Source organism: Durio zibethinus, chromosome 16 (genome assembly GCF_047325235.1).
Source record: "Durio zibethinus cultivar Kanyao isolate XHJ-2024 chromosome 16, ASM4732523v1, whole genome shotgun sequence".
Classification (NCBI taxonomy): domain Eukaryota; kingdom Viridiplantae; phylum Streptophyta; class Magnoliopsida; order Malvales; family Malvaceae; genus Durio; species Durio zibethinus.
This window is the reverse complement of record NC_143177.1, coordinates 2,060,623-2,132,711: the sequence shown is the minus strand read 5'-3', so window position 1 is coordinate 2,132,711 and position 72,089 is coordinate 2,060,623. Positions and strand designations below refer to the sequence as shown.

Below are 72,089 nucleotides of genomic sequence, written 5' to 3'. Positions count from 1 at the left end.
GAAATGAAAAAAATGATTTATGTTTTAAAAAACGATTTTATGATAGTTACGTTTTTACATTCATGAGAAGTGAGATCATCAATACCAAAACTACTTTAACGACCTTAGTTAATAGTTAATAATAGTTAGCATAGACATGATCATACGACCCTACTAACGGGTTATAGTAGTTAGCGTAAGGCCTTAGCTAGCGGGTTATAATAGTTAATAATGATCATAAGAATGAAATTATCGATACTGCCAATATCACGAGTAATAGCAGTAATCATAGCTAACGATAAATTAACGATGAACTAATGATTTATGATAATGATGGTTTATGATGATTTTAATGATTGATTCATGATTTGATTTAATTATGATATTTGAATGGTAGCATGTTTTGTAATGATTTATTAATTAACATGTTTTGATATTTATTTATGATTTATGAAATGTTTGACATAATGATTTTAAAAATATTTTAATATTATGATTTAACGAATGTTTTGAATGATTTATATAATTTGTATGAAAAAGATACTTGATCTGATAAGGGGTGTGACTCTATATTTGTTGAGTTGTAATTTGCTCATTCTCTTTTTATTTTTTTTTACAGATGAGTAAGTGATAAATATGATTAGTCTTGTGAAAAGCTAAAAAATGAAATGAAAAAGATTACTTAGCCATCAAAGACAATGCTTGCCAATGAGATCTTATTAAATAGTTTTGTATTTTTATACATTTTGTATTTTGGTATATAAAGATGTATCATTAGTTAAATTAAATATATGAATTTTACTTGACAGATTATATTAGTTTATTGAAAAAAAAAAGATTTCATATTATTTTGAGGTTTTACTTCAAGATAATATGACTATATTATATCTTAATCTCGGGACGTGACAATATCATAATAATTTTGCTTAATTATGGTAAAAAGAGAATTTTAATAATTATGTCAAAAGAGGTATTATAATAAATTTTGTTAATTATAGAAAGAAATATATCACAATCAATTTAAATGTAAGTAATATAACAGTCAAATAATTAAAAAGATATAATGATCATTTCAAAGGAAATTGAGTTCGTACCTAACATGAACAACGTTAAGTTTTTATAAAACATTTATATTATGAATTAAAAAATATAAAAAATCAAATTCGTTTCGAAGCCAACCCATCCATTAATATAATTTTCTTAAAATATGATTAAAATAAATAAATATTCTTTTAATAATAATATCAATGATCCATATTAAAAAGTTAAAATATTAAAAAAATAATTAAAAATAAAAAAAATAAAATGACTACACATGTTTTATATTATTGATATAAGGTGAGCTCACAAAAAAATTTAAAATAAAAAATTATTTATCAATTAAGTAGAAAATAAAAAATTAAAAAATAAAAAAAAAACATGTTGTGTATTTCTAATAACAAATGAGTTTTAAAATAAAATTAAAATGAAAAAATAAATTTTGTTTGAAAAAAATTAAAAAAGGAAAAGTTTTTAAAAAATAATACAAGTCACTCACATAAAAATGTTTTTTAAAAAATATATTTTTAAAATATCGTAAATAATAAAAAATAAAAAAATTTTAAAAAAATGGGTGAAAAAATCAAAAGATAAATTTAAAAAATATCGATCCTATACCTTTTTAAAAATAAAATTAAAAAGAGGGCCACCAATTGAAAAACAAAAAAACAATGGTTAAAAAATCGAGTCCCACACCTGCAAAAACCAAAAAAAAGATGTCGGCTCCACACCCATTTAAAAAAGTTCAAAAAAAAAAAAAAAAAAGGTGAGGATTACGATAAGAAAGAAGAAAAAATGAAATGACACGTGAAATGCACAGTACAAATAAAATTGCAGCATTTTTACGTTAGCAGCAGGATGGAATAAATGGAAAATAAATTCTGATACCCTACAGGATGAGAATGAGATGATCCCTCTTATGAGTTCTTACAAGATAAAAAGAAATAATTTATTTCTCTTGAATTTGTATATAAATTTTTTCCATGATATACACATCAGAATGTTTTCAATCTTGGGAAATTACTTAAACACTTCTCAAATCTTCTTTCCATTTTTTTTTTAATCCAAAGAAGCAGAGCAACCAAGGTAGGCAATATTGCCTCAAGCGCTTGCAAACAAAAACTAATCTTGGCTTTAGATCCCTGTACAACTAAGATTTTTTTTTGGCTTAAATTTTTGTTTTCAAGAAATTAGAATTTAGTTTTATTAATTTATGTAATTATTTTTAAAAAATAATGCTCAATAATTTAAAATTTAAATCTTAATTCTTATAAAATTTTATTTTATCATAAATTCATGTTTTGAAAAGCATCATGTGGATACTATTGTGACTGCTATGTGATTATGTGACATACGCAACATGTGAAATTTTACTGAAAAGCAACATGTTTAAGTCATTGTAATTAATACGTCATTTGTATTTTTTTAAATCCATTTTGAAGTCAAACTTATCTTCAAGGAAAGTGGTATTTCAATACTCAAGAGAAAGTCTTTGCAGAACTCCATCCGGCACCGGAGAAAATGGCATCTGAAACCTCAGTGGATTATGACAGAACTACAGAGTTGAAGGAATTTGATGACACAAAAGCTGGTGTTAAAGGACTTGTAGATGCTGGCATAGTTAGCATCCCCAGGATGTTCATACGACCAGCTGAGGAGCTTGCTGTTGAGGAACTGAATTCCTGCCAGACAAACATTAAAGTTCCGATCATAGATCTAAGCAAAATCCAAGACGATAGCCGGCGTAAGGAGATTGTAGATGAAGTTAGGATTGCATCAGCAGAGTGGGGGTTTTTCCAAGTAATTAATCATGGTATCCCTTTAAGTGTGTTGGATGAGATGATTGATGGGGTACGTATGTTCAATGAGCAGGATTTGGAGTTGAAGAAAGAATTCTATACCCGTGAGGTCACAAAGAAAGTGAGATTCAACTCCAACTATGACCTATATACATCACTAACTGCTGATTGGAGAGACACTCTGAACCTTTCTTTCCTTGACTCTGACCCTGACCCTGAAGAAATGCCAGCAGTTTGCAGGTAACCATGCACTAATCTAGTTTCTTAGTTTTTTATCTGCCTGTCAGTCAAATCTTTTTGTTATCATGGTAATATATATAGGAGCATCTATCAGTACAGAAATTTCCCAGTATCTCTCAAATCAAGGCTACAGTTATGCTGTTCAAGTGTTATTGGAATTGGTATATCCAATCCATCTCATTTGTTCTGGAGCATTTACATATATGTTTCTGTTTCTGGTTGTTTAAATTTGCAGAAAATCAACATTAGAGTATACTAAGTATATCAGAAGGTTAGGTGAAACTTTGTTTCAGTTGCTATCAGAGGCTCTTGGTCTTCAAGAAGACTACCTCGGCTCAATCGGATGTGCTAAAGGGTGTAGCATTGTGTGCCACTACTATCCAGTTTGCCCCCAACCGGAACTGACTTTGGGAGTAAGGAAGCATGCAGATGCAGGTATATTGACTCTGCTTCTGCAGAACGAAATCAGCGGCCTCCAGGTCCTTCATGAGGGACAATGGTTTGATGTTCAGCCCACTCGAGGAGGCTTGGTCGTGAATATCGGAGATCTTCTTCAGGTTTGATTCAGATACATCTACTTTCATGAACTTTCCTTTCCAAATAGCTAGTAACTTTTATGCTGTATGGTAGATTATATCAAATGACAAGCTGAAGAGTGTCAAGCATAGAGTAACTGCCAATCATGTTGGACCTAGAATTTCTGTGCCAAGCTTTTTCTCAGGACATGCTAGTTTACTTGACAAGCCGTTCGGCCCAATCAAAGAGTTGATATCAGAGGCAAATCCTCCTCGATACAATGAAGTCCGGCTAAGGGAATATATTGCCAGATTTTTTTCTAGCTCACTTGATCACAAGCCTCCTATAGATTACTACAGGCTATAAATATAGATTCCCAAGAGCTATGAAGCTAACTATCAATGCCATGAAATGATATGTCCAATGGCATTCCGATCCAGAAGATGGTTAAGCATTTTAGCTTTTGTACTTTGCCAGCTTCCATTAGTTTGTGTTGGTCATGTCTACATTACTTTGTTCAGTGACACCCCTTTTATTTGCCCAATAAAATGCCAAGAACTGAAGAAAACTTCCATCCATCCACCCACCTGGACTTTGGAAAGCTTCAGTTCTAATTTACTCTTCAACAATACAACTCAAGAAAAGCCTCTTTGTAAGAAAATTACAAAAGGAACTAATTACTTTACTATCCAATTATAGTTCAAAAGCTGACAGAAAAGTGTCAAATGTGGATGGTTCTTCCATGTACAAGGCTCATAAAATATGCTTGCATGAATTTATAATGGAGTCTATGACTAATGATTAGTAGTAACAATTTGATGTGGGGTTTATCACAATACCATGAATTGCTCCTCTTTGACCTAAAGAGTTCCTGTTGGTATCTGTCAGAAAAGCCATTGGTTGAGAACTAGGAGGTAGTGGAATCTCAGAAAAGTGGCCTGAAATGCAGAGTGTGCCAGAATCATATTGCTTCCAATAGATTTCAACCATGACACCTCTATGATTCTTGGCTGACTCTGTCTCGGTATTCCCGCAAACCTTTCACCTACTGGTATCTGCAATTATAATTTTTGAAATCAAAACATCTAAAGTCAAATTATTGCACTAACTTGAAGGGAATCTCCAGTTATTAATGTCAGAGTGACAAGTCTTCTTTCAGCTCTAGCTTTTTCTAGCTCTGCATGCCTAGCAATATCCAAGAAAACTTCTTCAAGGTTAGTAAGGCCAAGTTGAATATCTGCTATACCAAACAAATTCGAGGAGAAAGTTTATTCCATAACGGGTTAATTCTGCATGTCAAGAGCTTTTCTCTATCATGAGAATGACAAAAGACAGGAAAGCTTTATTCTCCTCCTGTGGTTCTACATCTAGAGACAAGCCACATGAGAAACCAACTCCTTGAAATTTGAGAAATCTTGAACCAGGTGAAACTATCCAACAGACATTTTTAAAGAACTGGTTCAAACCCTCATGGTGGTAACTGGTAGCAACAACATCTCCATTTGGAGGACCCATTCCATTTTTGCTTCCAAGGAAGCTAATGTTGGCAAAATCGTGACTTCAACCTGATTTGAGGTTCCAATGCAGCGGAGCCTACCCTTTGCCACGTTTGCTATGTGGTCACTTATAAACATCAGATTCTTCCATAGAGTGTGTTGTTCAGAAAATGACACGGCCTTTCTTTGCCTCCTCTATTATGTCCCGTGCATGCTTTCTTGTTATTGGACCCATACCAGAAGTCTGCAGTTAGCACAAAAAGATTAATATACAGTACTATAAGAAACGGAGGCACTTAGATAAACAGATTTAGCACATTAACATATTGAAAGAGATTCTTATTGGCATATCAGTTCATCCAGAATGACTAACTTTGGATCATCAATAATGGATACTGCAACACTGAGCCGGGGCCTCATTCCTCCACTGTAACTCTCAGCTCTTACTTGCGAAGAGTCAATTACTCTGAGATCATTCAGTTATGACTTCTGAACTACCTGGTATTTGAGCTAAATAATACTTACAGGTAAGAAAGTTCATAGTGTCTTTTTGACTAATTATTTTACGAAGAATGCAAGTAACGATCTATTTGCTATAGCATGACAACCATTGAATATTAGGTCAATAACAACGCTCGTTCACAGATAAACATTAAAAGTAACCAAATGCATTTGGAATTACATCATCCAAGTAGATAGCTAAAATAATCCCCAGGAAAAAGGTAGCCACCAGCCATTTGTAGATGTGATTCTGCCAAGACCAAGAGAAATAAAAAATTACAGAAATAATGATATAATTGAACAATTCGGTGAAAATAAGAATGAAACGAGATGATTCAGCATTGTAAAGGAAGCCCTGGATTCTAACCTCAAATATAAACATTCAAGTTTCTAGGGTCGGCCTTATAGAATGATTAGTTTATCTTTACTGGCGTTGGGTTGGGTTTAAAGCTTGGAGATAACAGGAACTTTTGTCTAATCCAGGAACATTGATCTTTTGTCTAATCCTTGGAACAAAAGTGAATTCTGGACTTTTTGTTTTTATTTCTTTCATTGGATGATTACATTTATCCTGAGTTATAATTTTTATAACTTTAGAAATGGATTATAAAATTAGAACTAAATTTTAGACTTTTAATTATTAAAAATTTTGGACCTTCAACCAATTTTTGTGATTGTAATTACGAAAGTGGATTCCGTTTTAAGTGGTCCACAATTTCTGATATTAATTATAGTTAGGCACAAACTTTAAACAGCAAATCTCTTTACACCCAAATTCGAAAATCTCTACGACTGCTAAATGAAAATCCTAGAAACTTCTAGCTCTCCTAAAAAAGCTGAAGCCGCGCTATTAAGCCCTCATTTTCTTCCAAACCAAACAAAAAAAAAAAAAAAAATTGAAACACCAAATACTCTAAGCTTCAACTGCAGAATGGCCGATGAATACGAATGAATGACGCAACTTTCCACAAACCTGATAAAATCTTAGAATTCTTTAAAGTTATCGCTCCATTTTCTTTCTCTCAAAATTTTAAACTCTTTTAAAAAAAAAAAATGAATGCATGTTTAAATTCAAATGTCTAACGTGATATTTGGATGATATTATTGGCAAGTTTTATATTTTTGTCCAATCATTTCCTTGGGTTTTTTCTTAACATATTCTTTGAAAAAGGAATATAAATCGACACCTCTGATTTAACGTTAAAACTCTTATTAGTTTTAATCTTTTAAATATCACCCTACAAAGAAGCTACTCAAGTTGCATTTCATTTGAAACAAAAGTGGCAAACAGTACTAATTCATCGAACTTAGCATCTGTTGAACACCTATTTTCTTTGTTGCTATTGCATTTGCTAAATTAAAGGTATTCCACATTTGCAAGGATTTGATATGATTTTCAAGTATTTGTAAATGAACGAAGACGCGTTCAAGAAACTTTCAGAAAAAAAAATGCATATCGAACTTTAAATATGTAACATAAGACACTTGAAATTATTTTTTACAGTCACGTAATAAAATGGAACTAAACTTTCAACGTCTATCAAGAACGTTTGTTAGCAGTTACATGACAGATATTGAAACTCCAAGGACTACCTACCTTAAGGGTTTGGTTGTTTTTATGACACAACTACCACTTTACTAACAACTGTTAACGTATGGAGGAAAAGAGGTAATACCTTATTTTTCAATATTAAAATCTATCATGACCTCAAACAAACAATTAAAGTTGCATTCTCTTTTTCCACAGAAAATCAAGCAATCAACTAGTAGTAATAACCTCTCGAAGTTGTTGAAATCAAATATTCAGGTTCAGATTTAGATAATAAACTTTCTCTCGTTCAATGCACAATGAGTGCAACCAATGTCGGAATATTTTACATTTTGATAAAAGAATACATTCTTTCTTACACCTTAACATTTAGAATGAGTTTAATAATAAAAATCACTGAATCACGTACCTTGCTCTTTCATGCTTGCTTCTATTAGAACTCAAAATAAAATAACGCTGCATCAGTCTATGTTGATTGCTTTATTACTTAATTAATAGTCTTTATTGTATTTCTTATTAATAAGCATTCTTATCCTTTATACAGCATGTTTCTACAGCATTTGCTAAACGCTTCCTTCCAACCAGTTCAATGGATCTTACTCTTTCAATCCAAAAACAATAAACAAAATTCTTTATTTGAAACACTCATATCAGTGTTTGTTCACTACATTCACTCTAGTAAAACCAAATCCTTCTTAGCTGATTAGCATCGTTTCGTTATTGATAATAACCTCAATCCTGTAAGGATATTATAGTCATTTTGGCAAATTATTGTAGGATGATATTTTCGTAATTATGATTATAGGGGTATCAAAGTAATTTTGATCTATTATGGTAAGAATGATATTTTAATAATTATGTTAGAAAAGGTATTATAATAATTTTAATTAATCATAAAAAAAAAGCATCACAATCAGTTTAAATGCTTGCAATTCAATTGTCAAATAATTGAAAATGTGTTATGATCATTTTTTAAAAAATTAAGTTTACACATGACATCAACAATGATTAATTTTTATTGAAAATTTTATAATATAAATTAAAAAAATAAAACTAGAAAAAAAATCAAATTCGGATACGAAGCCATTACATCCATTAATATAATTTTCTTAAAAAATATCAAATTAAAAAAATAATAAAACATATATTTTTAATATTAATATCAAACTGTTCACATTAAAAAAAGTCAAAATATAAAAAACTATTAAATATTAGAAAAAGTTAATAGGAAAAAAATTAAAAAAAACATAAAATGACTTGACATGTTATATATCATTAATATAAAATGGGTGTCGCAAAAAAAATTAATAAAAAATTTTTATCAATTATATAAAAAACAAAAAAAATTGAAAAAAGAAAAAAATATTATATACCCTTGATAGCAAATGAGTTTCAAAGTAAAATTAAAACAAAAAAATAAATTTTATTTAAAAAATTTAAAATAAGGAACTAAAAATTTTTTTTGGTATAAGTGAGTCCCATAATTTTTTTTAAATATATATTTTTAAAATATTAAATATAATAAAACCTTTTAAAAAACGGGTGAAGTAAAAAAACCAAAAAATAAATTTAAAAAATATGGGCCAACATCTTTTTTAATTTTTTTTTAAAATGTAGGCCCCAATAATTTTAAAAACAGCTGAAAAAAATGGGTTCCACACCTTTAAAAACAAAAAAGGGTGCGGGCGCCACACTACTTTTAAAAAATAACTAGCCCACCATTTAATTAAAAAAACAAAGCAAAAGGGGCAACTGACGTAGAGGATACGTAGTAAATGCAAAAGTGTAGCATTTATATATAGAAGTAGAAAAACTAAACCTATACGGCCAAGTTACAAATATTTTATTTTGATGAGATATAAATTAATTAATTTTTTATTTAATAATAAAAAATAAATATTTTTTATTATTTTGTTGTTGTTTTTATATTTATGGTAGGAGGGATATTATATGAGGCATTTAAAAAGGTATTTTTTATAGTCATAGTTAGAAGGTATTCTAATAATTTAAACTAATTATAATATAAAAATATATAAGAGAATATTTTTATAATTTTGGTTAGAAAGTATTCAAGTAATCTTGATAAATCATAATATGATGATTATTTTCATAATTATGATAAGGGAGTATTTTGTAATTATAGTATAGTGGCATTAGAGTATTATTGACTAATTATGGTAAAAAAGATATTTCAATAATTATATTATAGGGTTTAAAGTTCTGAGTTTAGGATTTTTATAATTATTCTTAGAAGGTATTATAGTAATTTTTATCAATTATAATATAACAGTATATTTTCATAATTATGATTGAGGGGCATTATATAAAACAATCAAAAATGGGTTTTTTGTAATTATGATTAGAATGTATTATAATATAATATGAGTGGTACTTTTTATAATTTTGGTGAGAAGGTATTTTGGTAATTATGATTAAAGAGTATTTTAGTAAATTTGATAAATTATAATATAAGAGATATTTTTATAAATATGATAAGAAGGACATTATAGTCATTTTAGCAAGTGATGATATAAGGGTATTTTTATAATTATAGTTATAGGGGCATCATAATAATTTTAATTAATTATGGTAATAAGAGAATTTTAATAATTATGTCAAAAGAGTCATTATAGTAATTTTAATTAATTATAAGTATCATAATTAATTTAAATGCATGTAATTCAATTACCAAATAATTAAAAGGATATAATGATCATTTCAAAGGAAATTGAGTTCTCACGTAACATCAACAATTATGAGATTTTAGCGAAAATTTATTTTATGAATTGACAAATAAAAAAAAGAAAAAAATCAAATTCATTGCGCAACCAACCCATCCATTAATATAATTTTCTTAAAATATGATTAAATTAAGAAAATAAAAGAATAAAACATGTACTTTTAATAATAATACCAAGCAATCCATATTAAAAAGTCAAAATATAAAAAACTATTAAATATTAAAAAATTAATAAAAAATGAAAAAAAAACATAAAATGACTACACATGTTTATTTTATTGATATAAAGTGGGCTCACAAAAAATTTAAATAAAAAATTATTTATCAGTTATTTAGAAAATAAAAAAAATTAAAAAATAAACATGCTGCATACTTTTAATAACAAATGAGTTTTAAAATAAAATTAAAATGAAAAATAAATTTTGTTTGAAAAAAATTAAAAAGGAAAAATATTTAAAAATTAGTATAAATCAATCTCACAAAAAGGTTTTTTAAAATATATATTTTTAAAATATCATATATACTAAAAAAGAAAAAAATTGTAAAAAATGGGTGAAAAAAAATCAAAAGATAAATTTAAAAAAAATGGATATATACCTTTTAAAAAATAAAATAAAATAAAACATCTGAGCCCCACCAATTAAAAAAAATCGATTAAAAAATCGAGTCTTACATCTACAAAAACAAAAAAAGATGTAGGCTCTACACCTATTTAAAAAATTTTAAAAATAGGTGATGCTTACCATAAGCAGGAATATAAATGATACATTAGTACTTATAAATTACTCGAATTTGATTCGATTAAAACTTAAATTTGATTCGATAATTATCAAGTCGAGCTTGAGTTTGAGTAGTTGACTTATCAAATGAGCCAAATTCGAGTATATTAGTATACGGCTTGAATAGCTTGCAAGCCTAATCAAGCTTTTTTATTATATATTTTTTATTATTTTATTTATAAAATTACTATCTTACCCTTAACCTAAAAAACCTTAAATTTTCATTTTCTTTTATCCCTTTTTCTCTTCGTCTTTCTTATCTGACCAAAAAACTCATTTGCGGTGCCTTTTCCTCTCACTCTCGTCCAATCCTTTCGAAGCTAGTTTACTTTTTCTGACTCCCTCAATCCCAACCAACTCTAAATCCACCTTAACCACCCATAATTTAGCCTTTCAAAGATGAAAAAATTTTGACCATATACGACCTCAACACCAAAGCCTATAAACTATCCCGATTATTCATCAGAGCCCAACCAAGAGGAAAGCATCATTCATTGTTGGCAATCACTTGCCAACTACTATTCCTTATCTTCATCACCTCCTTTCCGAACCGCAAAACAAAAATCTATCTTTTTCTTTCCTTTCAGTCCTTCCAATTTCACTTCAAGAGAAGTATTGAAACTAAACTAGTCAATTGATTGGATCATTGCTACCCATTTCTTATAGGCTTTTCATCGAGATCAGATAGCGCGTAAAATGGCATTTTTTGAATGAGAATATTTTTTTTCTCTCATATTACTGTTACTGATAGGTTACTTGTCTCTTCTTTGCCTGCCTATTGTATAAACTGTAAAGTCAATCTGTTAAAGATTTTTTCTATTTCAAGGGGTTATGTTTATGTTTATAAAGATTTAGAAACAATTGTTTAAGTTGAGATCTATCTTCGTTTAATCATTGACTAACTTTTTTTCATCATGAGACTGATCAGATCTGCTACTCCCATTGCTTTAACTGTTATTTTCATTAGTGACTTCATCATCTCAAACTTTGCACTTTGATCAGGAAATACTTTTAAAAAGAAACACAGCTTCTCTACTCATATGAGGTAATGTGCATTCATTTGTTGAAGGTGCATTCTAGTTAACTTTATTTGCCTATCAATGTCAGCATAAATTCTAATTTATATGCTTTTTCAGGCATTTTTATTGATTTCAACTTTTATTATGGAGTTTATAGTTTAGTTGTACTGCCATTTTGAACTTTTATAAGTGTATGTTCACTTCTCTTTTAGTTTCCAAAAATATTTATTGGTCACTATATGCCTAAAATTGATTAGTTTATTAGTAGAAATTAAAAGGTATGATAAAGATCGCAATGTAAGTATGTCTGGTGATATTCATCCCTATAGTTGGTTAGTAGCCAGTCTTATTGCAGTTAGTAACTTGCAATAATAAAGACTTAAAAGTAAGGTACTTGTAAAGTTATTGTTACCGAGGTCAAGAGTGTTAAGGCATTAGAGAGTGGAGAAATTAGGTCAAGAGTGTTCTGGGTTACCTGAGTAAACGAATTAGATTGGATGGTTCCTAAGAAGTATAATATGCCATTTGGTAGTGTTCAAGTATAAAATGCTAGAAATTAGGTAGGTTCCATATGCCACTTCTCATTCAAATATAAAATTAATTTTTGCATCTTCTATGTTTTGTTTTCTTTCTTAAATTTTTAGTTTTAAGTCTTTAGCTTAGTTTAATTTACTATATTCATCATAGTTTTAGTTACTGCATGAATAAGATCAATTTAAATTTTATTTATTTACATAGTTTTGCATTCTAGATATATGAAGAAGCAAACCTTGATCAATTGTTTTAGTTACTGCATGTGTAAGATCAATTTAAATTTTGTTTATTTACATAGTTACTACCACCCCATTGTATTTTATCCTTGATCAATTATCATATCTAGCAAAGACTATGTACATTGCTTGCAATTCTCATAAATGGTTATCATTTACTGCTAAATTCCATACTCTTCCAATAACTTGTTTCTAGCAACTTGTTTGGCATGTTTCTCACATAAGAATTTACCACACATGTTTCTAACAACTTGTTTGGCATTATTGTTTGATCTCAAAATTGAATTATTTTTTTGATTTGTCTTTTTTTTTTTGTTATAGAGAACTAAACATGTCATCAACCACACCAGATATCTCTTCTGCACTATTTCAGTCGACAAGAAATTCTTTTGCTAGCCAAATTCTGTCAGATGATGATAATGATTCAATAAATGAAACTTTAGATGCTACTGATGGCAACACAAATAAAACACCAGTCATCGATACTGATGATAAGGAATATGATGATGCTAACCCTGAAAAGTGTGAGAAAAGTAATAAAAAAAAAAGAGGCAAAAGAAATTTGCTGTTTGGTTAGAGTTTAAAGAAGTCAGTCTCTTTGATGGTTCCAAAAAAAGAGAGTGTGTTCATTGCAAGAAGAAGCTAGCAATAAATGTAAATAAAAGTATAACTCAATTTAAGAGGCACTCGATAACTTATGTTAAGCGAAAAAATTTTTAGAATCAACAATAAATGATCAACTTTCAGCCAGTATACACATGTGATAATGTACAAATACTACCTGCTCTCACAAATGGCAAGTTTGATATGGCAAAATGAAATAGGCAGCTGTACATTGGATACTTATGCACTAGCATCTTTTTTTGATTATGAAAGAGGAAGGTTTTAACATGATGCAAAAATGTGAAATGCCTAAATGGGAAAAGATATCATGTAATATTATTAAGAAAGATTACATGCAAGTTATGAAGTAGAAAGAAAAAATTAAAGGCATTGTTGAAGACTATCAGCAAGATTAGTTTGACGACAGATTTATGGAAGTCAAGTAATCAAAAGATTGAGTATATGGTTCTTATAGCACACTTTATAGATTCTAATTGGAGATTGCAAAAGCATGTTATTAGCTTTGTTCACATCCTCCTCCTCGTCGAAGTGTTGAGATTGTCGATTATATTTTTAAGTGTCTAAATGAATGGGGAATTGAAAACAAGGTGTTTACACTTTTTATGGACAATGCTTCAAGCAATGATATGGTGATTAAAATTTTTAAAAACAAATCTTCAAGAAATAAGAGGTTACTTTATGGGGAAAAATTATTTCATGTTCGGTGTTGTACGTACATCTTAAATCTCATAGTTCAAGATGGTCTTTCTAAGATTAAGAATGTAATTGGTGATGTTCATGAAAATATTAGTTTTATTAATTAAAATGAGGCAAGACTTAACTCATTTTTTGACATAGTACAGCAATTACAATTGTCTGATAGGAAATTCATTCTCGATTATAAAACACATTGGAATTCAACATTCGAAATGTTGTCGACTACAATCAAATTCAAAGAAGTGTTTCCAATACTCAAAGAACAAGAATCTTATTACGAATGTTATCCTAGTCATGAAGATTGGGAAAAGATGGAGAAAGTTTGTGAGATTTTAGAAGTTTTTAATTCAACCACTAAAATCATCTCTGGAAGTGATTATCCAACTTCAAACTTATTTCTGAATGAAGTTTATCATGTGAAAGTATTGTTGGATAAAAAGATGAATGATGAAAATGTATTTGTTCAAGTAGTGATTCGCAAGATGAAGGGTAAATTTGATAAGGATTAAGGATAATGTAATTTGTTAATGACTATAGTAACTATCTTAGATCCAAAGTGCAAAATAAGGTTGGTTGAGTTTTGCTTTCCTTGAATGTACCTTGATAGAGAAGTAAGAAAAAATATGGCTAGAGTTCGAGGTGCTTTTTATGAGATTTATGAGGAATATGTTCGTGAGTATCAATTTGACAATGAGTATAGTGCTAAAACTCAAGTGTATGATAGTGGTATTAGTGGTATGAATATAGAAGCTACTTTTTCTAGTTGGTCTGAATTTGTAAATTATGTAAAATCAGTTGAAATTACTTAACCATAACAATCTGATCTAAATGTCTACCTAGTTGAGGGTTGCTATATCTGTAAAAACCAGTCAGTCATTGCTCATGCCAAGGTCATAAACCTATAGTCACTTAGCCAATATCCACCATACCTGAATCCATTGTAAAAATTCCCACACTTAAAACTAACACAGACCAAATAAATCCCAAAACACAAAACCAATCTCCAGCCAAATTGCATAGTACAAATCAACAGAAGGGATGACACACACCAACAATGAAAAGCACACAGAAAGAAATCAAGAGGCAGAAAAGTGCAATCAAGCAAGATCCAGTCAATCAAAAAATTAGACTTCAAACCTGAACCACCATCATAGTGCACTCATTTCATTGCTGCCACTGTCCATCTTCCACCAAAAGTAAACCTTCGTCGGTGAAGTGCATAAGCAAAAGTCCAATAAAAATAAGGGAATTTAGAAATTAAGAAAGTACTCTTACCAGAGGTTTCTAAGACTCTCAAGTCATCTATAGGGTAGCCAAGGAAAGAAGGAAAAACACATCGAGAAACAATGGCCAAAAGAGTAGCATTAGGGGAGATTCAAGCGTTAGAGTCCATGCTTTCCAAAACCTGATCTACAAAATTAGAGATGTTTTCATGGTAAATTAATTGTACCCTGTGAAAAAGAAGGCCAAAACAATTTTCTAAGCAAAATTTGGGCTCGAACGGTCACTGATACGGTGGTCAACGGTGATCGAAGACAGCAACGACAGTGGCATTCGTCAAAATCTGGAAACTTGTGGAGTTTTCAACCAACCTTCACTCTTTCTTAGAGAGAGAGTGATCGAGGATAAAGAAAGAAACCAAATCGAAAAGTGGAAGAAAAAAATTGAAAAAGGGCTTGTATACTTTTAAAAAATACGACGTCATTTAAAAGAAGAGAATCGAATCCCTAAAAAGATCTGCGCTCTAGCCCATTTGAAGACTTAACCCAGAAGTGACTCGCTTTCACAAACTCGAGTTTGAGCTGTGAAGCCATTTTTAAGCCGAAGCTAAGCCGTTGAGCCTTTAAGCCCATCTTGAGCTTGCAGTCGCATCTCCTAAGCCTTCCAGTCGAGCTGATTAGCTTTCATACTGTTACTAAGAGTAGAGCCAAGCTGTTTTTCTTGAGCTAAGTCGCAAACTTCGGTATTTACTTATTTATCTTTTTTTGCTTGGGTGTTTATTTTCTTTTCCTTGAATAATCTTTAATTCTAAAAATAAAAATAAAAATAAAAATAATTTCAAATTTTCAAAAAGCTAAAAGATTAATTTTTTTTAAAAATAAAATTTTCAAAAAATACTTTAAGGAAGTTGAAAGTATCAATTTTCTTTGAAGATTAAAATTTTTTTAAAAAAAATACTTTAAGAAAAAGTTGAAAGTATTAATTTTTCTTGAAAATAAAAAATTTCAAAAAGCATTTTTGTGGAAAAATTGAGAGATCAATTTTTCTTGGAAATAAAATTAAAAAAAAAAGCATTTTGAGAAAAAGTTGAAAGTATCAATTTTCCTTAAAATTAAAGATTTCAAAAAAGATATTTTTGAGAAAAAGTTGAAAGTATTAATTTTTCTTAAAAATAAAATTTCAATAAAAAAGTCATTTTTAAGGAAAAGTTGAAAGTATCAATTTTTCTTTAAAATAAAAATTTTAAAAATGCTTTGAGAAAAAGTTGAAAGTATCAATTTTCCTTTTATAAAGGCATTGATTTTTTTAGATAAAATAAAAAAAAATAATGAAAGAGAAAATTTTTTTTTCCTCTTTTGCTTTCTTGGAAGTTTTTAATGTTAAATAATTCGATGATGGAGCCGCTGCAAGAAAATCGATAGTTTTCTTGTATACTCTTGATGTGAGAAAATTTTTTTAATTTTCTGCCAAAAGTATTGGAGTCAATTAAGGATAATTTTCAATAATTAAATACTTGGTAAAACTTTTAAGGCTAATGAAAAACACGAAATTAAGTTGGTACCATCTTTCGATTGACATTGTAGGGGTGCTATAACTTTTCTCACACGTAACCGCACTCTTGGACCTAGTTTTGGTTTCGTAGACATTGGATCTACTTTGCAAAGATACTTAAGTCAGACTTAGGTTTTCTCTTTAAAAAGGGACAGATTCAGTAAGGTGGCCAATCGCACCTAAACAAAAAAGATTGGTGGAGACTCCTCAAGTTAATATCTGGTGATAGGTCCACGATCTAGACGTTATGACAAACATTACTAAAGAAAAATAAATGGTAGCTAGTTTAGATTGAGCTTTTTGCATTATAATTTATGAACTATAGGTTAATTAATGACAAAAACTTATGTTAAGGCAATTGACAAGACACTGTTTATATTTTTCTGCTTTGATTGTAAGGCAATTGATAAGATATAGTCTATGTTTATGCCAATATTAAAAATTTAAAGTTATTGATCATTGTAATAATATTGCAATCTTTTTTTTTCACATGGGTGTTTCTACTATTATTCTTATTGTTAATTATAATTTGTTTGTTTTGTAATTATTCTTTTGTGTAGGTTTATTGGAAAACAATATGGACCCAATGTTCATTTGAAGACATTATATTATGAAGGGAGCATATATATTTTTGCTAGTTTGTTGTAACTTATTTGTGGATTTATTTGTTTCAATTAGGATTTTAATTTCTAGGTTTCGTTATGTCTTTTATTTGTATATTTTATTTAAATCTTTTAATGAGACTTTTATTTACTTAGATTTGGTTGTTGTGTAAGTTTTTATTATTATTGTTGTTGTTGTTATTGTTACTATTATCTAAAAAATATAATATTTATTAGGTTTGATAAACAATTGTTGTAAAAGATCTCAAACTTGAGCTCAAGTTCTCAAGTTTTAGCACAAATAATTGAGTTTTTATTGAATATAAGAATCAAGTTTATTTTTACATATTAATTGAGCCTAATTGAGTGAGTTTGAATAGTTTGATTTCGATCACGAATATAACTCAAGCTAAGAAAATAAAATTTGATCTAGTTCGAGCCGAATATCGGTCACAAATTAGAATCAAGCTCGAGCTCGAACTTTTTATTGTATCGTCTTGATTCGGTTCGATTACATTCTTAACCATAAAAAAGAAGAAAAAATTTTAAAAAAAAGAAAATTGACACGTGGAATATATAGTAAAAGTAAAATTGCAGCATTTTTATGTTAGTAGCAGGATGGAATAAATGGAAAATAAATTCTGATACACTACCGGATAAGAATGAGATGATCCCTCTTATGAGTTCTTACAAGATAAAAAGAAATAATTTATTTCTCTTGAAATTGTATATGAATTTTTTCCATCATAAACACATCAGAATTTTTTCAATCTTGGGAAATTACTTAAACACTTCTCAAATCTTCTTTTTTTTTTTTAATCCAAAGAAGCAGAGAAACCAAGGTAGGCAATATTGCCTCGAGCTTGCAAACAAAAAATATTCTTAGCTTTAGATCCCTGTACAACCAAGATTTTTTTTTTTTTTTGGCTTAAATTTTTGTTTTGAAAAAGTTAAAATTTAATTTTATTAATTTATGTAATTATTTTTAAAAAATAATACTCAATAATTTAAAATTTAAATCTTAATACTTATATGATTTTATTTTATCATAAATTCATGTTTTGAAAAACATCATGTGGGTACTGTTATGACTGCAATGCGATTATGTGAAACGCAACATGTGAAATTTTTCTGAAAAGCAACACGTTCAACATGTTTAAGTCACTGTAATTCATAAGTCATTTGTCTTTTTTTAAATCCATTTTGAAGTCAAAATTATCTTCAAGGAAAGTAGTATTCCAATACTCAGAGAAAGTCTTTGAAGAACTCCATCCGGCACCGGAGAGAATGGCATCTGAAACCTCAGTGGATTACGACAGAACTAAAGAGTTGAAGGAATTTGATGACACAAAAGCTGGTGTTAAAGGACTTGTAGATGCTGGCATAGTTAGCATCCCCAAGATGTTCATACGACCAGCTGAGGAGCTTGCTGTTGAGGAACTGAATTCCTGCCAGACAAACATTAAAGTTCCGATCATAGATCTAAGCAACATCCAAGACGATAGCTGGCGTAAGGAGATTGTAGATAAAGTTAGGATTGCATCAGCAGAGTGGGGGTTTTTCCAAGTAATTAATCATGGTATCCCTTTAAGTGTGTTGGATGAGATGATTGATGGGGTACGTATGTTCAATGAGCAGGATTTGGAGTTGAAGAAAGAATTGCATAGCCGTGAGGCCACAAAGAAAGTGAGATTCAACTCTAACTTTGATCTATATAAATCACTAACTGCTGATTGGAGAGACACTCTGACCCTTTCTTTCCTTGACTCTGACTCTGACCCTGAAGAAATGCCAGCAGTTTGCAGGTAACTATGCACTAATCTAGTTTCTTAGTTTTTTATCTGCCTCTCAGTCAAATCTTTTTGTTATCATGATAATATATATAGGAGCATATATCAGTACAGAAATTTCCCAGTATCTCTCAAATCAAGGCTACAGTTATGCTGTTTAAGTATTATTGAAATTGGTATATCCAATCCATCTCATATTTGCTGGGACATTTACATATATATTTCTGGTTCTGGTTGTTTAAATTTGCAGAAAATCAACATTAGAGTATATTAAGTATATCAGACGGTTAGGTGAAACTTTGTTTCAGTTGCTATCAGAGGCTCTTGGTCTCCAAGAAGACCACCTTGGCTCAATCGGATGTGCTAAAGGGTGTAGCATTGTGTGCCACTACTATCCAGCTTGCCCCCAACCGGAACTGACTTTGGGAGTAAGGAAGCATGCAGATCCAGGTATACTGGCTCTGCTTCTGCAGAACGAAATCAGCGGCCTCCAAGTCCTTCATGAGGGACAATGGTTTGATGTTCAACCCATTCGAGGAGGCTTAGTCGTGAATATCGGAGATCTTCTTCAGGTTTGCTTCAGATACATCTGCTTTCGTTGAAGTTTCCTTTCCAAATAGCCAATCGCTTTTATGTTGTTATGGTAGATTATGTCAAATGACAAGCTGAAGAGTGTCAAGCATAGAGTAGCTGACAATCATGTTGGCCGTAGAATTTCTGTGCCATGCTTTTTTGAAGGACATGCTACCTTTCTTGACAAGCCGTTCGGCCCAATCAAAGAGTTGATATCAGAGGCAAATCCTCCTCGATACAAAGAATTCCGGTTAAGGGAATATATTGCCAGATTTTTATCTAGCTCACTTGATCAGAACAAGGATTCAAATAGCGGTTTAATCGCGAAATAACGGCCATAAAATTATGGTAACGTTGTCACCCGCCAGCGTTAGTGGACAAAATACAGTTGAGAATTTCATTTACAACAAAAACAGAAAGTAACAGTCACAAAATAACAGCGTAATAGTGAATAGTGGCAATTACGGATCGTTATTGCCGTTATTCCGTTTTTTTGCTCACAGATCTAATAGTTGAAGAAAAAAAATAAAATTTTAAGTCTACAAAATAAAGCAATAACCTGCAAAGGTAAAAGTAAAAGCAAAAGCAAAAAATAAAACTCAGAATTTCAGATCTTTAATATCAAAATAAATCTAAAAACGAGCTAGAAAACAAATCCATTATTTCAAGTTTCAACCATTCAATCGGCACTTCGACGCTCAAATTCAAATCAGCCTCAAGTTTTCAATTAACATTCAAGATCAAATAAGGTAAGAAAAGAAAGTTAAATTATCTTCTTTTTTTTTTTGTAAAATTTTTATAAAATGATGTCTGTTGTAAGAGTTTGAGAGACAAATAAGGTATTCCGTACTAGGTAAGTGATAATAATAAAAGAATGTCAGAGAAAATGAGAGATGAAAAAAAAAAAGAGAGAAGTAGAAAAGTCTAGAAAGCCAGGCTCTGAAGGCAGCACGAAGAAGAAAAAGATGAACAAAAGAGAGCAAGTGCATTTCTAGAAGGGTCTGCTAGAAAGAATTAAACAATTTGGGGATATTGGGCATGTGGGGAGAGATTGGATGGGGTGGGGAGGGATCGGGTGTGGTGAGGCGTTTGGGGAAAGGTGGGGAGGGATTGGGTGTGGTGGGGCGTTTTGGGGAAAGGTAGAGAGGGATTTGGTGTGGTGGGGTGTTATGAGGGTGGTATTGAATTTTTATTTAATTTTATAATTAATTTTTGAAATTTTTTTACATAAAATTTAATTAGTGGTTTTGAAATTTTATAATTAAAAAAAAAGAGATTAATAATTTAATATAATATATATAGAGATTTTAGATGAAAAATTTTGATAAATTTTTTTGTATAAATTAGATGAAAAATAATTAAAATTAAAGATTATATTTTGATTGTGTTATATATTAATTTATAATTTTGTATCTGAATTTTAATATTTTTTTGTTGTTTTGATATTTATATTATTGTCAATTCTTTTGATATTAGATTAATTCTTGTTATTTTTGTGTAATTATTGAAGATGTGTTTATTATATAATTATTGAAAGTTATTTGTGATAAAAAAAATTTATATCAATTAGTGTATCAAAAAGATTAAGTTACTTAATAAATTTAGCATTTTATGATCTATTACTCTTATTAAGATTAAAAACTAAAAAATAAAAAATATAGGTTTGAAAATTTTATTAAAATATAAGTTTGAAAATTTTTAATTTTTGAACTTTTTTTTAGATAAAATCTAATTAGAGGGATTGAAGATTTATAATTAAAAAAAATTAAGAGATTAATAATTTAATATGATATATATAGAGATTTTAGATAAAAATTTTTGATAAATTTTTTTGTATAAGTTAGACAAAAATTAATTAAAATTAAATATTATATTTTGATTATGTTAGATATTAATTTATAATTTTGTATATAAAATTTAATAAATTTTTTTGTTGTTTTGATATTTATATTATTATCAATTATTTTGATATTAGATTCATTCTTGTTATTTTTGTGTAATTATTTAAGATTGTATTTATTATATAATTATTGAAAGTTATTTGTGATAAAAAAAAAAATATCAATTAGTGTATAAAAAAGATTAAGTTATTTAATAATATTCTTAAGATTAAAAACTAAAAATTAAAAAATTTAGTGTAAAATCAAATTTTAATGATGTAATAAGTAATATTAATATTTTTAAATATAAGTTTATTTTGTTTTTATACAAAATAGCAAGTATGCCACCACGTGAAGAGTTCTCGAGTCAAGGAGTAGAGGGCGCGTCAAGTGATGATATAGGTTGACATTTTGAAATACTTGTGCCAAATACAAGATGAAATGTTTCATGTAAACTTTGTGGTAAAGTTATAAAAAGAAGAATAACACGTTTCAAAGAACACATTGCTCATAAAACTGGCAATATTGCACCATGCCCTAACGTTACTAGTATGTTATGTTTTTTTAATTCCTTTGAAAATATTATTGTTAATTTCTTAATAAAAATTATAAAATTACATAAGAATGTTAACTAATTTTCTCTCTTTTTTTAACTATATTATTAATAGATATAGTAAGAGAAAAGTATGATGAAACTCCGTCAAGAAAGTAAATAAAAAAAAGCTGACAACAAAAGAAGAAAAAATAAATTTTTATCAGGGAAGATGATTATGAAAGATTTATTGATGAAGACATCGCTACTAGATAAGCCGTACGGATAGCATCCAATCACAACATGAGTGGCACAGAAGACAAGAATTCAGACAAAGAACTAGTGGTTGAAGTAACATATATGAAGAGAGAAGAAGCTCTCATGGCTCAGTTACTGAATATTTTGAAGAAAGAACAAGGAAATCAACTCCAAATGAGTCTGAATTTTCATTGAGGGGAGCTATACCTGAATTGGTTAAAAGTAAGAGTTTAAGGCAACCAAAAGTAAGTGATTCATTTTTAAAGATATTAAGAAGAAAGATAGGTGAATCAGTATCAAAATTTTTGATATATGATCGACTTCCTTTTCAGTTAGCAAATTCTCCATGATTGCATAATTTAATTTTTGTGGCAGCAAAAGTTAGCCAACATGTAAAACTTTCAACACCTTATGAGGTCTCAGATGTGTATTTAGAGTCTGAGTATCAACAAGTTCATGAATGCGTTAATGGATTAAAAGCTCATTGGAATGAATTGGGTGTCACTTTGATATGTGATGGTTAGACAAATAGTTTGAATTAAATGCATATCATTAATTTCCTTGTTTATTGTAGTAAATGGACCATTTTTTGGAAATTTGTAGACGTCTTAAGTGTTCGTAGTAGAGATGTAAACTTTTACTACAGATTATTAGATGAAGTTATGGAAGAAATTGGAAAAAAATACATTGTTCAAATAGTCACTGATAACGAGGCAGCATTTAAGGCTGCAGGAAAAAAACTAATGGAGAAGAGAAAGCATTTGTATTGGACAGCATGTTCAGTTCATTGTTTAGACTTGTGTCTTGAACATATTGGGAAGAAAAAAAATGTGGCAAAGGTTTTGGATGATGCAAAGAAAGTGACTTGTTTTATTTACAATCACATTTGGACTGTTAATTTGATGAAAAAATGTACATAAGATAAGCAAATACTTTGTCCTGCTCTTACCCGATTTGTCACTCATTTCATACAGTTAGAATAAATAATGAAGCAAAAGCAAGGTTTGAGAGAGATATTCAATTCAAAGGTTAGTACTTAGTAATTGGTGCAACCATTTAAATCTAACATCTTTTTATGATATCATTGTTTAAAATATTAATTTAAAATATATTACTCTAAAAATTTATTGATGAATATATAGGAATTTAAAGATTCAAAATGGGGACAACAAAAATCAGGACCTGCTTATGAAGCCAAAAAAATTATTTTGAGAAAAGATTTTTGAAAAAAAACAGGTAATATAATAAAAGTTTATGAGCTTTTGATAAAAGTGTTGCGCCTTGTGAATGGTAATGAAAAACCAACAATAGGCTTTATTTACGAGGCTGTGGATAGAGCTAAACAAGCAATTCAGCAAAATTGTCGTTATTCTACTAAATATGAAAAGATTATTGACAATAGATGGAGTTTCATAGACTCTGACTTGCATTCAGCTAGTAAGTAAATCAAGAATATATATGGTATTTAAAAAATATGTTTATTTTTTATACTTAAATTGCTTATATATTTATTTTTTATTACTTTAATATAATATTGTTATGAATTATGTTTAGGTTACTATCTAAATCCACAATTTTAATTTGGAGTGAAACATTCTGCAAATGTATTTAAAGAAACATTAGAAGGTATAAAAGCAGTTATTGAAATATTAGAACCTTCGATAGATACTCAAATCAAAATGATTAATCAAGTTAGTATTTAATACTATTTTATAACTTTAACATTTATTTTATGTATTAAAAATTAAATTATTTTTTATTTATTCATTTATTATTGTATTTTCAATTGATGTAGTTGTTATTATTTTGAGATAAGCATGAAACATTTAGTACTCCTCAAGCACAAAGAGCTTGGAAGCAAATGAATCCAGGTAAATAGTAAATTAAATAATTATAATTTATTTATATTATTTAATTGTATAGCACATTGAAATTTAATTTAAATAATTTTATACAGCTAAGTGGTGGATGATATATGGCACTTGTGTTCCTGAATTACAAAAACTAGCAATCAAAGCATTTAGTCAAACAATATCTGCATCAAATTGTGAACGTAATTGAAGCACATTTAGCTATATTCACACCAAAGCAAGAAATAGATTGAAGTTTGAAAGACTTCAGAAACTTGTATATACCTATTATAACATGAGGCTGAGGATGAGACATAAAAAAAGAATGAGTATTAATGAGATAAATAATAGTTTAATCTTATTAGCCTTGACCATATTTTTGAAAATGATAATCCACTAACAGAATGGTTGCAAGAGAAAGAAATCCTCTGTTAGATGGTCAAAACTTTGATTAGTTGCCTGCAAATAATTTTGATAATGAAATGAATGTTGAACAATCACGCTAATTTCAAGAAAGGAACGTGTCTCATTCAAGTTCAAGTCCAACACCAAGTCAGAGTAATGATGGTGGTGGTTTAAGTCCAAATGATGATGATGATGATGATGGTGATGGTGATGGTGTGAATTTTGGTGATAATATAGATGCAAATCGACCTTACAGCTCACTTGGAGGAGAATTTGGGCTTGCTGCTACTGGTGGATTTTTCATTAATATGGCAGAATACGGAGTAAATCCATTTGCTGAATCTAATGAGGGTCAAAATGCATGTATAGCTCGATTAAAAGGAAAAGCCAAAAAGCACCACTATGATATTTCTAGAGGTTTTTCATCTTCAGGTGGGAGATCAAATTCTAGTAACTTTGAGTATAGTGAATCATTAGTTAGTACTCAAAGACATTACTATCCACTGGAATAACTTGATTTTTGACCTCCTCATGGTTATCCACCTCCATATGGTTATTATCCAACTCAAATGTATCTTCCACCTCCTTAAATGTATCATCCACCTCAAATGTATCATTTACCATAAATGTATCCGTCACCACAAATGTATCATCCTCAAATATGTCCTCCACCTCAAATGTATCAAGAACAAAGGCCTTAGGGATGGAGATGGAGTCAACTTGGCTCTCAAAGTAAAGATAGAGAATTTGATCCTCCTCGTCATTCTACTATGTGGTAAAATTTGAAATATTTATCAATAATTGTAGTTGATGGAATTTGAAATTATTATATTTTTAAGTTTGTAATTTTATTAAATATAAATGCTTGGTATTTAACGTGTTATGTTTTATTAATATTTAATTTGTCTAGAATTAATATTGAATATGAACTTGACCAAAAAAAATTTTGTGGATAAACCAAATATGACTGCTTTTTATAATTAAAATAAAATTGTGAATAATTTTTTTAGAAAACAAAAAACATAGAGTCTCATAAACTATTTTTAAAATCATTGAATAAGAGTTTTTATAATTATAATTATAATTATAATTATTACATTTTATAATAAATTGTGCAAAAAAAAAAAAATTTCACGACCGTGACGACCGCAGTGATCGCAATGATCTCCGTTATATTCGAAAACGCGATAAACGTGATGTGACCGAAAATGTGACTGCTACCGTTATTTAAATCCCTGTATCAGAAGCCTCTTATAGATTACTACAAACTATAAATATAGATTCCCACAAGCTATGAAGCTAACTATCAATGCCATGGAATGATATTTCCAATGCAACCTCTATGATTCTTGGCTGACTCTGTTCTCAGTATTCCCATAAACCTTGCACCTTGCACCTACTGGTATCTGCAATCATAATTTATAAACTCAAAACATCTATAGTCAAATGATTGCACTTACTTGAAGGGAACCTCCAGATGTTAATGTCAGATTGATAAGTCTTCTTTCAGCTCTAGCATTTTTCTAGCTCTGCCTGCCTAGCAATATCAAAGAAAAATTTTTCAAGGGTAGTAAGGCCAAGTTGAATATCTGCCATACCAAACAAATTCAAGGAGAGTTTATTTCATAATAGGCAAGTCCTCACTGTTAAGAGCTTTTCTCTATCATGAGGAATGACAAAAGACAAGATAGCTTTATTCTCCTCCTTTGGTACTACATCTAGAGACAAGCCACATGAGAAACCAAATCGTTGAAATTTGAGAAATCTTTAACCAAGTGAAACTATCCAACGTACAGTTTAAAAGAACTGGTTCAAACACTCATGGTGGTAACTTGTAGCAACTACATCTCCATTTGAAGGGCCCATTCCATTGTTGCTTCCAATGAAGCTAATGTTGGCAAAATCGTGACTTCAACCTGATTGAGGTTCCAATGCAAAGGAGCCTACCCTTTGCCAAGATTCCTCTGTGGTCACTTAAAAACATCAGATTCTTTCATAGCGTGTATTGTTCAGGCAATGAGACGGTCTTTCTGTGCCTTCTCTATTATGTCCCATGCATGCCTTCTCGTTATTGGATCCATGCCAGAAGTTTGCAGTTAACAGAAAAAGATTAGTACCCAGTACTATAAGAAACAGAAGCAATTGGATAAACAGATTAAGCACAATAACATGATGAAAGAGATTATAACTGGCATTCCGGTGCATCCAGAATGACCAACTTTGGATCCTTAGTTAGGGATACTGCAACACTGAGCCAGTGCCTCATTCCTCCACTGTAACTCTCAGCTCTTACTTGCGAAGCATCAATTAGTCTGAGATCAGCCAATTATGACTTCTGAACTACCTGGTATTTGAGCTAAATAATACTCAGGTAATAAAGTTCATAGTGTCTTTTTGACTAATTATTTCATGAAGAATGCAAGTAACCATCTATTTGCTATAGCATGATAACCATTGAATACTAGGCCAATAGGAAAGCTAGTTCACAGAAAAACATCTAAAAGTAACCAGATGCATTTGGAATTACATCATCCAAGTAGATAGCTAAAATAATCCCCAGGGAAAAAGTAGCCACCAACCGAAAAAGTAGCCACCAACCATACTTAGATGTCATTCTGCCAAGACCATGAGAAATAAAAAATTACAGGAATAATGATATAATTCAACAATTCAGAGAAAAAAAAAAAGGGGAAAAGAGATGATTCAGCATTGTGAAGGAACTCCTGGATTCTAACCTCAAATATGAATATTCAAGTTTCTAGGGCGGCCTTATAGAAGGATTAGTTTATCTTTACTAGGGTTGGGTTGGGTTGGGTTCAAGGCTTTGAGATAACAGGAGCTTTTGTCTGATCCAGGAACATTGATCTTTTGTCCAATCCTGGGATCAAAGTAAATTCTGGACTTAGTTTATGTTTTTATTTCTTTCATTGGATGATTACATTTGTCCTGAGTTATAATTTTTATAACTTTAGAATAGGATTATAAAATTAGACTTTTTATCATAAAAAGGTTTGGACCTCCAACCAATTTTTGTGATTGTAATTACGAAAGTGGATTCCATTTTAAGTAGTCCACAAGTTCTGACATTAATTATAGTTAAGAACAAAATTTAAATAGCAAAAACAACAATGATATGAAATCTAAAAAAAAGTTTTTTTTTTTTTTTTTTTATCATAGTTAAGAAAAAATTACTGCATTAAATTGTGCCATTTATAAATACAATTAAAGTATTTCTAAGAATTGATGACCAGATGATATATGTCATTAAAAATGATTGGAGAGTAATTTACGGAGAAATCTTCTGATACTTTTTCTCAAATTTTTAAACTTTTTTTAAAAAATATGTATGCATATACAAATTCATATGTCTATGTGATTTCAGATCATAGTATTGGCAAGTCTAATTCTTAACATATTCTTTGAAGGAGGAATATAAATCAACACCTCTGATTTAACGTTAAAACTCTTGTTAGCCTAAATCTTTTAAATATCACCCTACAAGGAAGCTACCCAGGCTGCATTTTATTTGACAAAAAAAAGGCAAACAATATTAATTCATCGAACTTAGGATGTGTTGAACACTTTCTTTTTTTTTTTTTTGTTGCTATTGCATTTGCTAAATTAAAGGTATTTCCACATTGTAAGTGTTTGATATGATTTTCAAGTATTTATAAATGAATGAAAAGGTGTTCAAGAAACGTTCTTAAAAAATAATGCTACATCAGTCTATGTTGATTGCTTTATTACTTAATTAATAGTCTTGATTATATTTCTTATCAATAGTCATTCTTATTTTTTATACAGTATGTTCCTACAACATTTACTAAACATTTTCTTTTAACAAGTCCAATGGATCTTACTCTTTTAATCCCAAAACAATAAAGAGAATTCCCTATTCAAAACACTCACACCAACATAGATTATCAACCTGCTCACTACATTCACTCTAGCAAAAATAAATCCTTTTCCACCGACTAGTGTTGCTTCACTATTGATAATCATCTCAACCCTGAAGATTAATGTATATTTCATAAGATTGAATCACACAAATTCATCATTTTCATCGTTCGCATTGCTTAGCTGTATGGGTATTTATTTGGTCGGTTTAGTTAATTTCAAACCGAATTATCTAAAACTGAATTAAATAAATTACATTATTTTATTTTTATTAATCAAATCGAATTTATGAATTTTAAAAATTAACCGATTGAATTTATTTCAGTTGATTTGGTTAATTTTTTCGGTTAATCGAATAATAAATGCATTTATGTTAAATTATATTTTAAACTCTTAATTTATCATATTTTTAACAAATTAAATAAAATTATTTAATAAAATATTCAAATACTAAAGTATTATGTTAAAACTTTTAACAATTTATAAAATTAAGTGATCCATTTCATGTATTTTTTATTTTATATTTAGATTATATTATATTTCGGTTAAAATTTCGGTTAATTTAATTAATTCAATTTCAAATTGAATTAATTAAAATTTAAAATTTTTTTAAAATTATTTTTGTTAACTGATAAAAATTTATTCAATGATTAACTGATTAACTAAATTAAATTGATTCGATCGATTAATTCGGTTAAAATCGAATTAAAAATTATTTTGTCAAAATGTTATTTAATACTTATTCCTCAATACAAAACATCATTTTTTGTAAGTATCAAGCTGCTATTTAAAACTTACTACTAAGTATGAAACTTTTTTTTAATTTAAAATTAGATATTTGCAATTAGAATTATCAATAATTAATGATTTAAAATTTAAATTTAAATTTAATTAATGCATATAATTATTTTAAAAATGATCTTTACCTATAAATTTTTTTTTTATTTTAATCCTTCGATAAATAATGGCTTAACTAATATCTAAGCAAAACAAAAGTTACAAAAAGTTATTACGAATAAAATTATCATTTTAACCAAAAAAAAAAAATAATTAAAGCGTTGTAACACGCGAGAAAAAGTCGCGTGAGACATCATTAATTTGCAGTTTACATTTTACCCACTACGATGAGTTCAGTTCAGGCCTAGTTAGGTAGTTGAAACTGTTGAATTTTTTGGCTGAAAATATAAAATAGAATTGAAAACAGTTTCTTCCGGTGATAACATCATTGGCAATAAACCCGTCTTTTATTATTATTTACTTTTTAGTTTTGACGTATCAAACTGATTCCCATTTTTTTAATTAGTTTCTTGTTCCACTTGTTCATGTCATCCTTCTATTGTGTTTTTTAATTCTCTGGTTTCTGCAAATCCCATGATTTAATCCTTAACTAACATAACTCTGAGAAAGTTTATCATCAAATCTCCCAATTTTAGATTCTGGGTCTTTTTTATTTGTCTTCAAAAACCTGTTTTTCCCTGTTTTATGGTTTGCTTTGTGTTTAGATGATCCATGGAGGTTTGATACAAGGGTTTTCTTTGGATTTGGAGGTAAAATAAAAATGAGGGCATTTCCTGGAAGTCCAGGGACTTTGACTAGCCTTTTTTTGAGGATTGTACAGTGCGTTTTTGCAGCTGGATCAATTGCTTCCATGGGTACCACTACTAGCTTCTTCAATTTCACAGCTTTCTGGTATTTTCCTTTTGCTCTTTTATAGTTTCTTGCTGAATTTATTTTACCGGAAAATTTTGCTTTTGGGTGTTATTTTCTAAATCTATGCTGGATATAGCTAGGCATTATAATTTTATGCCTTTGCTTTTGTTTATAATTTCTGTCTTGTACTTTGAAAGTTAAGTAGAAGATAATGTTTGGTTTAGGAATCCTGCAGAGTTTTGATTAGTTTGCAAATTTTGACTGGACTGATCTATCAATAGTTTATTTTGTCTTGATGTTTCAATAAAGTTCTGATTCTCTGTTGAGTCTACTCATAATGCAGTTCAAAAATATGTTAGTATATCATTCAATTGTGAGGTTAAATATCTGCTTTCTTGCTGTTTATGGTAACAGTGAGTTGAACATATTTTTTTGAGAAATGAGTTGCAATTTATAAAGAATTATCCGTATAATAACTAAATTAGGAATTTTTGTGATGAATCAGACATTTTTCACCATCCTTGTCATACTCTTGAATTTGTGAAAAAAAGAAGGTGGAGTGATGACAGTTTATCTATTTTTCCTGATTCAAGTAAAATTGCATTAGGGACCATTAGATTATTTGTCTTATCTCCATCTTAATGTATCATTTTGGAAAAGAACTGGAGAATTCAGGTTGCCATTTAATACTTGGCTCTCACGGATTGGAGAAAAGAAAGGGAAGATAGAAATTAATCCTTACTTTACTCATTACGGCAGATTCTATTCAAAAGAGGGATGATATACGTCAAGTTTTCTCAGTTTCTGCTTATGCCTAAAGAGGTAGATGAAAATGTACAGTTGCTGCTGTGTGGATGCTTTGCTTATGAGGAAATGAATCTCAGTTTAGGTTAAATCTTGATCATGTGTCATTTGCATTCTTGGATGGACAACATTAGGATCAAGCATACAAGGACAGGATGTGCTCCGCAAAGTCCCAACTTCTGATTAGATTTTTCCGAATTATGAGCACTTAATAACAAGCTGAGTTAGAATATAGTAGTTGTAAGTTTATGATGATAAAATCGTCGTTATCGGTATAGGACCATAGCAGGGATGAATTATATTACTTCTCATAGGCATGATGTTGGTTTGACATAGACTTTGAAGTTCCTTTTTATGTGGTGTGATAAGAGTTTTATGACTCAAACAAATTAGCTAGCCCGATGGAAGACCTGAATAGTTCATGTAATCAATGGAACTCTATTATTTTAAGTATCTAATGCAAGTGCTGAAAATTTTGTTGAGTAACTAATCCTTGTGAATAAACATTTGGATCTTAGCTGCATATTTGTAGTTCACTGAGTCTTCATGGGCCATTAAACATATCTATTCTTATTGTGATGTCACTGAACTCATTTTGCTGTCTTCTGCAATCTTATCACAAATTGTTACAGCCTCTAAGAACACTAAATTCATATCTAAGGTATCGATTCCTACATTTTTTTCCATTTACACATTTATTTGTTTCTTATGTACTAGTAGTTCATAGAGACTATCTACTTCTGCTATGACAGAACTTTTCAGTCAGGAATCACTCATAACTAATGGACAAGGCAACCAATTCTGAACTTGGTTATATTTTCCCCAATTATTTTATAAATATTTGATGGTACTTATTTGCAGCTGTCGACATTGGGGTTATAGTTGGACAACCATTAATGGTTTGCAAATGTTTGTCTCAACCTAGGAATCTAAAGATATGTTTTTGAAGATCATCTTTCTTTTGCAGTTACCTTATTGCTTCAATGGGATTGCAAGTTGTTTGGAGCTTTGCTCTCGCATTATTAGATGGAATTGCCTTGGTGAAAAAGAAGGTCCTCCATAATCCCATTTTAGTCAGCCTTTTTGTAGTTGGAGACTGGGTCAGCCTCCTTCAAAACTCTGAACCTTCTTGATTTTTTCATGAAATCCCACATGGTTTTGGAATTAGTTATTTCCAATTGAAACTCACATTGGTATTAAATTTTACACAGGTGACGGCTACATTGTCTCTGGCTGCAGCTTCTTCCTCGGCAGGCATTGCTGTATTGTACTTTAATGACTTGGGAAATTGCAAATTTGGAGAAGAATGCCAAAAATATCAGTTGTCAGTTGCTTTCGCCTTCCTTGGTTGGATAGCAATTTCAATATCATCTTTAATTATGCTTTGGCTATTGGCTGCCGCTTAAACATTTGTTGTACAGGCTCTTGGTTTTCTTCCACATTCCAAGAAACCGTTGATCGCAGAAATTTTGATCTTCTTATAATGTCCATAGAAAAGAAAAAAACGTGAATATAGTGTTATGATGCTCAGCATTGTTTTATTCCCTCATGGGTTTTATTTTTTTGGTTGCTTCTAGTGGTGGCAAATAAAACATCAGTTATGTGGATTTGAAAAGTAAATAGATATGGGAAATTCCTCTTTTACAAGCAAACGCGTTTAATTACCTATAGAATTACTTAATGTGATAGAAACATCATTTTTTTTTTTTTTGGCGATGGGATGAAGCAAACCATTATTTTGTCTATATCATGTGAAATTTAGTGGCTTGAAAGTTGAAACTTCAACCATAGTGGGTTTTGGTGAATTGGTTGCTCAACCATAGTGGGTTTTGGTGAATTGGTTGCTCAATCATGCTCTTATCAACATGCTTAGACTGCAAGGCATGAAAGTTGTGCACCTTTTTCTCCCATTTCTTCTAACAAATTATATTTTGTAGAATGATGGATTTGTCATTTTTGTGCTCTTATCAACTTTGTCTGGCTGCGACTATAGGATCCTCTTTTTTCGATGATAAAAGCTTGTCAACAGCATGTATATGCCGAGAGTACAAATACGTTTTGGTTACTATGAGCTTCTCCTACTGTTTCTTGCCGTTGTTTGGAGAAGAAACTTGTATTTTTTTTTTTCAAATTAATGGAAAATCACTTCTTATGCTCAAATGCCAATTATACTTGCAACTTTGTGTGCATATTTAGACATTGCATTTGCAGTCCAAATCAGCTTTTGAGAGCTTAAATGCATTGCCAAAATGTTGTTCCTTCGTGTTTAAAAGTTGTTCCTTGCTCAAACCCTACCAGAAGAAATGTTGGATTTAATGCTCTATCGGTCCCCTGGATCCATTCATTTGATACTTCAACCATTATATTTCATACTCTGCATTTTTTTTTCTTTTAAATCAATTAAGAATTAACATCTAAAAGTTACCAAATTTTTTGGTTCTGAAATTTTTTTTTTTTACATGCGATGATATTGAGTTACACAACTAAATTTAATTATCTTCCATTATGTAAATTCTACCCCATTTATCCAAATATCCAATCTTGAGAGCTCAAAGATAGAATCTTAATCTTTTATAACCTTCAAATTGTTCCTAGGGACACACAATTGTTCAAATCAGCCTTGTTCATAAATCATATACTAATCACTTAACTAAATGCTCAAATGTTTGCTCCATTTTAAATTTTTTTTCTTTGTGAAAACTCAATTAAATTAACTACTTTATGTACTTAAAATAGTAATCTTGATCACTGGCAAATTAATAATAATAATAATCTTGATCTGGCCATCAATTATCGTTGTTTCTAATCGTTTCAACTTTCAAACATACATGCGAGCTGTAGTGCTCAGCCATCCTCAAATCATGATCTGTAGTTATCTTGAATTAAATGGGAGTGGAAGATACATCATACTTTGAATTTGATTCCATCAATGAATAGCCCATTCAGCATTAGTAAATTATGTAGCAAATGACTTCTGTAACTAACTTATATTCTATACTTTTTAGCATCCATGAATTTCTAGTTGAAGATGGAAATTGACATAGAAAAAATGCTGAGTCAGCCCACTAAGAATTTGAGATTGAAAGTCATTTTATTCTATACATGTAACGTTTTAACATTAAATTTCAGTAAATGAAGAATTTTTTTAAAAATTTAGACTTTAAATTAATTAATTTATATAATCACTTTCAATAAATAACATCCAATAAATTTGATATCTAATCCCAATATTTATAATTTATTTTTGTATCTCTAGATTTAGTATTCTTTTTACCCTAAGAAAAGCAAAATTTAATGCCAATTGGACAAATGGAAAAAAAAAAAAAAAGCCAACTGGACTCTTAGTTTCAAAATTGCATATGAATTTTTCGTGTGGAAATAACTAATTAATGCATAAAATATACCAACGACTATCATATTTAATAACATATGTATAAGTTTGAGTATTTGCTTTAACGATAAATATATGTATTTTTACTCATAAATCAGATATTTAATTCAATAATAAATATATGCATCTTTGCTCAAAAAATTAGACTCAAATCATTCTCTTTCAAAATTAAAAAAAAAGAAAAAAAAGAAAACCATAACATGACATTTGAATATTAATTAAATTAACCTAGTAAAATTTCATGTTTTATTTGACAATAATGATAACATTGCAGAAAAGTTGTCACTTGATCTCAGCTATTCCGTATATATCCAACCACGTTTTGCAATGCCCTTCATCTTTTTCCCTTTGAGAGCAAAGAAACAATTTCAAGTAGTTTCAGTGTTAAAGGAACCCAATGTGTCAAATCAGTTTTACACAAATGGCAAATGAAAACACCATGCAAATTGACACATTGCAGCGGCCAACAAAAAGTCTCTTAAAATGTTGGTGACAAAGGCACTTACATGCAGGCCTAGAACTTCCCCTCCAATATGCTGATCATAGTTGGAAACATTCCAGGAGAACCTGATTCTGTTGTAAGCATAATGATGCTCCATGACTCTTTCTATTAATATTTGAGGTATATTTAAAAATTCTTTCATTCAACGTCACATAAAATCAAGTATGCGAAGGAAAAAGCTCGAGTAGTTTTCAAGCTTTAACAAATCGAAGAAGATATTGATAGGAAATTTATTAACAAAGTGTAAAAGGTGATAATATAGCGTAACGAATTAAAGAATCTAGCATAACTTGATTGAAACTTGAAGCAAGTTGCTTAATCAGGGAATCAATAGAATTTAGATGGAATTTTAATCAAGAACATGATACTAACAACAACATGCAACAGGAATGGAAATAAGAACAAATCTCACATTACTTTTTTGAGTGTATATAATGTTTGTTTGCTCCTTCAGCTTGTGAAGAAGTGAGCAGGGGAGACAATGGCGCATCAAGCAGGCTTGTATTCGGAAATTTACAGCAGGTACATGCCACATCTCCTCATGGTACTTGCTCAGGTTGGCTACACTTTTCTCTATATTATTACAGAAGCTTGCTTTAATCATGGGATGAATCCTCAAGTCCACATAACTTATCGACTCATTATAGCCGGCATCGTGATGTTACCTTTTGCCTATTTCCTTGAAAGGTACATAAATATTCATTTTCATTTTCATGCAAATATGACTTCTGTGCAAACTATAAGTGTAACTTAGATGGTTCATGCAGCCATCACTTTAAATTCAGTGCCTGCAACCCTTTTCTATCTCATAAGTTACGGCCTCCTTTATACCAAAAAATAATAATAATAAAAAACTTGTGTGCCATTTCTGCATGAAAATATTTGCAATCATGTTTTATGTTGATATGCACAACTTCTGTTCTTTCATTCATGCAGAAAAACAAGACCAAAGCTGACATTTGCCCTTTTCCTGGAGATATTTGTTAACTCCATCCTGGGGTAGGGATGTCTTTAAAAGTTACATTCACATTGCAATAAAAACTTAAAATAAAACTAAGTTTTGGTTTCTTCCAATTACCACAGGGTGAGTTTGACTCTCAACATGTATTTTGCAAGCTTGAGATACACCTCTCCTACTTTCCTTGCAGCAATTGTCAACACTATAGCTTCTTTGACTTTCGTAATTGCGGTTGTGCTCAGGTTAGTATCCCTCTTGATAAATAAATTACCAAAGCATCCATGAATTGAACCATCACTTCATATCTAGGATCAACTTCATGCAGAATGGAGGTTGTTAATCTTCGAAGTCCTCGAGGAATAGCCAAAGTTCTTGGGACATCTGTCTCCTTGGTCGGTGTAACAACGATGACATTGTACAAGGGTCCTGCCATAAAAAATTTATGGCATCCTCTAGTCCATATTCAAGGAAAATCCGCCATTCATGAGAATTGGTTGAAGGGTTCAATTCTTACTGTTGCAAGCTGCATGACTTGGTCTATCTGGTACATCATGCAGGTAAAAACTCATGCCTTGACCAAATTCAAGCTCCATGCAACACTATAACCATCAAAGAATAATACCAAAAAAACAAAAAGCTATGAATAACTAAAGGTAAAATGAAAGATACTGACTAATTTCCACACCAGAGATGCAGCAGTATGCTTCTGATATGCTTAGGAAAAATTTGTAGGCATTTACATTGAAACGATATCCAGCACCACTGTCACTAACTACTTGGATGAGCTTTGTTGGGGCTGCACAATCAGCCATCTTCACGGTCATTGTGGAGCATAAACCAGCTGCTTGGATAATTGGATTCAATATCGACCTCTGTGCTACTGTATATGCTGTAAGCAGGGGCTTGTTTTACAGTTAAATGTAGTGAAAGAAAATTTTAGTTTTCTTGTAGATTTCTGATTCTGAATCATCCATGACAGGGAGTGGTGTGCTCCGGTTTAATAATGTTCATTCAACTCTGGTGCACGGAAGAGAAAGGGCCAGTCTTTGTGACTATGTTCAATCCCCTTTCAACCATACTGGTGGCTATTCTTGCATACTTTGTCCTCGGTGAAAAGCTTTACACTGGCAGGTAATTTTATATTCAATTTACTCGAGATCTCTTTGTATCTATCAAGTACAAAACTTTAGAAGACCAACATATTACTCATGGGTTCTGAAAAGTTCACCTGTGTTTTGTTCAGCATTTTAGGGGGAGTAATTGTCATCGTTGGCCTGTATTTACTGCTGTGGGGTAAAGATCGTGATCGGGAACCTCAAATTGGAAGAGAAGGGGCAACCTGACTTGGTCCATGACCACAAAAACAACTCGGAAGCACACAAAACCCTTTCAGCTGAAGGGTAAGGATCGCAATGCGAACCTTGAAGAGCAAAAGAGGAATTCCATGATGTGATCATGTTATAGAAATTTGCAAAGCATATCTTTATAACTTCTTCATCCCAAAGCATAAAATTCAGAAATTATGAACACGCTATTAAGTTCGTATAACAGCAGTAAACTCCAAAGACAAGTAATACAAAAGAATTAACTGCTGCGGAACTACAAACTATTAACCATAGCGAGATTCCAGCTAAAGCTATGTGAGAGAGAGAGAGATTCAAATTCATGTAGAAAGTGAAAGAATCATTTATTCAAGAATAACTAGGTTTCTGGTCATTCCAGATATCCATTAACCAATGGTTGAATTTAAAATGGGATAATCAAACTTCCAGTCATATATTTACAGATCAGCCAAGGACATAACTGTGGAGGATGCTCAAAGATGTTTGAGATTGTCCAAAGCCTTAACTGACAAGTAAAGATAAAACAAAGAAAAACACACTACGCTGCAGGGGGCCTAAGCTCGTGATCTTGAGATGTATCTCGTGCTGATGGAGGTAAATATTGCCACATTGGGACCAAACCATAACCAGGAAAAACTGCCATCTTATTTGCCCCAGGATGATACGCTGCTGGGTGAGCAGGAAGATACCCGGCTGGTGGAATGGTCGTTGTTTTCAGCTGCTGCTCCATCTTTTCTTTATTTGCCTTCAGTAGAAGCTTCTCTTCGCGAAGTTCATTCTTCTCAGCCTGTTGTATGCAAAGTTAACAGAAGGAAAAGGAAAAGGAAAAGAAGACACTTGAATTTATGATGCAATCTCAAAGGACAGGATAATTTGAATCATTCATCCATGAAATTGTTATCTACATGTTACAGGTGATTCTGCCTCCTCGATGAACTCTAATAGTGTGGAGTTTATTATGCAAACTTTTTAAGCTTTAACTGTTTAAATATTTATTTTCTTTCTTAATTAGATTAAAGACCAACCTGTTTTAACAATAAAAGGTGAGAGAAACAGATCTCGTGTCATGGTGAAGAAACCAGATTCAGAAAGACAGATGTTAAAGCTAGACAACACAGTGATCATCCATTTATACGTCACAAACAAATGCAAATGGTAAAAATTCAAAAATGACCTACACATGGCAATAAAGACGATCCCATCTCCACCAAATTGAGATCAAAATAAAAGGAAAAAAGGTCAGTGAGGCATATTTCCAACTACAACATGGAAATACATTCTTTAAATCTAAGCACATCATCTAAAAGTTATTTTCCCTAGAACTGAGTTCTCACAAACGAGCAAAATTATGAACTTCTCAATTTTCATCTAATATACAAGCAAGCAAGTCAAGAACAAATACTCAAGAAGATAGAGAATCGTCACATCAAACAATAAATTGATCCAAATGGTAATAATAAACCAAAATTTACATCTGCAATAAACATTGTACAGGAAAAATGTGGAAGCAAAACTTCTAGAGATAGCCCATGAAAGACGTGGATGCAAGTAATAAAAAATAATATGAAGGTTAAAGAAATAGACGAAAATGTTGTTTTTTATAGAAATGAGTGGCGCAAGAAGATTCAAAACTATAACCTAATATGATTTCCTTTTTTGCCTTTCATATAGCCGATCCCAGAGTTTTGGGATATAAGGCTTAATTTGTTGTTGTTGTAATAAACATTTTACAGGGTGCAGAATCAGAAAAAAGCTACTTTAACAAAATTAAAAGAATAAAGGAGTTGAAAGACTGGTAGTTCACTTAACATTGCAGCAGATTACATATCCAAAATGATGTGGATGTCTATTTCCTATTTTGCACGTGTCTAGATTAAAAAAAAAAAAAAACACTAACCTTTAAACATTTTATTTCCTCCGATAGCTTTTCATTTGTTTCTTTGAGCTCCTGAGTCTCAGTTCTTAGTTGGGTCAAAACTTTGATGGCATCATCAAGTATCACCGATTTGTCTGTCCTGACAGATCTCCCAGGTTCCAAAATAGAGCTTAGATCCAGAAACCTACAAGAGTATAACAGAATCTGTTTCTTTAACTTACATCTTACCTGCTTGAGAGATATGCAAATGAAACATACAACTATAAATCAACTCAAGGTTATCATCATACTGCAACCATTAAATATAAAAGGTTACAATAAGAATCTAATAAGGAAGATACATGCCTTTCATTCAATCTCTCCCGTCTCAATTTCTCACGGCATGCTTTGGCCCCTGGCTTGCTGCATGCTCCACCGCGTCCCCTAAAAATCCATCAATTGCACACACCGTCTTTAATTCTAAGTACAAAACATAGCAAAACTGAAACGAAAACTTGAAAGAAAAAAAAAAAAAACCCAAATTTTGTATTGCCATTGATAACAAATCCAATACAAAGTAAAGATAAACAGTGAAAACTTAGGGGAAAAAAGAGATTTCTTTTTATTGTTTTGAGAACTAAGCGAATCGGCCTAAAAAAAAAAACCCACTTTGGATTAATAGTTTCTGAATTATATTTTACAATTAAATTCCCATAAAACAGATGAAAAAATAGACAAATTTAGAAATATAAATTGAAATAATACCTCTTGCGAGAGCAATCTCTATCCGCGAATTCCTTTTCTTGATGCACAACATTTCCAGACGAGAATTCAACTTCTCTACCACTACTGCAACAAAAAGAATAATCATAAATCAAATAAAAAAATTCCTCAATTAATTCACAATTAATTAAAAAGACACAACCTAGATTAAATAAAAAATTTTTTACAACAAAAAAGAAAAAGAGCACCTATTATTGGGCAAAAGTAAATCTGGAGAAGTATATTCATTGATAAAATTATAATCCAGAAAATCCCAGTCTTCGATTGAATCCATTTTTTTCACCACTTCCACACTCCAATTTTTCCTTTTTTTTTTGGAAATTTGCATGAAATATATACAGAGGGACAGTGGAAGGATTCGAGTAGCGATTAGGAAATTTTGGGAATTTAAATTCTTTTTGCTTTTTAGGTTTAAACTTGGAAGTGGAAAATTATGTCCAATTAAATTGAAACACGTGGAGTTAGCAAAACGACCCGGCTGCGCGCCGCCACACCGTTGTTAGGACTACTCAACTTTCGGCGGTTCAAATATTTTTGGATTATATATTTTTACAAATTAAAAAGAAAAAAAAAGTAAAATAATTACTTTATTTTTTGTCAAACATAATATATATGGTTTCATAGAAAATGTGATTAGAAATTTGTGTTTGGATAAAAAAAAATATAAAAATAAAAATCTCTTGAAAATACATAAAAATTTTATTCATTTTAATTACATAAAAATTTTGTTACCTTAACGATTTTCTAAAAAAGATTTATCCATTAATATTTATTTAACCATATAAATTAAATAAAGTTACTTTTGAATATAAAATATGAAAACTAATTTTGAAAAAATCCAATCCAAAGTAATTGCTTAAAGAGGGAATTTATTCTCTCAGTTAATATGTTAACACATGTATTTGGAATAAATTTTAGATGAAACAGACACTTTAGGTATTGAAATTTAAAATTAAGGATTGAGATGAAAATTTTTATGTTTAATTTGTAGATTTATTTTAATAAAATTGAATTGAATTATTTTATTTTAGATTTTGATTTGTAGATTTATACTTGAGATTTATATATATATTTTTTTTATAACGTAGCTTCACAAATTTAATAAAATTTTATTTTATGTCTATCTTTTATAAATTAAAATTATTTTTTATAATGATAAAATATTTATAGTGATAAATATAACACAACATAAATTTTTAAAATTATTTTGCTCATATGAAAAACTACACATAAATTATGTAAGTACTAAAGCGAAACGTGAGCTTTTGTCTTTTGTCTTTTTTTTTTCTTTTAATTTATAAAATGTAGTCAAAGTATTTTTTTAATTATTATTTGCGGGTGAGGCCATGCCAGAAATGGGTTGTTATCAAATGGCTATGAAAACGAAATTGATTTGATATTTTTGGGCCTAACAGAGATATTGACCCAAATGAATATTATTTTTCATCCAAATGAATCCCAATATAATATACCATAATCCTAGAATGGTCGCCACCTGCCACAGCTATCATAATCTTTGCCCATTTCTTACCTTGAAGAAGCTGCATTGGATAATGTTTTAACTATTTATCTTCAATTTTGTTTCCTGTCTGTCCTTTTGTTACCTTCAAGAAGTTGCATCCTTATTGTCTCCAAGTTTCCAACTCTTTCCTCCAGGCCCCATGTGATTCTCTTTTTGCATTTATTTTTCAAAAGTTTGTCACTGAAATGTGGAAACATTGAGCTGAAGTTAAAATTTTACCAGGTGGAAATAAGTTGTTTCAATTGCTACACTCTTGACTTGACCAGGTTGGTAAAATAAACCATTGTTATTTGAAAGCATCCTCAGTTTTGCCCATGAGGTTTTCCATAAGGTCTATGGTTGAACCTGGCAACTGTTGATTGAGGAAGATCCAAAGAAAGACTGGGGAAGGGTAAAAGAAATTTGCAAAAGAAAATGAACTTGATGCCTAACAGAAAAACAATATGGAAACCATCAAATCACACTTTACAGTGATCAGGATACAGACAAAAACTATATGATCTGTTGGTAGAGTATCAGACTTTTTGTTAGTTTTGATGATCAAGGTAACAGGGTTTAATATATGACAATTTCAAGTAGAAAAAGAAAAAAACACACACTTTGCAACTCCAATTTAAGACCAATGCATTTGATCCATATCAATACTCTTATTCTCCAGGCAGTTGAGTTGAAACCAAGTGGCATTGACCATGGCTTTAGTTCGTATGTATTTGGTAAAAAGAATTTGTGGTGACTTTGAGATGCTAAAAGTTTTTATAGTAGTTCCATAATAAAAATTGATCAAATGCTGCAAAGGTGATTTTTACATGCTGGAATTTTAGTGGACTTAAGAAGAATTAGGACCTAGTTGATGGGGTAATAGTGATAAGGAATGGAAGTGGAAATTTGGTTGATGGGGTAGGAAAGCAGTTGAAGGCAGGTGAAGGTAGGCGAAGCACCAGTAGCAGAGGCCTTGGCAGTAAAAACAGGATTGGGACTAGTTGCTTCTAGGAAATATCAGAAGGTGATTGTTGAAATGGATTCTGAAGTTCTGTTTAATCACTTTGGAAGGACAAAGAAGAATTATAATTGGCAAATTAGGCCAATTATGAAGGAAATAATGAAGATGTGGGAAGAGGTACCAGAGAAGAAATTGAAGTTGGTCAAGAGACATGCCAATAGGCCTGCGGGCTGGGTTGGCAACACAGTCAAAAATAGGGATGAGCAGTTTGGGTTGGCTTAGGCGACCCCACCCCCATTTGTCAGAATCTAAAGTAGGGATGGGTTACCAGCACCACATTCTGTTAAATTGTATATAAAGATAACTGCTGATGAGAGTTTCATTTTACAAGATCTCATAATCTCAATTATCATGCTGATATGAGTAAAACTGACAGTGTATGGTGATTCCTGGGAATGAATTTCTTTTATTTGGCCCAAAAAAGACCGTTTCCAACCGAGACCAAACCATATATTCCTTCTTCAACAACCATTCATTATTGGCAATAGAAGTTGGTAACCATCGGATTCTCTAAATTAAAGAGAACCACTTTTCTGCCAGCGAAATCAATTTGAAGGGACCTCCCTTCTTCTACCACTTCTTTTATAGTCTTTCTGTCCCTTATGTCAAAGCAAAAATGAGACAGTCGAGTTGGTTGAGTTAGTGAGATTGATAATTTATTTGTAAGTTTTAGATTCAATTCTGTCAGAATCATTTGGTGAGCAATCTCTAAATTCAATGCAAGTTCTCAATGAGACTTTGAGCATGCTTTGTGTATGGAATGGAATTACTTTCTTTTGCCTAAACTTTTATTTACCAAAAAAAAAAAAAAAGCAAAAATAGACAAATACCGGATCCCATCAAGAAAAGAAATAAAAATGAACAAGAACTGTATAAAAAGGTAGAGGCTGCTTAAGCAATGAATAATGATGCTCATAATCATGACTGTAAGTTATATGAGAACACAATGGACCAGCTGCCCCTACCCCAAGTCTTTATAATTTATAAACCCCAGAAAGAAATTCAAATAAATTAATGATTTTTTTCCATTTCAGTTTGAACATTTCTATGTCAAAATTTTTTAAAATCTCTATGTTAAAAAAAGGAAAGAAAGAAAGAAAAGAATCCTTAAAACTCTGGTTTTATGGCTCCAAATAAACGGGCAAAACTGCACTTTTGGACCCTTTGCCGTGAACAAAAGAAAAGAAAGGTCTTCTCACTCTGCTACTGCAACCTTCACTGGGGCTAACCTCAGTGACTTGTCTGCTTTGTCTTACAGCTTCTTGAACTGCTAAATAGAGCTGCAGATCTGCTGATGAATCCATTGAGATAGACCTCCTTATTGGCTGTATTGCAAGCTGCTCATCTTTGTCTCTAATGTCAATGCATTCATCTCCCATGCTAGTCCCTTTATGAAGCTTTCTTGCTTTTTTCTGCATAATTCTCTGCTCCAATTTCCTTGGTGAAGGGCTAATAGACTGTGTCCATAACTCCCCCGAGTTCAATCTTTCTTCTGCACCAAGCAATATTTGATCAGTGGAACTATGGTTATCTAATTCAATCACCACAAAATCTTCATCATCACTAATGATATTTTCGGTATATGGATTTGGATCTTGTGGAGTTGATCTTGGAGCATTGATTTGGTCAACTGGGAACCGACTAGAACTCGAAATACTTGTTCTGCAAAGTGGACAATTGGCATTGTTGTGAAGCCAAACATCAATGCAATCAATGTGAAAAACATGGCTACAGTTTGGTATTATTCTTAGCTTCTCATCTTCCTGGAACTCATTCAAGCAAACTGCACATTCACAAAAACTTCTCTCTCCAAAATCTCTGCTGTTTCCACCTTTTTTGAATTGAAATATTGGGATTGACCTTATCACAGATTCATCGAGTCCTCTCTGTTCCATTGCTGGAGAGGATGCCATTAAAGGGTCTTCGGGTAGTCTTCGAGATAAAAAAAATCGCCTTAGAAGATCAATCCTGTGCCAATTGAAGCAGCACTTGATGACAAAGATATAGTAGCTTAATAACAAGAAAGCAGTAGCTAAAATTCCTACGACAGCAATAGCTATAATGGGAAAACTTGTATCAGATGAATGCAAATAAGGCCCCAAGATTGACTTTCCTGGACTTGTGATTGGAGAAAGAGCTTGTGAAAGTCGGATCGTATTCGTGTAACTTTTACTTACAAGATCCATGAAAAACAACTTGTCAAACAATGCAAAGAAAAGGGTGTGCTTGGATCTTGAAAACAATCAAACATGCAAAGCTTTATACTAAGTAAACACTGCTTTCAGAAACTAGAAATGATAAGTAGGTGAGTTTCTGTCAGGTTTCCTGAGATGTTTGGCTTCGAGGGAATAGAAAATTTAGGGGGCTAAAATCGAATGGATTAGCTCACCACAATGGATGATAGAGACTTGAAATAAACGTAGGAATCAAGTTGGTGGGGGACCAAGAACAAGGCATCAATTTATCATTGATTCAAAGCTTATGAGCTTTGATAATTTGAAGTTTGAACTTTAAGTATTAAATGGCTTTCAACAGCCAAGTGACCAGAAAAAAAAAATTACTCCAAAACATCAAAATTTTTTCTGATAATCAAAGATTGATTATATGGTGATTAATTTCATTTCATTGCAAATAATTCCTTAATTTTGACTTTTAGCAAACATTTGCCATAAGCATCTGTGTGAAACCACAGTTTCAATAGTTCTGTTATCATCTTGAGTCTAGTATGTCTAGTATGTCAAGAAAAAATTTCAGAGTGTCATGGTCCTTACGGGGCAGAAACAGTGTTCCTTTTTTTTATTATTGAGATGAGTACCTTGAATTACCTAACAGCTCCAGTGAACATTTGTTTATTTATCATACTAGTTTGATGAACTATAAATACAGAATCTACCTTTTTAATTACACATCAACTCACAACCTCATCTACAGTACAAACAATTAATATAGATATATAAAATATATTGTTTATTTATATTTTTAAGAACGGAAGGAATTCAGACATAAGCGTTACACTTTTTTTATATTTAAATTTGGATTAAAATAAATATTTTAAATCTTAATTATTTTGAGTGAAAATTATTGAAAAATTATTTGTTCAAAATTGATGGTAAAGAATGATGAAAATAATCAAATTTTCTATTGAATTGATCAAATTAATAGACTTATTGATATCTTAGACAAACAATATAACATAATAAAAATTAAATAAAAAATCGTAAATTCTTTTTATAAATACAGAATCATAAAAAAATAGTATAATTTGAAAGCCAAATTAATTAGATATTAACTCTTTCTTTATTTTAAGTTAAGATTTGCTTTACTGGTCCAATAGACAGTTAATTCAGCTCGTCCTTTCTTTCAATTTACTTGCATCAGTACTACGCCAGGGTTACCTCAGCTTTTTTCTTAATCTGAGACTCCTTTTCCATTGCTTTTCAGAACCATTTCAAGCCACTGTTACCAACTTTGGTCCCCAAGCTTTGCATGAGGAATTAGCAGACATGAACATGATAGTTCAAATAAAGTCTTGAACCCAAGTTATAGTAATTAATTACTATTATATTCATGAAATTAAGTTCTACTTTTTCCTGTTTTCAACATCCATGACTTGGAAAAAGAAGGGAAATAGAAACCCTATTATACTTCAAATTAATTTGTTTTTAAAATCCATATAAATATTCGAAAAGAGAAGAGATTGTCCTATAATTTATTTAATGTTAAAATTTAAATCTCACTTTTGTTGTATGTTATTTTTTAACGATAATTTTATATATAATTAAATTAAATTTTAAATTTTAAATTATCTTATTTATATATATATATATATATATATATATATAAATGAATAGATTTCTAGGGCTCCATCTAGTTGATGCTTTTAACTTTATATTTACTTTATCTTTCACTCATTTTTTTGAGAAGTATCAACTAGACAAAGCATAGAAAAATGAAGTAATGCTTGGCAAAAATAGCATACAAGGCTTCAGTTTTTAATGTTTGATGTACAAGATTATAATATGATAAGATAATATAAGATTATAGATAAGATTAGATTAAATTATATCATCTTATATTATATTTGCTGTGTGCAAAGATTAAATACAAGATAGAATATTATTTTACCATTTATCATATTTGTTATATGTAAAATTAAGATTAGGATAAGATGATATTTTTTATTAGTCTAAATTATCCTTTATATACTAATTTGATTTTTATATAGTCACAAGTGATATAATTTCTCAATTTTTTTTTTAGAGATTATCTATAAATTAATTAAAAGTTGCCCAAATACTTTTTTAATAGATAAATTTCTTCAATAATTTTAACTTAAAAAATATTCAATAAACAAATAAATACATCAAATAAATAACAAATAAATATAAATTCAAATAAAATTATATATTATTTTATATTAAAAAATTATTAAAAAGATTATAGCTTATAGTTTAAAGAAATCAAAGTTTTAATTACAAAATTTGTAATTAAAAAATTACAAATTATAAATTAACAACGTTAAAAAGTTTGAGAAACAGAAAATATTTTTTCATAGAAAATAAATGGCTTTTCTCCATCAATGGAGAGCGAAGAAAATTTAGAGAGTGGAGAATATTTTTAAGTATTTGATAATTTAAAATTTAAGTTTTTAAATTTAAAGGTAAAATAAAAAATTTATTATTTAAAAATTTTGATAAATTATCTAATTTTATGGATTGAAATCAATCATCTACTTTTTCAAAAGATAGGGTTATTCTATTAGCATATGATATTTAATCCTTTCAATAATTTAATCTTTTTATTTAAGTGCATAATAAACATGTGATAAGATAATTAGTATCTTATCATTTAACTAATCTTATGTATTAAACGTAACATATATGTCTTATATTACTAAAATATAATGATATAATTCAAATAAAATACGTGTATATATATATATATATATAATTTTAAACTTTCAATTGATTTTTCAAAATCAAATGTCAAAATTTATCCCTAAATGACATGATGTAGGCTCCATTACACTGGAGCTAGAGTTACATTTGGAAGCAAAAAAAATCGTCTGATAATCTTCCAATAGCTTTTGGCTTTTAAGCATGGTTGTAATAGGAATGGTACCTCGCCCAATTTGTCATACATTATCAAACTAAATAAAATAAAAGGAAAAGAAATTAAAAAAAAAACAAAAATATGTTTTTTTTTTTTTTTTTTTATATATATTCCTTTTTATTGGTCTTTGTTCACCACCAGAGAGACTGTTAATGACCCTACATATGCATTAATGGTAGTTGAGATATAATTCTCAACAATCTACTTTGGACAAATTTCATTAATGGGTAATGATTTCCTTTATTTATTAACATCCTACAAAGTTAAAGACATTAAATTGACTATTCCTAACTTTATAAATATTTGGTCAATCCAACGGTTGTGATTGGCTTATCAAATTCTTAATTGAACGACAAAAATAAATGCAATAGATAAAGTTTATAAAGGAAAATTTGGTACATTGTGCAACAATACAGTCAATAGCATATTCAAGATTTTTTTTATATTCATTTATAATATATATATAAGATTTTTTTATGTTCATTCATAATATATATATTTTTATTGACAAATTTATCAATTTTATTTATGAAAAAGATATTTATAAAATAATTTTAATTTTTTTTAAACCTTTGAATATGCTCAAAACTTTTTTTTATTTTTTTTAAAGTGTTATGCACATGCTTTCACAAAAAATTAGATCCACCAATAACGACGCTGTTGTTGCAAGGTTAATTTGATAATTTTAGATACAACACAAAAATGATATAAAAAATTGTATATTTTAAAAAATCAAATCTCGTATTTATTTGTATCAACATGAATTTTAATATAATATAATTTGTATCTTATACGTGTAAAATATGAAAAATACGTTTATATAAAATATATCATATGAATACATAATTAATACGAGATACGATATAACAAACACATTTAATTTAATCGTATTACATGGGTACACATTTAAAATTTTTTATATTTATTTTAATTTAATATAAATAAATAAAGATTATTTTAATTTTTAATCTTTTAATGAATAAACATATAAACACATTTGAAAATTGGAGTGAAAGAGTCTCACCTGATTGGATTTCAAGTCAAAATTAGCTAAAAACAACTTTTAGATTTGTTTTATGAAAAGACCCTAAGTAGAGTCAGTAAAATGTTGATCATTTATAGATTCTTTGATTTTTTTTTTTTAAATTTCAATATAAAATTTGTTATCATAAAGAATCTAATAAAAATTGTGACCGTTTGAATAGACAAAAATAAATGTTGTTGGTCCAGGCCTAGTACTATACAGAGACAACTCGCTAGTATTTGCACCATGGGACGTGGAAAATCAGCCCAAAGAAAAGAAAGTAAAGGAGAGCTGGACTTTCATTAAATCCAATGGAAAAATGAAATCCAAAAACAAGGAAAGTCTTGTTCTTACTTTCAGTCCATGGTTGATGAACTTTGCAGTGGGCCTGCTTTTGGGTACTAAACCAACACACAATTTCACTCTTTATAAATATAGAATTTCCATTTTGTCTTGGACAACTGTTTTCTTTGTCAATTTAAGGTTTTTTTATGAGTCTTTAATGATATTAAAAATAATGATAGAGGTAAAATTAATTATTGTAATAATAAAATTTATTATCATAATGATGAGATTAAAATCAATGATAAGATATATATTTAAATACAAAAGTAACGATAATAGTGAAATGAAATGTAGTGAAAAAAAATCATTACAGTTATTAAATTAAAAATTATATATAATGAAAATTTTAGATTATTAGTTATTTAGTAATATCTAAAATAAATAATTAAAAATTAATAAAAAAATAGTAACAAATCAAATAATATTTTTTAAAAAGTAAATAATTAAACATTAAAAAATATAGTAATAAATCAAATGATATTTTTTAAAAACCAATAATAATATATTTACAAATTGAAACTTAAAAAAATAATATTTAATTATTTGAAAATTTTTAAATAAAAAAATAAAATGAAAAGAAAAAACAAAAATTAAGTATTAAAGACATGTCCGTTTTCATACTTACGTTATAATCTTAAGGATTAAAAAACAGAGAAGGAAAAAGTAAGGATACAAATATAAGGTAAAATGTGTGTTTTCTTTTCACATTTTAAAAGTTTGAATTTGAAGAGAAGAAAATGTGTAAATCCATTTATTTTTGTTTCTTCTTATTATTTTTCTCCTGCGAAACAAAGCAAAAGGTGAAAAGAAAATTAATTTTTCTTTCAGATTTTACCTTTCCTTCATCTTTCCTTCCGACCAAACATGGTGCTAATTAAGCTACCATTAATCAAGCTGTCATTGTCTCAAAGCAACACAATCAACCATGAATGAAAATAGAGCCATAAACAAGTTACAGAGCCATCATTCTCAGCCTATTTGCCTGTAAACTAAGCCTAACCACAAGAAAAAAAAATGCTTCTTCGGTTCGAGACATAAAATAAAAGCTGTTTTAGGCTAAATTAGTAAGCAAAGAAACCTTAATGCTATAATTTTTCCATTCTAGAAAAATTATATGTTGATTTTGATATTGGAATATATAAAAAGCAAAGAAACTTTCGATTACATTCTAGAAAAAATTTTCCAACCCCTAATCGATAGCTTAATCACGATAAAAATTTATTTTATAAGTTGATTTTGATAAGGTTAATTGAACATGGTTTTTTGCAGTAGATTCATGAACCGATTACATCTTCCAAACAGGGGAAAGCAATTGGATTCTTTTTCAATGCCATATATTCTCAATCACTACCTTTCTTTTCAATATGTTCTTTAAGTTTTTAATTTGCCAAGTGCCTTGAAAAAAAACAAAATCATTATTCCATTGAGAAGGTGGTGAATTGCTTTGCATTCTTTGTTAACTGTCACTGCCTAAGAAGAATCATTATTCCACCAAACGGTTGAAGAAGAGTCCTAGCATCCGTCTGGCTCTGGTTGATCACCCCTGATTTCACCCATCCTTCAAAAAATGTGCAGATGCTTATTTATTTGCTATTGAAACTAAAAAAAAAAAAAAAAAAACTCTAGAGTGACTTTAAATATTTAATTGGGCATTCAACATGATTATGATCATTGAGTAATGAAGAAAAGAATTGAAGTAGCAAAGCGTAAAGATAAATTTCTTCCTTCTCATATATACTTGAAATCCTCATATATACGTAATTAAATTAATTTTATATTGAATTTATCTAACTAATTAAGTTTTAATTTATTTATTTGATTATTCAGTGTTGTAATATTTAATTATAATTATAATTTTTTTACTTGTAATTTAAAAAAATTTTAAGAAAAAAAATATTAAAATGTAAGAGTAATTGAAACCACGTTGATGGACCTTAAAATGTCATTGGCTTGCGCAACATTTATTTATTATTGTTATTTTATTAATTTTTTTTTCTCAGCCTTGCGCAATTACTTGGACAGTAAGTGGATTTATCCTCATCCTTAAAAGAAATTCACCCAACCGCATCATTAGAAGAGGAGCACCTCTGTGATGGGAATCAATCATAGCCATTCTTATTCCATTTTTCTAATGCAAGTGAAGTTTTCAAACGTTTTCATCAGATTTCCAATTTTTTTAAAAACAGGGTAGTTACCCTCAATTTTTCTGATACAAACAGTACGGAATTGGAGCCAGCAATATTATTAATCAAGCTTAAAGCAGGCTTTGAATGATTTATGTTTTAAAGTTTTAATGGAATGGATGTGGGTGTTTCATTTTTTCCTCCTTTTATTCGGTTTCATTTAGTTCTTGTCAAAAGTAATGTAATCTATTAGTAAAATAAACTTTTTAATTTTAATGATCATAAGTTAATTTCGAGTGATCTCAAACACGAAAAATTAATTTTTATTCTATAAAATAGGATACACGATCTCTTCATCTCTTATAAATTTTAATTATTTTAACTGAATCTTTTAGTATAATTTACAAAAATATTATATATATATATATATAAGTAGAAATTCACCTAAATCAATGTAGGTTTTATACAATTTTTTTTTATTAATGATAAAACTTAAATCTATAATTAATTTGGATTAATATCAAAACTCAGAAGTCAAAGGTGCGCTAAGGTTAATCTAACTGATTTGTTTTTCTTTTGTTCAAATTAAAAAAAAAAAAAATGCAACTTTAGAGTGAAAAACTATCTTTTGCATTGAAGATATTTGTTATTTCTTCAGAAAAAATGTTTTTTTCTTTTGTGCTCATAAATAAGCCAAAGCCAACTGGAAATTCACGTCAGTTTCATTCATATTTTGAGACAATATAGGCCGGTGGACCTCAATTTGTCTTCTTACGGACAAGCCTTAATACAATTTTGATCTTGTTACTTTAACATGACACGAATTCCTTGATACAAATGGATAAGAGTCGTATGGTTTTGTTTTTTGTATGGTAACCCAAGGCCAAATAGTGACTGCACGACCTGTCTGGCGGCGTGAAATTGAACCTTGGGGACTAGGTTGACGGGTAAGGGGAATGGAAGATGGGGGAATGTGATAATTGCAAGTTCAACTTGAAAAACCTAGGAATCAGACCATGTACCATGAATCTGTTTGCATCATTGCTTGCCTAATCATTCAGTTAAATTAAAAAAAAAAATCGGTTTTCTTTTTTTATAAAAAGTTATAATTCAGGATAAGAAAAAAAATTACAAGAGATTTATTCGAATCCTTGATCTTCATATGTATTATTAGTATTATTTTTAAAAATGATTGTATCGATTAACAGAATTAAGTTTTAAATTGAATTTTTTAAAGTTTAAATTTGATTTTTCTTTTTCATTTGTGACAAAGTTTGGACTGGGAGAGAACTTTGGAATTGCAACAGATCAGCTCTCATTATCAAGACGTTAAATTGATAAACAACAAGAGCTTGTCACTTTTCAAACATATATATTCTCTTTAGATGCTTTATTCCTTCTTCATTTACTTTTTTTATTTTTTGATTTGGTTGTTTTCAAAACTAAATTGTGTTTGGTTTTATGTTAATTTTGAACATTCAATAAGAGAGACATAAGAAAAGTCTACTAATTGATCTCAAGAATTTTGTTGTTTCAATTTCAAATTTCAAATTTTTAGTGTTTATAATGACTTATTACAAATCCAATCCATTAACAAATAAATTTTTACAACTAAAATTTTTGAAATAAAAAAAGTCACCCAAAAGTTTATTACTCAAAATTTAACCCAAAATGCAATTATACTCTTTTAATAACTTTCTCACTTAGTTATTCTCTTGATGTCTAATCATTTACGATTATCAAATTAAAAGTAAAACATCTGGTAAAATCTTTTATACCTTTACTAAACTCTTGATGTAGGATATAAAACAAACTCTTAACTCTTATAGTTTTATTTAACTGTCGACATGGGATTAAGAGATTTAAGACAAATATCAACAAATCCTCCCTTGACTCAAATCTCCAAACACTTCAACAATATCTGCAAAGCTGACACTTGCCTTTTTTTTTTTCTCTTTCATAGTAGGAATCCCAATAATTGAGCCTTCATCAAGCATGTACACGTAATTTTTTACTATATTCCTTCGTAAAATTACACTAACATTTTTATACACTTTGCACCAATCATTTCATCAATAATATGTATATCAACAAGAAGCTAACGCACCCAAAGAAATCAAATTGTAGTCATAACTCGGTACATACCTTATTTGACAAAGAATCCTAACACCATTATGAGATCTAAGGCGAATACTCCCAAAGTCTTAAATCTATACCTTTTCATTGTTGGCAATCACAATATCCCCATGCTTCTCATTCTCTTTCAATTTCACAAAGCAACTCCTATCATTGCAGGCATGAACAGTAACAGCTGAATCTAAAACCCAATCTTTATGAACTTTCAAGGTTTGAATCTCACCCATATAAGTCGTCAAAAGGAGACCATCATCAAACACAGTAGCTATAGTGTCACTCTTTTCTTCATCTGACTTTTTCTCATTATTCGTCATTTTGAAAGCAGCTATATCCTTTCTTAGCTTGTAGTGTACTTGGATATGTCTCTTATTACCATAATAATAACATTTTATATCATTATAATTTTTGTCTCTTTACTTGGATCTCCTTCTTGATCCATCAACTCTCTCTTAAGTCAACCCTCGATCAAAAACCTTTACAACTAATACACGCCCTCCAAATGATGAGTTCTTCATTCCCATAAACGTTTTGTTTTCACATAATAAAGCAGTTACGTCATCTAACTTCAAAGTAGACTTACCCACGAACAAAATTTGAATTATAGGTCTATAGGACTTAGACAAAGATGACAACAAAATTAAAGCCTTTTTTTTTTTTTATCTTTTAACTCATCAATAGAAATAGTCAACAATTGAGAAACTAACTTATTAAACTTATTTAGGTAATTATGAAGACTCATACATTTTTCTATTTTTAAAGAATATAGATATATTTTTAAAGATAATCTATTAGTCAACAACTTCGACATGTAAATGTCTTGAAGTTTATCCCACAAACTCTTTTGAGTATTCTCAGTCAACATATTGTACTTTATTTTTGGTGCTAAAACCAAATTTAATAATACTTACAGCTTTTTTCTAAAGTTTATTCTAGTTACTATCAAACATTTCATCATGCTTACTATTTTTTAATGCTTGATCTAACCTTTATTGCACTAATAGATCCTAAATCATATTTTGTCATTATATGAAATTACTCTTCCCATTAAATAAAAAAATCTCAAACTTAGGCATACTAGATATACTTTCAGATATTTTGAAATACTCACATCGTCTTCACAATCTCTCCATCTTCATGATTTCTTTAGCTTTCCTCTTTTCACATCTCGAACCTCGCTTTAATGTCATTTTTTTGGGAAATAAACACGCATGCACAATACTCACACACAAATAATAGAGTAAGCATAAAACAAAAATAACGATACACAAATATATTTGTTTCAGTTTAACTTAAAGTATCCTACTTCAAACCTAATCCACTAAAAAATAAATCTTTACAACTAAGACTTTAGAAATGAAAAAAATCATAAAAAAAAATTTTTGCTCAAAACTTAACTCAAAATCTAATTACATATTTTTTAATAGTCTACTTATTTAACTATTTTCTTGATATATAACTATTTAAGATTACCAAAATAAAACCAAAGTATCTAATTTATAAGAGTGAAATTTCTTATATTTTTATTACACTCCGGATGTGATATACAAAACAAATTCTCAACTCTTATAATTTCATTCAATTTTCTATACGAGGATAAAAAAATTCAAGACAAATTTTAACAAATTTATTATTTTCCTTTAATTTTTTTAATTCACAAATATCGATTAAAAAGAGACCAATTCAATTGGAAATTTCGTCTGATATCTTAACTATTATTCTTTTAACATTAATATTTTTACTTTTCTATAAATAGTATTCACATTATTAAATAGTGATCAAATTGATGCAAACACCCCCCCCTCCCAAACAAAAAACAAAAAAAAGAAAAGAACAAAAAGGGACTGGCTGGCTTTTCATCCACCAACCCAAGAGAAATTACCTTTGTTCTCAAGAATGGAGGTTACAAAAATGTCCACTCAGCCCTAACAATAATTTCACATAAAAAGTCCAAAAAGAGAGTCTAAAATTACGGTGAATTAATCATGAATTTGTGTTTTTCTAATTTGAATGAAGATCTTAGTCTTGTCCCGAAAAAGATAGTTATACCCCAAAACACAAAATTTATAAGTAAAGTTGGTAAAATTTTTTATTAGAAATGAGTAAATAAAAATTTTAATAAAAAAATTAAATTAATAGAATTAATAGAATTAAATTTAAAGATCAATAATATATAAAAAATTATTCAAAATATTATTTATAATTTAAATTTGATCTACACTTTTTTAGCGATAAAAATTCTCTTAATATTTTTATTAAAAATATCTATTTAATAAATGTATCAAAAAATATATATACCTTTGGACTTCAACAGAAGCAGTCTGGTCATTATCAGACAAAGGAGTGTCCATATTTTTTGGGAGGACTTTGCGACACTTTCCTTTCTTCTTAGAGTTTTTGGTGACTTACAAAATATTTTCATGAATTTATTCCTCAAGGGCATGAACCTAGACCTTTTTTCTTTTTATTTTTTTTTCAATGAGGGGCCACCAAAAATTCAATTTTGATTGATAATTTGAGCCTAATTTGATAGGCTCTACATTTAGGTTGCTGATTTTGATTCAATTGAAAACGATTTAGAACAGTTCATTATTGTTAGTTTTTTGGTATGTTCATAACAAAACAAATAAATATGTCGTTTTCAAAATTGAGTGTGCAGACTGAAGAGTGTTCATGTCGAATTGAACTTTTGGCTTAGGGCAGCGATTTCTGATTAATTGATTATTTCTAAATATCATTTCACATGAATCCCGTTTTTATAACAAAAAAGGTGTGCTTGAAAATTTGTTAATATGGATGCCAAAATTAAATTTAAAATTTAATTAAGTTGATTCATATAATTTTTAAAAAATTATATTTGATAAATTTAATATTTAAATTTTAGTATTTGTAATTATTTTGCTATTATCAAATTATGATTTTCTTTGTAAAAAAAAAAAATCAAACTCATTAAACAAATTTATCATCTAGATGGTCAATGAATCTCTTTTTTTTTTTTTTTTTTTTTGATGTGATTTGGTAAAATTTTGATAATCAAATTTAATTTAATTGATTCATACAATCTCTCAAAAGATTACATTTAATAACTTTAATATTCGAATTTCAGTATTTACAATCCTTTTTTTATTATCAAATTGTGACTTTTTTTTTGTAAAAAAAAAATCAAACTTACTAAGAAAATTTATCATCTAGATGGTCAATAAATCTCTTTGTTTCTTTCTTTTTTTTCTTTATGTGGTTTTGATTTTTTTTGGCAGAAGGAGAATATGAATTGCTTTTTAAAGCCCATGTTATTATTGTGGTTGTTGTTGTAAACAAACACACTTTTAGTTTTTACTGTAAGTTGATTGCCATCATAGCTGTAAAAATGAACCAATAATGTATTTTACTAACTGTAACTGATCTTAGCAGTCCTTCAAAGATTAAGCCAATTGAGGAGAGTTTAAAAATAAATTCCATATTGTTCACAAACATAATAATTAGATTTAGAATATGAAAAATTCTAAATAAAATTATTTAAAATGCTTTTTTTATCTTATTCAAATATACCCAAAGAAATCATAGTGTGAGCATAATTTGTCATAATTCATAAATATATGTAGATTTTTATGTTCTTTTATGTTCAACTATTTTGTTCTTGTTTCCCTTGTAATTTTGTCACAAACCTAATATAGTTATAAATAGATTTAATAATTTATATATTTATATTATGTAAAATATTAAAATTTATATATTTATATTATATTTTATAATTTTTAATGATACAAAAATATAAAATTATTTTTAATAAGTAGATATATTGGATAATTTCTTCACCTGAATTAGTGACACAAGATTGAGGGTTAGCTCAAAGAATTCATCGAGGACACGTGCTAATCATTGCAAGGAATGTATCACATCAAGTTGTCGAATCATGTTAATCTGATCATTCGTACCTCTCTCATAGAACCAATGAATCACTTGCTGGAATACTTTTTACTGAGCCTAGAGTTAAAAAAAAAAAAAAATTAAAAGATTAAGTTCAGTGTTTTAATGCAAATAGATCTTAGAGTCCTTTGAAACTTCGATTTCATCGTCCTCACTCATTTTCTTCTAATTCTCTTCCCCTTTAGCTTTCATGAAATTTCTCATATCCTTCATTGAAGACTCACAATAAGATTTTATATGCTCAATCATATAATAATAATAACACTCCTTATCCCTATACCAATATAGTCTATAGATCTAGAGCTTGACTTACTCTCCATCTTCCAGCTATCTGGATTTTGGATGTGAAACCCTTGTTTTTTTCCCCCCATTGTCCACCTATAAGAGGAAAATGATACATTTCTCTTGCAGTTTAAGCTTGAAATAATTGTTGCAAAAGAGATAGTGCTTTTCATTGTCAAGTCAAGTAGCAGCTAATTCCTTGATGTTTGCCCCAATTCATTGAACAATCATAAACACAAATGTACAATCCAATCCTATCCAAATGATCTAAATGCAAAGAACAACAAGCCATTCCTATCGGTAAAACAAAAAAAAAAAAAGTTCACGAGTGTTAGAAAATAACATGATATTTTTCGGTTTCTATTTCTCCAAAATTTTCTTCACAAATTTTTAACAGATATGACCAGTGGACAAGGTCCTAAGGTAACTTCATATCTAACCAAAGCTGAGATCACATGCTGACATCACTTGGCCGCCATGCCCGACTCCACCCAGTTGTTCATTTAACCTTGGATATGGGACCCACTTGTAATAATCAATAATATAGTGCCATGTCAGCTTCCTTTGCCATTTGTCAAAATTTTTTTGCCTTTATTTGGAGTATAAAATGGAGCCAAAGCCTCAAGCTCTTTGCTCTGCCACCAACTCCCGACACTAACACCAAAAACAGAGAAACATTTCCCCCAAGCCTTAAAAAACCAATGGATTTTTTCCTTTTTCACTCCCCAAATTCCAACTCTTCATTGGAATCTTCATTCGGGTCACCGGAAAATTTCCCTTTCGACCACAGCTCTCTTCCTTTCAATGAAAATGACTCCGAAGAGATGCTTTTATACGGGCTGCTCGCGGAGGCTACAGAAGAAGCATTAGAAATAACATATCCTGATCATCAAGTAAAGGAAGAAGAGGTTAGCTCAATGGAAAAGGAAAGTCCGAAGAAAGAAAGGTCTTACAGAGGTGTAAGAAGGCGGCCGTGGGGGAAGTTTGCGGCTGAGATAAGGGATTCAACTAGGCATGGCATGAGGGTTTGGCTAGGAACATTTGACAGTGCAGAAGCAGCTGCTTTGGCTTATGATCAAGCTGCTTTTGCCATGAGAGGCTCCGCCGCGACACTCAACTTTCCGGTCGAAAGAGTGCAGGAATCACTGAGAGACATGAAGTGCAACCAAGAGGAAGGGTGTTCACCGGTGGTAGCTTTAAAAAGAAAACATTCCATGAGGAGGAAAATGATAAGAAAAAGAAATAAAGAAAGAGATACGAGGATAAACAATGTGGTGGTTTTGGAGGATTTAGGAGCAGATTACTTGGAAGAACTTTTGACTTCATCTGATCAAACTGCTTGACCTCGGTGATTTAAAAAAAGAAAAAAAAAAAAAAGCAAGAAAAAAAAATTCTTGTTAATATACTTCTAGCCTTTTTTTTCTTTTACATTTCTCCTTTTTTTTGCTTTATTTTTCCTCTGGCTTTGTTTTTATTTTATTTTTTTATGACGGGGGCATTACTTTAAATCAAGGATTCTTAGGACAGGAATCAATCCTGAATCACGCAATAAGGCAGTACAGTCTCAAACTCGCCTTTGCCACTAGATCACACCCTAAGTGTGTTATTTTTTTAGAACCCTCCATTTGTAATGTAAAGGTGTAACAAGGCTCACGTATTGATATTTTCAAATGTGTATGCCCTGTTTCTTTTTTTCATTCTACAATGTAAAATGTTGAAGAATTAGAAATTAAATGGCTATGGTTTCTAGAGATTTCTGTCTCATACACCAAAGGCAAAGTTTGGCTGCTCCTAGGGTTTATTGACACGTACTTCTCTTCCAAAAATTGATTAGGGATATGACTAAATAATCATATTTTGCACAAAATATTTTAAGAATTATGATTATCGTAACGATTTTGCATCCATCCGATAAATTTGAAAACAAAATGGAAAAAAAAAGGTCACCATTAATTTTTTTTAATTAGGTACGATTACCTACATATTAAAACACATTATTTTAATGAAATCTTAAAATTGATTAAAATTTATCAAAAAGATAATTTAGGAGTTTGCGAACCAATCTATGTCTGAGAATCGGTTACGTATGAGGAAGAATTAGTACCCTCACAGCGTTCGTTTAAAACGATATCAATTAATTACGTGTTATCTATTGATTTTGATAAAAAAAATAATCTTATTTTCGGTGTTTAAAAGTAATTTTCTTAATTTCTTTTGTTTATTGAAATGTTGATTTTTTTAATACCTTTTATTATTTATTGTTTCATTTTTTTTATTCTAGAAAAATAAATTACAACATTTTTATTGAAATAATTCTTAAAATGTTTCAATATATTGGTAAAATTAGAAGAACTTTTTCTTTTCTAGGCATTACTTCTCGGAATACCTTAAAATCTCATCTTCAAAGACTCAAATTTACTTTTCATAAAAAACTATATTGTGCATGCAATACAAAATGCTAACATTTTAATGCACACATTTTATTTTACCCTTTAGAAATTTTGATTTATTTATTGAATTATTATTATAAAAAAATTTTATGAAAAAAAGAGAAAATTTTATTATATTGAAGATTTTTATAAATATTCTAATACACTAGTAATATATAAAAAATCTTCTCATCTAAAGATTTCGTAAAGTATCACTATTCGAAATATTTTTAGAATCTCATTATCGGGTAATATTTCCTTTTTCCTCATTCTTTATTATTATTCCTTTATCACTTTGTTTTTTAATGAATTAGTTAATTTTAACTTTACCATTTTTATAAAAAGAAAATTTTTATTGTATTGAAAACTTTTTATAAATACTCCAATACACTGGTACTATTTAAAAAAAAAAATTCACCTAGAGATTTTGTAGGTATCACTACTCGGAGTACCTTTGAATCTCATCATCGGACAAAAATTTCCTTTTTTCCTTACATTTTTTATTATTTTTAAATCATTTATAAGGTTTTGTTTCAAAAAAATATATATAATTATCAAAAATTTAAATTATGTATTTCATTATTTATTTATTTAATTTTTTATTAATTATTATTAAAACAATAATAATTTATTCTAACAAATTTAAACATTTTAGCATGCCTAAATACTAATAATCAAATTTAAAATAATCAAATAATATATATAAAGAAAATCAGAACATTCAAAAAAAAAATTTACCTAAACTGGATCGGTCAACGATTCGGTCAACTCGGGTTTGAACCGATTCGACGGTTCGAAGCTAGTTTAGGGCAGTTTGGTGTTGGTTTAGGGTGGTTTGGTGCCAGTCTAGGCCGATTTAGTTAGACTAATCGAGCGTCAAAAGGAAACGAGTCATCGGGTCGGGCGCGCAGATCCCGGGTCAGGTTACAGGTTGATGCGTGTATCCTTTGGGGTTAAAACGGTATCGTTTTTCTTGTGGCCTAAATGGCATCATTTTGAAGGCCTATTTAAAGGCCAAATCAATCATTTTTTTTACTTTTCTTTTTTCTCTTCCTCTCAGACACTCTTTCTCTAAAAACCCAAAATTCGATGACTGTTGTACTATGCCCTCCGTCGTCAGTGGTCATCGATTGTCGTCTGTCGGTCATCAAGAAAACCCAAAATCTCCAAAATGAATATTCCCAGCCTCTTAAGTCTAGATCTAAGCCTAGTTTTACGAAAAGGGCTGGCCTGAAAAGTTTGGCCAAATTGACTTTTCTTATTTTTGTGGTATTTTTTTTTATAGATTGACGTTGTGGTTCCTGTTCCAGGGACTATTTGTTTTGCTTATGTTTTGGTGTTGATTTTTCTTTTTTCATAAGAAGTTATTTTTTGAATTTGGCAATGAGTGTGTTTTTTAAATCTTTTTTGTTGTAGGGTTTTTAGGTTTCTTTTTATTTTGGATCCTCTTAGTGTTTTTTGTAGCTTTATTTATAGAGCAAAAGGAGGATCAAAATCTCAAAAAATTTGAGATTTTGGTTGCCTATGATTAGAACAGCCATCAGCTATTAGAATAGTTGTAAGTGGCTATCAGGACTATTGACAATGCAGTTGCAGGTAGTTGTTAGAGTCGCTGGCAGTGCGACTGTCAATGACCGGCAAAAAAGTTACTAGAAAAAGAAAAAAAAACAAAAAAAAATAAAATAATGTCTATAGCTGCCTCTCTTTGCCTATTTTTGAGAATCAAGAATAAGGTAAAGACAAACAGACAACCATTTTTATTCGAAAAAAAGAAACATTGAGTATAAAATCTCTTTTTTTTAAAAAAAATTTAAAGTGGCTCATCTTAACAGAGGTTTAATGACTTTTGAAAATTTAAAAAGGTTTTTCTAAGTAGAGGCTCAATAACTTTTGAAAAAACAAATGTTCTGCCTAAAAGACTTATGAATTTCGATAATGAATGCTCTTCTAAGTAGAGGCTCAACAATTGTAAAAATTCTTGAAAAAAGCTTCACTAACCAGAGGTTCAATAACTTTAAAAATTCTTGAAAAAGGTCCTCTCAGCAGAGGCTCAATAACTTTAAAAATTCTTGAAAAAGCTTATCTCAGTAGAGGCTTAATAATTTTAAAAATCACATCCTAAAAGAGCTCCTCTCAGCAGAGGCTCAACAACTTTAAAGATTTCATCCTAAAAAAAGCTCTTTTAAGCAGAGGCTCCACAATCTTGGAAAAAACTCCTCTAAGCAGGGGCTCAACAACATTAAAATCTCATCCTAGAAAAATTAATTTTTCATCTTTAAACAAGCAAACCCCTTTCTTTTGGAAACCTCTCGTTTGATCATTATCTTTACTCAAAGACCAAAATTTTAAGCAGAGGCTCAATAACTTTAAAAATTCTTGAAAAAGCTTATCTCAGTAGAGGCTTAATAATTTTAAAAATCACATCCTAAAAGAGCTCCTCTCAGCAGAGGCTCAACAACTTTAAAGATTTCATCCTAAAAAAAGCTCTTTTAAGCAGAGGCTCCACAATCTTGGAAAAAACTCCTCTAAGCAGGGGCTCAACAACATTAAAATCTCATCCTAGAAAAATTAATTTTTCATCTTTAAACAAGCAAACCCCTTTCTTTTGGAAACCTCTCGTTTGATCATTATCTTTACTCAAAGACCAAAATTTTAAGCAGAGGCTCAATAACTTTAAAAATTCTTGAAAAAGCTTATCTCAGTAGAGGCTTAATAATTTTAAAAATCACATCCTAAAAGAGCTCCTCTCAGCAGAGGCTCAACAACTTTAAAGATTTCATCCTAAAAAAAGCTCTTTTAAGCAGAGGCTCCACAATCTTGGAAAAAACTCCTCTAAGCAGGGGCTCAACAACATTAAAATCTCATCCTAGAAAAATTAATTTTTCATCTTTAAACAAGCAAACCCCTTTCTTTTGGAAACCTCTCGTTTGATCATTATCTTTACTCAAAGACCAAAATTTTAAGCAGAGGCTCAATAACTTTAAAAATTCTTGAAAAAGCTTATCTCAGTAGAGGCTTAATAATTTTAAAAATCACATCCTAAAAGAGCTCCTCTCAGCAGAGGCTCAACAACTTTAAAGATTTCATCCTAAAAAAAGCTCTTTTAAGCAGAGGCTCCACAATCTTGGAAAAAACTCCTCTAAGCAGGGGCTCAACAACATTAAAATCTCATCTTAGAAAAATTAATTTTTCATCTTTAAACAAGCAAACCCCTTTCTTTTGGAAACCTCTCGTTTGATCATTATCTTTACTCAAAGACCAAAATTTTAAGCAGAGGCTCAATAACTTTAAAAATTCTTGAAAAAGCTTATCTCAGTAGAGGCTTAATAATTTTAAAAATCACATCCTAAAAGAGCTCCTCTCAGCAGAGGCTCAACAACTTTAAAGATTTCATCCTAAAAAAAGCTCTTTTAAGCAGAGGCTCCACAATCTTGGAAAAAACTCCTCTAAGCAGGGGCTCAACAACATTAAAATCTCATCCTAGAAAAATTAATTTTTCATCTTTAAACAAGCAAACCCCTTTCTTTTGGAAACCTCTCGTTTGATCATTATCTTTACTCAAAGACCAAAATTTTAAGCAGAGGCTCAATAACTTTAAAAATTCTTGAAAAAGCTTATCTCAGTAGAGGCTTAATAATTTTAAAAATCACATCCTAAAAGAGCTCCTCTCAGCAGAGGCTCAACAACTTTAAAGATTTCATCCTAAAAAAAGCTCTTTTAAGCAGAGGCTCCACAATCTTGGAAAAAACTCCTCTAAGCAGGGGCTCAACAACATTAAAATCTCATCCTAGAAAAATTAATTTTTCATCTTTAAACAAGCAAACCCCTTTCTTTTGGAAACCTCTCGTTTGATCATTATCTTTACTCAAAGACCAAAATTTTATTCTTACCAAGAAAAGAAAAATCATTGTCCTTATTATAACCGTTCATGAATGCATGTATTGAGTGCTCTAGATGCAATGCATGTGATGCAATCTAAATTATTCAATTGTGGTAAAAAAATTCTTGAAACTTTTTGCCCTTTTACTTCTTTTATTAAAATTTTTAGCAATCACCATATGATCAATCTCTTCTCAATATGTGACTATTGTATTCTTTCTCAACAATAATTTTTTTTTCCAAAAATCTGCAACATACTTTTTTCGTCTTTTCTCATCTGCCTTTATCATCTTTCAAAAAGTAATACTGAAATCTTTCATGTTTGTTTTTTTTTCATCATATTAAGTTCAAGACAAATAAAATGCAATCACACATTTCTCTCATTTATTTGTAAGGTGATTAAAGATGTCAAATAAGGTAAAGGAATGGATAAGCGTTATTTCCAAAGGAAAGATAGCATATTTCATTATACTGATAATAAATGCATGGCAATAAAAGTGTTTGAGCTGAAACAAAATGTGCTCAAATAATAATCATAAGATAATTATGAACAAAATATTCTCAGATTCTTTTTTTAAACTAAATCAGATGACTTTCTTGATTCTTCAAAGTTCGTCAAACTACACTTATCCCTGTGTTATAAGATTTTCTCTTGATTATGCTTTTCCTTTCACATCCAAGCAGCCTTTTTAGGTTTTCAGCTTAGATAAGTCATTATTTTTTTTCATTTTTTTTTCATTTTTTTAAGTAAAATATTTTTTACAGCATCTAAATTTATCGAAGTAGGTAAATTACTTTCATCCATTTATATCAAAATCAATGCCCTACTAGAAAAAGCCTTTTTCACCACGTACGGGCCCTCATAATTTAGTGTCCATTTCTTTCGATTGTCATGTTGATTTTGAAAGATCCTTTTTCAGTACTAAGTCTTATTATCTAAAATGACAATAATGAATTTTCTTGTCAATGCTCTCATCATCATTTTTTGATATAATTGACCATGATAAAGTGCTGTAAGTCTTTTCTCTTCAATGAGGTTCAATTGTTCATAGCAGTTCTGAACCCATTTTGCTTCATCTAACTCTACCTTTATTAGGACTGTCAACGAAGGAATTTTCACTTCGACCAGTAGCATAGCTTTCATTTCATATACTAAAGAGAATATGGTGGCCACAATAGATGTTTGAACTGATGTTTTATAAGTATGCAAAGCAAAAGATAACTTATTATGCCAATATTTATAAGTATCAGTCATTTTTTTCAAGATTCTTTTGATATTCTTATTTGCAGCCTCCACTACCTCATTCATTTTTGGATGATATGGTGTCGAATTATGATGATGGATTTTGAATTGAGTGCACACTTCATTTATCATTTTACTATTCAAGTTTTTGGCATTATCAAAAATAATCATTTCTAGAAGCCTATATTTGCATATTATCTCTTTTTTTTTATGAACTTGCATACCACAAGTCGAGTTATGCTAGCATTTGTGTAGCTTCTACCCACTTCATGAAGTAGTCAATCATCACAAAGATGAATTTATGCCCATTCGAAGCTTTTAGAATAATGGGACCGATGACATCCATGCCCTACATAGAGAATGACTATGGAGGTGCCAAAACATGCAAAGCTATTGAAAGAGCATGAATCTTGTTAGTATAAATTTGACACTTATGGCATCTTCTGGCATAATCAATATAGTCATTTTCTATTGTCAACCAATAATAGCCAGCCCTCATAATTTGTCTAGCCATTATATGATCATTTGTATATGCCTCACAAACTCTATCATACACTTCTTCAATAATCCTTTTCATTTTAGTTGCACTCACACACCTTAAGAGCACTTGATCTTGACTCTTTTTATAAAAAAACATCTCCATCAAGGAAGAAACTCGTAGCCAACCTTCTGATAGTCTTTTTATCATTTTTATTGCATGTTTCGGATATTGTTGATTTTTAATGTATTACATATTGTCATGATACCATGGCTTCCCATTAACTTTTTTTTCAACACGTGAGCAATATACTAGTACATCCTTCACATCCAACTTTATGGGTGAGATTTCAGTATTTGTATCTATTTTGATCATTGCATCTAGAGTAGCCAATGCATCAACAATTTGGTTTTCCTCTCTAGGCAGATACTCAAATTAAACTTTTTAAAATTATTTAACCAACTCATAAATGTATTTATGATACTGTATCAACTTAGAATCTCTTGTTTCCTATTCACCTTATAATTGATAAATAACCAATGTTGAATCTCTAAACACATCCAACACTTTGATCTTTTTTTCAATCATTGCTTGTAAACCCATAACACAGACCTCGTATTCAGTTATATTGTTTGTGCAATTAAAATTCAACCTGGCTATGATGGGATAATAATGTTCATGGGGCGATATTAAAATTGCCCCAATACCATAGCCTAAAGCATTAATGGCTCCATCAAAATATATTTTTCAAGACTCCTTAATAGGTTCATTTTTTTTAATGGCCACCACGTCTTCATCAGAAAAATCTAGTTTTATTGGTTCATAATCATTGGCTGTATGATTGACAAGAAACTAGGTTATTACACTTCCTTTAATAGCTTTTTGAGCCACATAAATAATATCATATTTTGAAAGCATAACTTGCCACTGCGCTATTCTCCCTGTTAATGAAAGCTTATCAAAGTTATACTTAATAGAATCCAACTTTGCTATGAGCCAAGTGGTATGATAAAGCATGTATTGTCGAAGCCTTCAAGTTATCCAAACCAATGCACAACACAGCTTCTCTAATGGCAAATAATTAGACTTATAATCAATGAATTTCTTGCTCAAGTAGTAAATTGCTTGTTCTTTCCTGTTAGTTTTATCTTTTTGTCCTAGCACATATCCCATTAAATTTTCATGCACTATTAAGTACAAAATCAAAGGTTTTCTCGGGATTGGTGGCACCAATATAAGTGGATTTGACAAGTATTATTTAACCTTATCAAAACCTTTTTAGCATTCATCATTCCATTCTCTTAGATCGTATTTTTTAAAAAGCTTGAAAATAGGATTGCACTTTTAAGTGAATTGAGAGATGAAATGAGCAATATAGTTCAATCACTTTAGGAAACCTCACACTTTTTTTGGGGTAAGAGGAGAAGATAAGTTCTGGATGGCTTTATTTTATTTGGGTCTACTTTGATTCTACTTTCACTGACCATAAAGTCTAATAATTTTTTGATTTAGCACCGAATGTACATTTGGCAGGATTCAACTTCAGCTAAAATCTTCTCAACCCATCAAACAACTTTTTGAGATTAACTACATGATCTTCTATTTCAAGAGATTTTACAATCATATCATTCATATACACTTTTATATCTTTATGTATCACGTCATGAAAGAGAGTCACCATTGCTTTTTGATAGTAGCACTAGCATTTTTCAACCCAAAAGGTATAACTTTGTAACAGAATATCCCTTACATGGTCACAAATGTGGTTTTTTTCATATCAGCTCGGGTCATCTTGATCTGATTATAGCATGAAAAGCTATCCATAAAGGAAAATGTAGAGTGCGTAGCTATATTATCCACTAGAGTATTGATATGGGGTAGAGGAAAGTTATCTTTAGGACTCGTCCTATTTAGGTCTTGATAATCGATACACTTTTTCACTTTTTCATCCTTTTAACACTATGTTGGCTACCTATTCGAGATATTTTACCACCTCTAAAAATCAACATCAAATTGCTTTTTCACCTTTTTTTTTTAATTTTTAGCAGTATTTTTAACTTTATGTGCCTTAGCTTTTGCTGCATCGACTTATATTCTGGTTTCAAAGGTAACTTGTGCTCTATAATATCAGTGCTAAGTTTGGACATATCCTGGTAAGACCACACAAACACATCTACATATTCTCAAAGTAACTCTTCTAGCTTTTTTGTTTCAGTTCGTAAAAGAGATGTACCAGCTTTAACTTCTCTTCTGTTTTTATTGTCTCTCAAATTCACTAGTTTGATAATTTTTTGATGGGGTTCAATTGGCTTATCTTCATGTTCTATTAATTTCAACAAATCAGAAGACAATGTGTAATTATCTAAATCTTTCTCATTATCAAGTTCATCAACATGAATTAAGTTTTTAAAATCAAATTTGAGATTATTGCCATAATTATATTCATATTTATTATTTGAGACCCTGCAAAGGGTAAGATAAAGAGAATATTGACACTCAAAGATGAAATGAAAAAAAAATGATTAAGGTAGAATGAAAAATGGAATGATTTGAATGAATGAAAGTGAAAGTGAATAGAAGAAATACAGATGCATCTTCTAAGTCTTTTATTAAAATGACAAACATAAAAACACACAAAAAATCACCTAATGCTCAAAGAAAGCAATTAGGGATATAAAGTTCCACAATACATTAATATTCAGAAGTTTTAAAGACAACGGACAGCTCTATAACTTTCTAATTATCTAGCTTGAAATCTAAAAGATAAGGGTCCACAAACAGCTTTTTATCTCGACTCTTTTTTTTTTCATCATCCATCACTTGAATGGCTAGCTTTGAAAACTCTTCCATGAATTCTGCACTTATGACTCTAGGCAAATCTAGGTAAATATATCCTCTCGAATGAAAAGAATCATAGAGGTATGAAATGACCATAGGCTCTGACTCTAGTTCACAGCCCCCAAGATTAGCCATTCTCTTATCTTGCTTTTCATTCACTATTTTCATTCTGTTCCCTTTTGTTTGCTTATATCCTAAGCCGAATCTATCTTTCTTGTCATATACTGCTGTGGCTTTATGATTCCTTATAGGTTCTTTTTTAATCCAATTTTAGGTTGCCATCCCATTCTAGTGAGCTACTTAACAACCATTTTAGTAGTTGTAGACATGTGTGGTGAATATAATTTAGATCTTTTAGCCACATATATTGCGTTAGCAATCTCGAAAGATTTATATGAGCACTCCAGGGCTTTATTTGTTACTTCTATATAATGAGTATTTATTGGTTAGATGACCAGTAAATCTTTTTTTTTTACCACATATGTAAACTTCTCCTCAATAATAAATTTAACTTTCTGGTGTAATAAGGATGGAATAGCACCTGCCATATGAATCTATGGCTTATCCAATAAGCAATTGTATGAGGGAGAGATATCCATAACTTATAATTTCATGTTAAAAATGCATAAGCCAATTTGTAATGGCATTTTTATATCTCTCAACACCTCTTTTTGGGTCTCATCAAAGGCTCAAACTATCATATGACTAGGTTTCATGTAAGATTCATCCACAGGTAGTTTTGCCAAAGTAGTCATGAGCATAACATTGATGGATAAGCTATTATCGATCAAAACCTTAGCCATTGCATGACTTTTGTATTTTACAGTAATATGGAAAGCCTTAGTACTTCTTTAACCCTTGGGAGAAATCTCTTTATCACTGAAAGAGATATAATTTAAGATTATCAAATTGCCAATAAGTTATTTCATGTATTCAATAGAGACATTATGGGACACATATGCTTGATTTAGTACTTTCAGTAAAGCATTATGATGCAACTTTGAGCTTAGCAATAATGATAATAGTGAAATTCTACCTGACATCTTATTTAACTATTCTATACAAAGACATTATGGGACACATGCTTGATTTAATAGTTTTAGTAAAATGTTACGGTGTGACTCTAAGCTTAGCAATAATGATAATAGCAAAATCCTAGCTAGTATCTTGTTCAACTATTCTATCATGCTATTCTCGTTATATTTTATTAGCTTTAAAAATTCACAAGCTTTACTCTCAGAGATTGGCTTCTGATATTCTTTATCTGGGATTACAATAGTAGTATTCTGACTTTTCTCTTTTTCTCTCATCTTTGCTTTCTCTTTTCTAGCTTTTTGTAAAGCTTTTAGAGTATAACATCTCCCACTTCGAGTTATACCTTTTACATTCATTATGTTTGTAGGATCTGAATTAACTATAACATCATAATCATACTTTCACGTATTGCTTTATCATTCTGGTATGAAAAAAGGTCAGAAACTTTAATTGTCACTACTGGTTAGGAAATGGGCTTTTTTAGCCTCGATGTCGGTTTCTCATCATAATAAATTGTTACTAGTCCATGTATAAACTTATTCTTTGAATCAATGCTAGACACTTTAGCTTTCATTAACTTTTCTCTTTCATAAAACTTTATCTGACCCATATCCATTAACTTCTCCACCTCTTGACGAAATTGGTTACAACTCTTGATAAAATACCCCAAAGCACCTTTGTGATAATTACGACTCTTGGATGAGTTAATATCTTTAGAGCAATTTTGAGGTTCTATTGACTTCAACATATCAGCCTTAACCAAGGCTTTAAACATTTAGCCATCGGAGTCTTAGCTTCATTTATCTTTTTCTTCACGTAGCTTATTTGCCCTTAAATTAAGACATTTATTGATGGTTTAATATGGTTTAGTAGAGTGTTTTCATTAACATTTAGAGTTCTTTATTGGCTGGTTTCAAAATTTAACACTTCTTCATTAATTAACCCTTATAATTTATGTTTCAGAGTAGTACAATTCTTAACTTTCCATAATGATAATTATAATGTGCGTTGGGATCATACCATTTAAGAAATGAAGGTTTCAAAGGTTTAAAAATAACAAGAGTGAGTAAATGTTTCTCAATAAATCGAGGATACAAATCTGTGTATGTCATGGGAATGCGATCAAAAGTGAGTTTTTCTTGGGTATTTCTTAGAGCTCTCAGACTATTATTTATACCAGGTCTCCATTCTGGTCTTGTAGGTGCAGCATGACGATTGTAAGAATAAGTGGGTATCCAAAATGATGGCTGAAATTGAGGTGGATAAGCTAGTAGTTGTAGTGGCTAGTATGGCTAATATGGATGAGGGATAGAGGTAACATTATTTACAGGATGGTAATGGGTTTGGTACAATAAAGTGGGATATGGAGTGAAACCTCCGAACTGTTGCCCAACGTAGTTCACCACTTGGATTTCATTTTCTTTCTTTTTTAGTATTGCACCTCTTTTTACATTATTTGTTTCTCTTACATGAAGCTTGCCATTCTTTATAGCATTTTCAATAATCTCACATGATATCACCATATCTGTAAAGTTTTTAATTACATTGCCTATCAGCCTTTCATAAAAAATGCTTTTAGGGTATTTACAAATAAGATAGTTATTTCTTTCTTAATGAGAGGGGGTTATACTTACATGACAATATCTCTCTATCTTTGTGCATACTTTTTAAAGTTTTTTGTTGCATTTTTTTCCATACACTATAGAGATAGATAGTTTGAAACTAGATCCATAATATACCAGTATTGTGTAAGGAATGCCATTGTGAGCTCTTACTAGGAATAAATATGAGTAATGTCTAATTAAACATACCATCTGGTTACAGATCTTATAAAGTTATCCTAAAATACGTGCATTAACAATTTTTTATCATGAGCATCTACCATAATCTTACGATAATACATGATGATATGAGTTATTAAGTATTTCATGCCCTCATATTTTTCAAATTTAAAGACATTAAATTTAGATGGAATGACCACATCTGGGACCAAATAAAGCTCGATTGCATTTGTGGAGCCACAAAAATTCATTCCCTCTGTGGCCCTAAGCCTTTCTTCCAATAATTTTATTTTGTCCTAGGCATTGGTATCTTTCACTTTTTTAGGTATCTTTATCCCTAGCTTTTCTTTTCTCTTTGGGATCATCCAAGTTAGGAGCCAAGATTGGCTTAGGTGGTTTTTCCATCATAACAGGATTATTAAAATTTTGAAACTGTCATAGAACAGGTGCTGATGTTATTCCTGGATAAAGATTGAAATATCTTTCAGGAGTAAGAATTTGCACTTTGACTCCTTGAAAATGTTAGGTCGGTTGTGGCTAAAACCTTGAAAGGTAAACAAGATCCACAATGTCTAGAGATTGCTCTTGAAAGTTGAGATTTCCTTCTACTATTTTTTCTTTATCAAGTTTTTTGAGCATATCCATTATTATACTGAGATCCTCTATTAGTTCTTTTTGAGCTTTCATGATTTTTTTCAAATTGATTGGCCTGTTTTTGTTCTATGATTCTTGTTTGGGTCTTGATATTATATGAATGACGAGTAGGTTGAGTTAAAATTTTTCGTGGGCGAGCTATTCTTGAACCTTTATTACCATAAAATTTTTTTAAAAAAATCAAAATGTCATGTATTAAAAATTTTATTTTTATATTTTTATTATTTAAAAAAAAATAAAATAGTGCAGATGTTGCATGATTGCAAGTGAGAAATATTTGTTCTTGAACAAATTTCAACACTAAAAATTTTCATTGATTTCATATAACTTTTATTACATGAAATTTATCATCCTAGAATTATATCCATAGAAGTGTTTGACTTGTTCATAATGGTCTTTTACCTCATCTAAAAAGCTTACTAGGTATTGTCCATATTCTCCTATTAGATTGACCTCTCTTCTTAATGCTTATACCTTTTCAACAATCTTTCCTACTTTTTTTACTGTTTTACAAACTTGACTGCTTATGTGTTTTATGTATTATTACCTCTCTAAGCTTTCTACTTTCTATCTCATATAGGCATCTCTTTCTGAATCACATATGAAGATTTAATCTTTTTTCCTTCTATGTCACTCATCTATTATTGCTGAAATATGGTTCTTATGGTCTTGTAGTTGTAGTTTTAACCTTTG

General features: G+C 30.0%; 4 protein-coding genes, 1 long non-coding RNA gene and 3 pseudogenes across 8 annotated transcripts; 5 read left to right on the top strand and 3 right to left on the bottom strand.

Moving 5' to 3' along the window:
* Positions 1 to 1,958: 1,958 nt before the first annotated feature.
* Positions 1,959 to 4,278, top strand: LOC111291968 (1-aminocyclopropane-1-carboxylate oxidase homolog 12-like). The gene is made up of 4 exons (XM_022884124.2): positions 1,959 to 2,103; positions 2,516 to 3,056; positions 3,292 to 3,613; positions 3,687 to 4,278. The coding sequence occupies exons 2-4, from the start codon at positions 2,539 to 2,541 to the stop codon at positions 3,936 to 3,938; spliced, it is 1,092 nt and encodes a 363-aa protein (XP_022739859.2). The 5' UTR covers positions 1,959 to 2,103; positions 2,516 to 2,538; the 3' UTR covers positions 3,939 to 4,278.
* An 898-nt stretch (positions 4,279 to 5,176) lies between these two features.
* Positions 5,177 to 6,299, bottom strand: LOC149514198 (uncharacterized). The gene is made up of 3 exons (XR_016328553.1): positions 5,937 to 6,299; positions 5,442 to 5,819; positions 5,177 to 5,312 (listed from the first exon to the last, which is right to left on the bottom strand). It is a non-coding gene; the product is annotated as an uncharacterized LOC149514198 (long non-coding RNA).
* An 11,983-nt stretch (positions 6,300 to 18,282) lies between these two features.
* LOC111298278 (1-aminocyclopropane-1-carboxylate oxidase homolog 12-like) lies at positions 18,283 to 19,901 on the top strand. Its single transcript, XM_089744995.1, has 3 exons — positions 18,283 to 18,925; positions 19,161 to 19,482; positions 19,558 to 19,901. Exons 1-3 carry the CDS (start codon positions 18,408 to 18,410, stop codon positions 19,813 to 19,815), a joined length of 1,098 nt encoding a protein of 365 aa, XP_089601121.1. The 5' UTR covers positions 18,283 to 18,407; the 3' UTR covers positions 19,816 to 19,901.
* Positions 19,902 to 29,453: 9,552 nt separating this feature from the next.
* On the top strand, positions 29,454 to 32,411 carry LOC111298538 (CASP-like protein 5B3). The gene is made up of 3 exons (XM_022893252.2): positions 29,454 to 29,994; positions 31,727 to 31,859; positions 31,971 to 32,411. Exons 1-3 carry the CDS (start codon positions 29,864 to 29,866, stop codon positions 32,163 to 32,165), a joined length of 459 nt encoding a protein of 152 aa, XP_022748987.2. The 5' UTR covers positions 29,454 to 29,863; the 3' UTR covers positions 32,166 to 32,411.
* Positions 32,412 to 35,130: 2,719 nt separating this feature from the next.
* LOC111291992 (WAT1-related protein At4g08300-like) lies at positions 35,131 to 37,158 on the top strand (annotated as a pseudogene). The gene is made up of 7 exons (XR_016328552.1): positions 35,131 to 35,339; positions 35,589 to 35,651; positions 35,736 to 35,852; positions 35,936 to 36,167; positions 36,343 to 36,501; positions 36,590 to 36,741; positions 36,854 to 37,158. The product of XR_016328552.1 is annotated as a WAT1-related protein At4g08300-like (transcript).
* Positions 37,159 to 37,272: 114 nt separating this feature from the next.
* LOC111291980 (transcription factor bHLH104-like) lies at positions 37,273 to 39,978 on the bottom strand. Of its 2 annotated transcripts, none has more exons than XM_022884154.2 (5): positions 39,780 to 39,978; positions 39,574 to 39,654; positions 39,175 to 39,252; positions 38,851 to 39,013; positions 37,273 to 37,740 (listed from the first exon to the last, which is right to left on the bottom strand). In XM_022884154.2, the coding sequence occupies exons 1-5, from the start codon at positions 39,917 to 39,919 to the stop codon at positions 37,492 to 37,494; spliced, it is 711 nt and encodes a 236-aa protein (XP_022739889.1). In that variant the 5' UTR covers positions 39,920 to 39,978; the 3' UTR covers positions 37,273 to 37,491. The 2 variants fall into 2 exon arrangements, with proteins under 2 accessions (XP_022739889.1, XP_022739880.1); XM_022884145.2 differs by having other exon boundaries at positions 39,574 to 39,657; positions 39,780 to 39,976.
* Positions 39,979 to 43,108: 3,130 nt separating this feature from the next.
* On the bottom strand, positions 43,109 to 44,398 carry LOC111298540 (RING-H2 finger protein ATL16 pseudogene; annotated as a pseudogene).
* Positions 44,399 to 57,351: 12,953 nt separating this feature from the next.
* Positions 57,352 to 58,810, top strand: LOC111298541 (ethylene-response factor C3 pseudogene; annotated as a pseudogene). The gene has a single exon (XR_016328475.1). The product of XR_016328475.1 is annotated as an ethylene-response factor C3 pseudogene (transcript).
* Positions 58,811 to 72,089: the final 13,279 nt, after the last annotated feature.

Bases quoted from the DNA above. Each gene is read 5' to 3' on its own strand.
- LOC111291968 (XM_022884124.2), top strand. From the start codon at position 2,539: ATGGCATCTGAAACCTCAGTGGATTATGACAGAACTACAGAGTTGAAG. The intron at 3,057-3,291 runs GTAACCATGCAC...TTAAATTTGCAG, and splicing joins GAAATGCCAGCAGTTTGCAG to AAAATCAACATTAGAGTATA. The intron at 3,614-3,686 runs GTTTGATTCAGA...GCTGTATGGTAG, and splicing joins ATATCGGAGATCTTCTTCAG to ATTATATCAAATGACAAGCT.
- LOC111298278 (XM_089744995.1), top strand. From the start codon at position 18,408: ATGGCATCTGAAACCTCAGTGGATTACGACAGAACTAAAGAGTTGAAG. The intron at 18,926-19,160 runs GTAACTATGCAC...TTAAATTTGCAG, and splicing joins GAAATGCCAGCAGTTTGCAG to AAAATCAACATTAGAGTATA. The intron at 19,483-19,557 runs GTTTGCTTCAGA...TTGTTATGGTAG, and splicing joins ATATCGGAGATCTTCTTCAG to ATTATGTCAAATGACAAGCT.
- LOC111298538 (XM_022893252.2), top strand. From the start codon at position 29,864: ATGAGGGCATTTCCTGGAAGTCCAGGGACTTTGACTAGCCTTTTTTTG. The intron at 29,995-31,726 runs GTATTTTCCTTT...TTTCTTTTGCAG, and splicing joins TTCAATTTCACAGCTTTCTG to TTACCTTATTGCTTCAATGG. The intron at 31,860-31,970 runs GTCAGCCTCCTT...AATTTTACACAG, and splicing joins TTTTTGTAGTTGGAGACTGG to GTGACGGCTACATTGTCTCT.
- LOC111291980 (XM_022884145.2), bottom strand. From the start codon at position 39,919: ATGCAAATTTCCAAAAAAAAAAGGAAAAATTGGAGTGTGGAAGTGGTG. The intron at 39,253-39,573 runs GTATTATTTCAA...ATGGATTTTTAG, and splicing joins AGAGATTGCTCTCGCAAGAG to GGGACGCGGTGGAGCATGCA. The intron at 37,741-38,850 runs GTTAGTGTTTTT...TGCATACAACAG, and splicing joins AGGAAATAAAATGTTTAAAG to GCTGAGAAGAATGAACTTCG.